This window comes from Saccostrea cucullata, unplaced genomic scaffold, assembly GCF_032062105.1.
Source record: "Saccostrea cucullata isolate Sc308-1 unplaced genomic scaffold, CSIRO_AGI_Scuc_v1 ctg8043, whole genome shotgun sequence".
NCBI classification, from domain to species: Eukaryota; Metazoa; Mollusca; class Bivalvia; order Ostreida; family Ostreidae; genus Saccostrea; species Saccostrea cuccullata.
Window position 1 is genome coordinate 1 of NW_026939096.1, and position 72,089 is coordinate 72,089.

Below are 72,089 nucleotides of genomic sequence, written 5' to 3' on the forward strand. Positions count from 1 at the left end.
GGTAATGGTATTCCTACATAAAGATTACAAATCTTTTTCATTTCTTCATTCGTCAATTTGTTCTCCGTGTCCGATATATCAACTAAAGCATTTTTAATGAAGTCCATTTTAAATTGCAGTTGAGCTCGAATTTCCGAATACATATCATTGCGGATTGTAACAATTAAAAAGTTTCCTTTCTTGTCAATTTCATTTGAGAGAACATTTTCCATAAAAATCGTTGTTGTTTCCCATTGTTCTATTTCTGAGCTCCTGAAAACATATTCTCCGAAGATATTATCTACAAAAAATACGGTATCTTTGGTTTGATCATGTTTTCCACACAATTCCTTAAGACCCGTGACAACCTTCTCACGTTTATTATAAGATATTTTCAATTCTTTCAAGAGTTGTCTAGCTATTGCCGTTTTACCGTCTCCTGGATTTCCTTTTACGAAAACATATTTCTTGACGAACAAAACATCTCTTGCTTTCTGGTACGCTCGAGTTTCTATAAATACCTCACCTGGATTGCCATTCTCTAAATTTCATTAAAAAACAAAAATAAAATAGGATTAAAAATATTTTTTAAAAATATTTTTTTCAATAATTTCACTTATAACACGTCATTTGATTGGATAAAAGATTTTATCTATTTTTTATAACATAACTTGCCTACGTCACAATGAGTTACGTAAAAAATGTATTACTTCGCTTGACGTTACTTTTAAGATTTAATCAATGTGAAACCTTATTCTTGGGGGGATGTCTAATTGTCTGCACTGAAATTAAATTACAAGGAATGAAACTTATTTCAACTTATATTATACAATATAACAAAACTTGGGACAGATTACGCTTTTTATAAACCGCTAAATAACATTAAATTTATTTAAAAAAAACATACAATAAATATTTTAATTGCATTTTGCTTAAATATATAAATACTTTGGAAGGTAATATATTAAATTTTTATCAAATTTTTCTATTTATATTTTTACTAGAAAATGTACATATACCAGATATATTGTTTAAAAACCATCTACTAATAAACATCATCATTTATATTATGCTAGCAAACATTATTACAACTCTCTTTGAATGATTTTATTTCAAATCAAGTCATGCTCATATGTGTTTGTATGCATAAATCATAAAATTGTAATTACAATGAAAACAATTCAAAAAATTATTTCAATTTATGTGAATTTTGATAAGGTATTACTTTATCAGTAGTACAACGGAGTTTACATTCTTTTACACTGTGAATAGCTAACATGCAAATAAAGAAAAAAAACCGTACTTTTTCGTAATCAGAGAAGAATTTTCGCAGATATGTTTGAAATAAAGATGATTCAAATTACCTCTTTCGGTATATGTATCATTATAGCTTCAATTAACATAATTACTTACAGAGAAGATGCGCCTGTTCTGGATCCATGTTGTCCTCCTTGCTTGAATTCTTCTTGTGTTTTATAAATAAAGCACACAACAGAATGAAAATCCCAATGATTGGTAACATTACTCCTAATAATATTGGTATGTAGTCCAATGAAGTTGGTGGTATTGAGGAAAACACATCTGTGCTACTGTAAAAAAAATACGTAAATAAAAAAATAACACGAGAGAGAGAGAGAGAGAGAGAGAGAGAGAGAGAGAGAGAGAGAGAGAGAGAGAGAGAGAGGAGAATATTTACGTTTTTGTATTCCGACACGACTCTGCTGCTTCGTAGCAATGGGTTTGTTTGTCAATAACTAAACATTCCTGATCTAGTAAAACAACAAGTGGATATTTTAATTTTTTATGCTTAGTGTAAAGAAACAATGTTCAAGAAAACAAAAATTCGCATGCTGTGTTACATTAATTATTACTACATAATTATAAAGTAAAATTGATACATTCAAAATCCAATTGTTAAAGCAATATGAGCTGCATTGTAGAAAATTTCATTTAGCTATTAAAATGTGTTTTTAAGAAAAATTTGTGCGTAATGTAAACCCTTTTGATAAATTCGACTAAAATAATGCATCAAATTGTTTCAGGAGAAAGGCTTCTATACTATGGAATATACATTATTAGGGCTTTCCACCTTTCTGTGAAAAGACCTCTTGAAATGCTTATGTTTATTATTATTAAGGTCTTCCGTCTTCAGCGGAAGACCTTATAGTGATTCTACTGTTTCTTCTTCTTCTTCTTCTTCTTCTTCTTCTTATTATTATTATTAAGGTCTTCCGTCTTCACGGAAGACCTTATAGTGATTCTATTGTTTCTTATTATTATTATTATTATTATTTTTCCGTACACCAAATTTTGTGCACGCGATTTCTCGAAGACTACTGGGTGGATTTTCATGAAATTTACAGAAATTATGTGTTATTATCTGAAGTTATTTTTTCCGAGAAATTTTTTGAAAATTCGCTTCTGGTACCAAGTTATGGGACATTTTCTGAATTTAAAATGACATTTTGTCTACGGTTAATCTCAAGAACGGTAGAAGATATAAATGTGAAACTTTCAGGGATTATAGATCGTGATATATACTATCCAGGACGCGACCTTTCGTTCGTCGTCGGTACTTCCTGTCGTTAGGAGAAGCGAATTAAAAAAATTGTATTTTCTAACTTTTTTGTTCTTCAATATTTTTTATTTATTTTTGGAATGCTAATAGAGACCCTTCTATTGATGCTTACTATATAATTTATTTGAATATTGATAAATCGAAACTCTAGATATTAGCATTTTTACTGAAGCGGGTCCAAGATGGCGGCTGTCTCTGTCAACTCCGACATTTCGCAACAGGGGTTTATGGAGTCAGCCGAGCGTTTGCTCGAACGAAAGTAACACAAGGAAAAATAAAATGTAAAGGAATACTTGGATTGTCACGTCGTAGTTACGTTGCAATTCTGTGTCGAACAATGAACTTCTTTAATGTCTTCTATAAGTGGTTTTGGCTGGTTCTCAAAGTAGAAAAAGAAATGACTAAATGTGAAAATGAAATTCGATACCTAATACCGGTACCTTCTGATTTGCAACACGTGAAAACAGATATTAAATCATAGTTATAAGTAATAGTTTTTTCTAGAAACAGTATCAATGAATATAGTATGTATAAAAATTACAATCTGTTTTTCCTACGCACACTTGTGTCATATGAAAATAATAGAAAAGACAAAATAAGACAATAGTTTTTTTAAAGATCGCTAAATGAAGTTTATATTAACATTCTTGTCTCAAAGATCTGATTCAAGTTATTGAGCATAAATGGAATCCAATTCATTGACTGTCTTCGGGCGACACGTTTTTCGGCAAAAAATTTTAACCTTTTCATGAAAGCTTAGCTAATCGGGATAGTTCACTTAGGGGAAAAACAGGAAATTTTAAAAAGTTAAAAATGCATAACTGTTTCACTGCTTTATTGTTACTTGCTTATATACAATATGAAATTTGTAAAGTATGTTAATTATACTGTCTTCACCTTGATATTTTAGCTATAAGAACGTTTTTTTTTTCTTTCCATTGAAGCTATCACACCTATTAAATGGAATATTCCTCAGAAAAGGTGCAAAGATTTACTTGTGGCGTTTGACGCAAAATTTAGAATAGTGATTCGCCTTTCATTATTCTAAGACCGATGAACTGTTGCAGAAGTAAACATATACAAATACATTTAGAGCTGTGGTCCTGATAGCGTAATAGTAAGCGCATTGCATTTTCACGCTGGCGATTCGGGTTTTATCCCATTAGTTTCAAATGAAGTTTGATCACTTTTTTTCAGCTCGATTTTGCAGAGTTTTTTTTTTTTTTTTCAGAATCAGACGGAAGACCTCTCGTTGCTCGCAACGAATTTCTTTTCTAGTTATTCTTATTTTTTTCCCCAAAATTTTGTGCAGGCGATTTCTCCTAAAATATTCGATGGATTTCAATGAAACTTTCAGGAATAATGCATCATTATATGAACTTTGTTCATCAGAAGGAAAATTTGGAATACTCACATTCGGTTCCAAGATATTGACAGTTTTCTGATTTTAAAATGAATTTTTGTCGTCCCTTTTTTAAAAAAATGGCTTAAGATATTAACTGGAGACTTATTAGAGATGATAGAGGATGACTTTCAGATATTTGAAATCACCTTTTTTTGCGTCGTCAGTACTTCCGGTTGCTACCGGAAGCGTATTTAAAAATTGCAATTTTTCAACTTTTTTGTTTTTCAATATTTTTCTTTGAAATTATTAATCTAAATAGAGACTCCTTTAAGAAGGCATTATATGTAATTTGTTTTAGAATCCATAAAGGCAATCTCGGGATATTTACATTTAAAAATTTGAAGCTGTGTTTTCAATGGCCGAATGGTTAGCGCGTTGGACTGTCACGCGGGCGACCTGGGTTCGCTCCCCCGAATATCCGAATATTTTTTTTACTTTTCCATCTCGATTTTTCGTCTTTTTATTTCAGAATCAGACGGAAGACCTCTCGTTGCTCGCAACGAGTATCGTTTCTAGTTATTATTATTATTTTTTTCCCCCAAAATTTTGTGCAGGCGATTTCTCCTAAACTATTCGGTGGATTTCAATGAAACTTTCAGGAATCATGCATCATTATATGAACTTTGTTCATCAGAAGGAAAATTTGGAATACTCACATTCGGTTCCAAGATATTGACAGTTTTCTGATTTTAAAATGAATTTTTGTCGCCCCTTTTTTTCAAAAATGGTTAAAGGTATTAACTGAAGACTTATTAGAGATGATAGAGTATGACTCTAAGATAAGTGAAATCACCTTTTTGTGCGTCGTCAGTACTTCCGGTTGCTACCGGAAGAGTATTTAAAAAATGCAATTTTTCAACTTTTTTGTTTTTCAATATTTTTCTTTGATATTAATAATCTAAATAGAGACTCCTTTAAGAATGCATGATATGTAATTTGATTTAAAATCCTTAAAGGCAATCTTGACATATTTACATTTAAAAATTTGAAGCGGTGTTTTCAATGGCCGAATGGTTAGCGCGTTGGATTGTCATGCAGGCGACCCGGGTTCGCTCCCCCGAATATCCGAATATTTTTTTTTACTTTTCTAGCTCGATTTTTCTTTTTATTTCAGAATCGGACGGAAGACCTCTCGTTGCTCGCAACGAGTATCGTTTCTAGTTATTATTAGGTCTTTCCACCTTTCTGTGGAAAGACCTATTGAAATGCTTATGTTTTTTATTCTTTTTCTGCCGGACTTTTGAAACTGCAAGACTTATCGAAAAACTTAATAGTTCATGATAGTGGATATTAAAAGTTATTTCGAAAAACGACCCAAGAAGTTTGAACATTGACCCCTTTCGAAGTTATTGCCCCTTTCGCAAGAAATGTCTGTTATCGCTACTTCTCCAAAACCGTAAACCGCAGAGATTCCAAACCTAAATTAATGTTTACGACTAATTTAGAAGACTCTCCAATCAAACATTGCGAAAGGATTCGTAAGCTCCTATAACAAATTATTGCCCCTGAATGTTTGCAATGTTTACGAATATCAAGAACTTTTCTAAAACGACAAGGCGTACAGACATGGGACCAAATGCAAAAGATTCATTGACCTTTGACCTTAAAATATAGGTCAAGGTCAAAGGTCAAGGTCATTCAAAATATGTAAAATTAAGCATTTTTTATAGCTCTTTTTGTTCTTAACCAAATTCTAAACATCTTTGCATCTTCAATATGTACTCTTAAAACCATTTCAGAGATTTCATTCTTGTGCCCTGAGACTGACCCCTCTAAAAGTTAGTGCCCCCTTCAGTGTAAACCCTTGTTATCGCTACTCCTCCGAAACCGTTAACCGTAGAAGTACGAAACCTTGAACAATGTCTGCGACTAATTAAGTACACTTTCCAATCTATTCAGAGCAAAAGAATTCGTAAACCATGTAAGAAGTTATTGCCCCTCATAGTTTACGATGTTTACGAAGAACTTAAAACTTCTTCACGACAAGTCGTAAAGACATGTGGCCAAGTGTATGAGATCTTCTGCCCTTTGACCTTGAATTTAAGGACAAGGTCAAAGGTCAAGGTCATTGATAAAAGTATGAAATTGCTTATACATGTTTATTTTTACAAGATGAACTTGACCTTTGACATTGGTAGTTGACCTTGACCTTTGACATTGACCCTTACTCAAGAGTTTATAACATATTCATTATTTATATAGCTTTGATCCAGCTTCAAGTGTTAAACTCATGTTTATGAGAGTTTTTTTTTTTTTTGATGACCTTGACCTTTGACCTTGATGCCATCAAATTTATCAAGTATCCTTTTAAAACTGTTTTCAAATGTCTCTCTGTACCCATCAAGCCTGACGTATAAAAAAGTTCTTCCTCCTTGTGAGAAAAGCCTTCATATCGTTACGCATTCGAAACCATTGACCGTAGCGATGCGAAACCTTAAACAGTGTCTTCGACAACTTTAAAAACTTTTACCTTCAAATTTAGGTCAAGGTCAAAGGTCAAGGTCCTTCAAAACACATATTATTAGGTCTTTCCACCTTTCTGTGGAAAGATCTCTTGAAATGCTTATGTTTATTATTATTCTTTTTCCGCCGGACTTTTGAAACCGCAAGACTTATCGAAAAACTTTGTAGTTCAAGATACTGGATATCAAAAGTTATTCTGAAAAATGACCCAACGTATTTGAACTTTGACCCCTTACTCAGTTATTACCCCTTTTGTCGTAAAGCTTGTTATCGCTACTCCTCCGAAACCGTAAACCGCAGCGTTTCCAGACCTTCACCTATGTCTACGACTTAATTAGTAGACTTCAATCCTTCATTGCCAAAGGATTCGTAAACTCCTATGATTAATTATTGCCCCTGAATGTTTGCGATGTTTAGGAATATAAAAATCTTTTCTTAAACAACATGTCCTAGAGACATGTGGCCAACTGCAAAAGATTCATTGACCTTTGACCTTAAAATTGATGTCAAGGTCAAAGGTCAAGGTCATTAAAAATATGAAAAATTAAGCTCTTTATATACCTCTTTTGTTCTTTACCAAATTTTAAACATCTTTGCATCTTCACTATGTACTTTTAAAACCATTTCAGAGATTTCATTCTTGTCCCCTAAGATTGACCCCTCTAAAAGTTAGTGCCCCCTTCAGTGTAAACCCTTGTTATCGCTACTCCTCCGAAACCGTAAACCATAGAAGTACGAAACCTTCAACAATGTCTGCGACTAATTTAGAACACTTCTCGTTCCATTAGTGTGAAAGAATTTGTAAACCATTTTAAGTAGTTATTGCCCCTGCCAGTTTATGATGTTTACGAAGAACTAAAAACTTCTTAACGACAAGTCGTAAAGACATGGGCCCAACTGCATGAGATCTTTTGACCTTTGACCTTGAAGAATAGGTCAAGGTCAAAGGTCAGGGTCATTGTAATACTAGAGAAATTGTCGATTCAAGCTATAAAAAAATTCCAAATGACCTTGACCTTGATATTTGGCCTTGACCTTTGACCTTGACCCCTTACTCAAAAAGTAATAAAGAAATATTCATTACCTTTATCTAGATTCATATTCAAGTGTTAATCTCAAGTTTATCTCTCTCTCTCTCTCTTTCTTTTTTTTTTTGATGACCTTGACCTTTGATAAATGACCTTGACCTTTGACCCCCTATTGACCCAAAGGTCACAATCAAGCTTAAGGTCGTTGAGGTATTTGCAACTCTTACTCTAACAAATACTTATATCCCCCCCCCCTTTTCTTTAAAAAAAAAAAGAGAAATCAACAGCAGCATAGAGAAAATGTCTTTAAGTCAAAAGACACGATATATCGACATAAGATTCGGAGTAAAAGCAAGAAGAGACCTTAAAGAAAGTGTCCTGAGAGTTTTAAGGTGAGTCTCTAAAATATTATGAAATTCTAGTGAAAATCGGCAAAATCTGCATTTTTTTTGTCTTAAATTTAGTTATTGCTGAGCATAAAAATTAATTAAAGCCCGTATTGGCTATTTCTGCAATTGTTGTTAATATCATTCGATTCTCCTGCTCTATTACGACATTTTAATGCCAAGTATTCTTGCTTTCTTTAGAGTATGGAATTTATTTCAATTTTATTTGGATTTAATATTAATGAAATGAATTTTGATTTCATGTGAAATTTGATTTTTTTTTTTTTTTTTTTTTTCTAGAATAACACAATCCCAAGAAATAGCGACTTTCAGCATAGTAAAAAGAAATACACGTTTCTTCCCTGTGTTTCCCATCTAGAATTACATGTTTGGAATTTTATTTATGCTACTCACATTGAATTTCATGCCTATTTCGGTCAGGAATGTTAAAACCCGAACCCGATTCTCTGTTTTCCTTTTCCATAATTACAAACTGCCTTGCATCTCTCGCTCATGTTTCTCACATGCTCTTAAATAATTTATCGCCATCCATTTCAAACATAAAACAACTCAAATCGGATATTTTCAAACATCTCTTTAATACATGTATAATGCACATATGATTCAGGTACACATGGGACATTTCACAACGTTTTCACTTACGCTTCCGTCTTGATGCGCAGATCAAATGCATGTTATTCATATTAATAGGTATATCATAATTTTAATCAGACCCTACCCCTTAGATCTTAACTTGAAAACAATCTCATTCAAGCTCATATATACACATAGGAGCGTGTTACAATGTTTTTTTATGTGCTCTCATTGCGTGATCAATGAATTCGTGCTTATCCCCGAGTCGACTCGTATAATCCAGGAAGTCTGTTCAGAATATATTTATACCAACTGCGAGCCCGATCTAATATCCTAGTAGAGAAATGAGAATTTTGCTGTTTTATTTATTTTCTTGCTTTTTTCTACTTTTTTCAGCCCAAATGATATTGAAACACTTAAAAAGGTGGAAAGACGTCTTATTGTTCTCTGAACAATTAGTTTACTAGTTATTATTATTTTTCTTCCCGGACTTTTGAAATCGCAAGTCTTATCAAAAAACCTTATAGATCATGATATTGGGTATTAAAAGTTATTCCAAAAAACGACCCCCCGTGTTTGAACTTTGACCCCTTTCGAAGTTATTGCCCTTTATGCAAGAAATGCTTGTTATCGCTACTCCTCCGAAACCGGAAACCGTAGAGGTATGAAACCTTCACTAAAGTCTTCAACTGATTTAGTCAATTCTTCAGACAGAAGTGCAAAAATTTGTCAGCTCCTTCCAATAATTATTGCCCCTGAAAGTTTTAAAGTTTACCAAAAAGCCAAAAAACTTTTAAAAGACAAGAGGTAAAGATATAGGACCAAGTGCATGAGATCTTGTGACTTTTGACCTTGAAAATGAGGTCAAGGTCAAAGGTCAAGGTAATTGGAAAGCTAGAGAAATTGGCGATTTAAGCTGAATTTCCAAATGACCTTGACCTTTGACCTTGATTTGTGACTCTGACCTTGACCTTTGACCTTGACCCTTACTCAAAAAGTCATAAAGAAATCTTTATTACCTTTACCTAGATTCAGCTTCAAAAGTGTTAATCTCAAGTTTATCATGGTTTTTTTATGACCTTGACCTTGATAAATGACCTTGACCTTTGACCCCATTGACCAAAAGGTCACAATAAAGCTAAAGGTCTTGGAGGTATTTACAACTCTCTCTTAAAGAAATGCTTATACACCCACCCCCTCCTTTCAAACACACACACACACAAAAAATCAATAGCGACGTAGATAAATTTTGTACAACTTAAAGGAGATCACAGATCGACATGAAATTCAGATTAAAATGTAGAAAACACCTCAAAAAAGGTGTCCTGGCAGTTTTACGGTGAGTCTCTTAAGTATAATGAAATTCTATTCAATATCGGCAAAAACTACATTTTTTTTTCTACTGAAATTTAAGTGCTGATGAGCATAAATGATAATTAAAGCTTGCTTTGGCTATTTCATCAGTTTTTGTTAATAGCATTTGATTCTCCTCCTCTAATACAACATTTTACTGCCAAGTATTCATGCTTTCTTTAGAATGTGGAATTTATTTGAAATTTATTTAGACTGATTCAATATTAATCGGATGAATTTCGAAAATCGCGATTTTTCCTATCAAATAAATTTCCGCCCTCTCGGTGACAACGTTTTCTTCATGAAATGCATGTTTCAAGTTTAATTTATGCTCATAACTATTAATTCAATCCAAATAGAGATGATTCTTTAATCTAACCTATGAGTTCACCATATCTGTCAAAACGAACGCGCCTATATTTTCACAAATTGTAAACACAGTGCCGACACGGAAGTTCGAATGTATCATAAGCTCTGTACGATTAACTCAATCTATTCAAACTATAAACAAACTCAAATGATTTTTTTATAGGAAATCTCCATTTTCATTATCCACCAATCGTTCTTTTTAGAACTATTCATTATTCCTCACTATGTTCCATCACAAACAAATAAATGCACGTTTTTCTGTACTATTTTTATTTAAATTCACGTGCTTTCATTTCTTCTTTTATCTACACTCTTAGTTTACGGAAAACAATTTCATAGGAGCCTGTGGCGTAGTGCATAGAGCGCTCGCCTGGAAATCTGAGGGTCCACAGTTCAAATCCTGCTGACAGCACTTTTGAATTTTGTTTTTTTTTTACATTTTTTTTTCAATTCAAATGACATGAAAACTTAAAAAGAGGTGGAAAGCCGTTTATTGTTCAGTGAACAATTAGTCTCCTAGTTATATTAGAAATTGTTATTGTACAGGACGACATTATACAATTTTGATTCAATCAAAGCTTACAAATAGTTCTTTCATCGCAAATATGAACAACAGAAGTTTATTTATTAAATATTCTTTTTTTTCTGTCATTGAAATATTTATTAACAATTTTGCAGCAAAAAATTCTAACATCAAAGTTGCAGCTCATATAGCTTTAATAATGCAGCTTTAAAATTATACAAACATTTGTATATTTCATTGCTGAAATAAGGTTGTTCAGGACAACCCTGGGTGAAGTCTGTGCAGCTTACTTGATTAACGTAGTCAGAGTTAGTGAGGTATAAACAGGTACCTTAAAGAAAAAATAGGACGTATACAAAAATATTTGCTACTTATTATATCATAACCGGTTAAATGTATATTACGAGGGGCATTCAATAAATAATGTCATTGGGGCTCAGAAAGAAGCAAACGGCGCTTTTTAATGATTTAGTCTTCATGATTTTGCATATTAATTTTTTTTTTAATTTAAACTCATGTCCGTAACATTTTTTATCCAATTTCTGATTGTTTTTAGAACTCATTTTAGGGTATGACCCTTAGTATACTGGAAAATGGCAGATCCAGTGATTTCCTGGACTTGTTTTTTCCTTCTGAAAGGGTTTTTTTTCAAGTTTGGAAATAGAAACAAGTCAAAAGGTCAAAGAACTGGCAAATATTGTTAATGTGAACAAACATTTACTTTCTGTTTATCCCGTAAACCCCTTTACTCTTTAGGGCATGCGGGTTTGAACGCTATCATGAAGAAATTCAATGTAGTGGATTCCTGATTCTGGGTCCTTTCTCTGATAAACCTTTCAATTTCTTTGCAAAAAACTGCTTTCTAGACACCTCCAGATATTAAGCTGTCTCCCCGAATACGATTTTGAACAACAACTGATTCTTTACCATTCATTAAAAATGCAGTGTCTCGAATAGCCCTTTTTTCCCAGCTCCTCACGATAAAACTATGTGATGAAAAGTGGTCACATAAACTGTTATAAATTCATTAAAGATTCAACAATGAGAGAAAGTCAAGCTTTATGTCATAAGACTACTGTGTTGTATGTCATCGAGCTAATGACATTATTTATTGAACGCCCCTCGTATATCGTGAGATGATGAATCGTTATACAGAAACCTAACCTTGAACGTGTGTTTCCTTTTCAGTGATGTATATTATAGCTAATTTTAACGATATTGCAGATTTGCGCGAAATAATCATTGGATGGTAATTTAAGAACCGCCAACGTTTTGATAACGTTTTTCCGTTTTCAGATGACGACGATCGACAGCGCTGTTTCTTTTATTTTTAACTTTTCTTTCATGTCAAGTTTATACACAGGTGTGTTAATGTTACAACCAAATATTCTACATGCCTTCATAATATGACGTCACAGTAAGCTATATAACGTGAACTTTAGATATAACAATTTCTTAAAATCGGTATATGATATTGAGTTGAGGTCGTAAAAATGAATTAAAATATGCAGAGGCATAATGTCACCAAAATCTTGTCGTTCGTTTCTGGGTCTATGTATAATATCAAAGGGGTTAATTAAGTACCAAACCTGTGACGTCATAACTGTTAATCAGAACTAGCAGAGTGAAAGTGAAACAAAACGAGAATTCAAATAAATAAACACAAGAAATCGGAGTTAAAAAGGATTTAGAGAGAGATATGGAGATAACGAAAATAGGGGCATAGCAAACACGGACCTCCGAAGCATCAGAGGTGGGATCAGATGCCATATAAAGGTGTAAGCATCCCCTGTCAACCGGTCATACCGCCGTGTGCTCTTTGTCGTCGTCATAGTGTACAAATAATGGACTAACAATAAGTATGAAAAACGTCAGTCAGCACTTGACTAAATGATAAATTGCATTTGCTGACACGGTCATTGTATCGACCATTGAACCCACGAGATGATAACTTTGAACGAGACTGCTGATATTCTTGTTTCATCAACATGCTTTTCAAAAAGTTCACCCGATTTAGAAATCGTTCTAACGTAGAGCATGCTCTTGCATATAGAATCAACTGAGATATATATACCCCGAATGCAGGTAATGAAGGTATATTGCTGCATAAGTAAGGTAAGTTGACGATGGTACAATAAAAAGCAGCGTGTGTGCTTACTTGCCGATTAGCCTTTCCTCTGTCATTCGTAACAAAAAAATGCAAAAGTTCAACACTAGGCCGTATACTTTGAAACTTAATTTTTGTTTCAATCTAAATATCTTATTCTATTGTTTTTGAAAAGTGCTGCTAAATCGTATCATGGTAAATAGCAATTGATACATTTTTTCCGATCCTATCAACAATATGTAAATTTTTTGGAAATGTTTCCTCCGACAGTGTTGAATAATTGTTTCTGTGATAGGACAGTAAGATTCAAGCAGTATGTTTTCATGGTACATAGATGTTTGTTACATAACTTTTATTACAAATTGAAATTAATTAGCCCTGGGGTAGTGTTGAACGTTTCACTTTTTCATTAAGGTATATTTTCTAATAATAAACGACAGGTTAAGACGTCGCTTTGTAGTAATTCCTGTAGTTTAAGTACCAGTGAAGTCTATAGAATGCATAATAATAGCAAAAGTTTTACTAATGACTTTTCCGATTTATTTGTGTTACATATCATACAAGAAGTGTTAATTCGCTGAATTATGATCTGTATGCTACCTAACCCGCGTAAAAAATACTAGTACATGTATAAGGGTGCACGTACAAGTAAACATTGCTTTCATTTGTACAAGTTTATCAGATTTAATGAAATTCCACCATAAATGAGGACATGTCCCAATTTGGCACCCTATTGTGGCCTCTGTGAAAGCTTTAAATCAAAACTAACACTGGTTTCCAATTAAGCATCATTTAAAGTTCTTAACTGCAAACAATCACAATTTACTGTGTTTTAATTTTTACATCAAAGAAAGGGCCATACCTTGTCCTTTGAATCCTCTTTACTAAAGAATATCTTGTGCCAAAATTTGACGAAATTGACCCAGAGGTTCAGGTGAAGACGTCGAAAATGTGAAAAGATTACAGACGGACAGAAAGACAGAAGAACGAACAGCTTGACGGACTCTGTTTCAAATGTTTTCAAAGAAGTTCGTTTGAGTTTTCAGCTCAAGTGAGGTAAGAGTAATAGTGTGAATGGAGAAATAAACAAAAACCACTGTAAATGAGGAGAAACGATTGCAAATTGTAAGTTAAACTTCGAAGAAAAACATCTACAGGAAGATGTTCCCATAAACTCAAATTCGAAAAATAACAATGTCCTGGCACTGAGATTATAATACAAATTTAATGACAAGTAACCTAATAGTTGTTTACAATGCATTGAATTTGATATGCCAAACTACTTCTATTATAATAGAATATTTGATGCGAAACGGCACAACGGTCATTGCTCAATAAACAAGTCCGAAGCTCTGTATTCTGAGTACTTTGATTTATATAAGAAAACATACCATTTTCATACAGTCCTATCTGTCTAGGGTAGCAGAACTCTATCAACCCTGTCAGCTGCTGGTTAGGGACGCAGTGGTACGTACTTCTGCCGTTGACGTCAACAGGACAGCGTCGTGACGTTGATGACGCGTTCCATGACGTCCTGCTTTTGGGGCATTGATCCACCATGTAAACAGGAAACGGATATTGTAAACCTGGCATATTTTCAGGAATCTATCGAAATAAACGAAACATATGTTATAAATTAATTATTATTATCGCGCTTAGTTTTACGTAATCTACCATCTTTTCTGGAAGAATTTTTGTGACTCATGCCTCCTGCAAACCCTATCTATTGTGATTTGCATTTTTATCAGTTTAAAAAAATTATCGACTCTAGATGGGTTTTAAAGAAATAATATATGAAAGGTGCGAAATGGCATTTAAAATATTGTGAAATGGTGTTCGGTCTTAAGACGACTATGCACAAAAATATATTCAGAGGTCATAAATAAGTGTAATTGAGAAGGAATTGTATTGAGTCTTAAATGACAAAACTAATGAAGACGATGATTTTTTTTATGTTATAATGAACTCATAAGGATTATTGGCATTCTTCACTATACATGCTATAATCAGAGTATCAATTTGTACGTTATCTCTTCAGTTTCAAAGAGTTACGAATCGGTCAAGGTAGCCTAGAGGTGGGGTGTATGATTCATAAACGGGATGCCTTGGTTCGATTATTATTCGCCTCGCCGCGACAAATTAAAGGCGCAAAAGCAAATAGTAGTTGTTTATCCGCCAATTCAAGCCCCTGGCATAAGAAATGAAAGACAAAATACTTCTTTGCCCATTTTCCGTAGCAAGGTAAGAGCATACACGATAAAGAATTCCTCAAAGATTATGAGTGCCGACTTTTAGTTTTTCACAGACACACGCAGGCGTCTCCATTTTATCGAAGATTTTAAATGTGGCATTTTAAATATTTAATCAATCAATGAAAGACTTGCGTCCAGGTCCGAAATTCTCTTCAATCCGTGTATAAAACAACAAAAAGTTAGTATCATCAATATCATATTTAAACACTGTTATCATTTTTATTTTTTCAATCACTTAATTATACATTTAGAATTAAAATGAAAATGTAAAGGAATGATTTTTAGGTACTTAAGCTTCTTGAACGTGACAGAAGGTAAACCAATAATAGAAATCATTGAGGAATAGAAAAACTTTTTTCAATAAGTTTTAAATGGTTTACAAGATATTAGATGCATGGTGTATTTTTTTGAAAAGATTTACTGTTCAGCGACTCTTTTGAAAATCAACTTAAAGGATATTTGTAAATTGATTTACACACTTCTTGCCTACTTGTACATTTTTATGTGCTTTAAATAACTTTTTTAAATAAAGCTAATGGCATTACAGTTAGAACAAATTATGGCTATTCGCTGATCACTTTTTGAAAAGCAATTTTTTTCTAATTGTTCTTATACAAATTACAATTTTTATATTGCTATTTTCATACCCCCGCTTGAAAAGCTGAGAGATATTTTAATAGCGTGTCGTCCGTCTGTCCGTCTTTGTATTGCGATTTGGGGGTACCCATATCTTATCTGAAACTCCTATACCACTGAATAAATTTAACGAGACATTCACTTCTTCATAATATATAAAAAAAAATTTGTGCACCTCCTATTTTTTGTTCCGACACATATTTTTTGGCGTTTCTCATATGAAAACGTGAACACTACCATTATTTCTGTAATATTAAAGGGTACTTGTACCCATGTCATATCCGCAACTTCTTCCACTGAATAAAAGTAAATTTAATGATACCTTAAAAAATTACATTGTGCACCTCCTATTTTACTTTTTGATCTGACAAATTTCGGGTCTCCCACAGCAAAGATATGAAATTTGCCATTATACACTGTAATTATATAGGATTTGGAGTGTCCTTTCCGGCGATATGTGCACACGATAGCTTAGTTTAAAATGAATATAGTTATAATTACGTACCTGAATTCCAACAATAAGGTATCTTATATCAGTCCAGTGCTTTGTTAACACATTTTTACTATTAACTGCAATTCGTTTATTAAGTCATGCTTACTAAAGGGGTAAAGCGGATCAATGAAATAAGTTTTATGGTGGATCATTGTCCAAGGGCATTGATCACATTCACAATCCTATGATTCAATCTTAATGGTTCTTCTTGAGAAGATATTGGGTGGGAAGCACTTGGTCATTAAAAGCTTTAAAATTTACAAGAGCCCTGTGTAGCTTACCAAACAAAATTAGTCCTCCTGCATTTAAGAAAAGTTTAACGGGAAAATAATAAAAAGGATTAAATTATAACCTTAATAAACTCTCAATTTAAGGTCCATCAGTAGTAATACAGGTGGTTCAGATGAAGACATTAAAGCCAGAGAAGGCAAAGCCCGACAATGCTCAGGCCAGTCCAGAACACATAGTGAAGAACAAAAATCAGAATATTTTATTAATACCAATGTTTAATCAGTGCAAATCTACGATTGTGAAACATGCAGAATTACAACAGGACTACAACAAATACAACCTGTCTAAAACCAGCCCTACTAATGAAGTGAAATACATGTAGTAGGGGCTGGCTTTAGTCAGACTGACAACAAATATATCAAGGTATTTACAAACAAATGCAAATCTGATTAAAATCACACGCTTTGATATGCTCGCACAGGATTGCTTCCCTTATTCAGGGTCATCTCCCGGTGACATTTTAATTATCTGATCAAATGCCCCATTCCACAAATTTAGAAGTCTCTCTAAGAATAATTCCTGGGGTATCCTTGGAATTATGTTACATAATTAAAAGCCCCTATCATACACAAACAGAAAATCGTGACCTGGTTTCGGTAGCCAGCCAAAGGAACGACCACAGTCTTTTCAGCGACAAAATGTAGTGAAATTATAATCAGTGCATTGAGGGTAGGTACACATTTTCACAACATGTGCATTGAGAGAAAAGTTTATTTTACAGGTCGACAATATCTACCTTGACAATAGCGCATTTATTTTAAACGCTATTAGACTCTTAAATTATTTTTCAAAAAATACGAACACACAAAATAAATCGATTTCTTAGAAATATGTATTGAAAAGAACTGACATTTAGTATATATTTTTATTGGAAAAAAAGCAAACAATAAACTTTAAAACAAAGCAACAATAAATTTTATTTACATTTTTGAGTATGAACGTACTAAATAAATAGATTTACAAATGCCTTTTTTGTAATCAAATCTGAGCATTTGCTCTAGATATCATTATATAACTTAAAAAAGCACTGCTCTCTCCATATAATCCATCATTAAAACATGTTCAATCAACCACATTTTATCACACAATGTATGAGGAACTCATTGTCTATGATTGACGTTGCCCAAAAACCCGTTGACTTGTTTACTGGTGTATCCTAGGAAACCTTTCTTTATTTACTAGGGTATCTCAAGAAACCCTAGTTTGTTTACTGGGGTATACTAGGGGCACGAAATTTTTGAATTTGCACTACTTATACCCATACTTCCCTTTCTAACGAAGAAATTCTTCAAAATCACCTCTCAGTTTTGAATACATTTAATATTCGACAGAGCCAAAATGAATTTGAACTACCTTATATATATTGGATACCGAAACTTCATAAGAATCCTTACAAACAAAGATACATTGCAGGTTCCAGTAAATGTTCAACCAAGTCTCTTTCTTTACTCCTCAACAAATTTTGTGACAGTAGTGAAGAAAAAACTTCCAGGGTACTGTGCATTTATATATTTATGAAGTGGTGTGAATCAGATGTGGATACTAAAAATTTCTAAAGAACTTTTGGACAATTTGAAATCACAAGACTTTACAAAATTCAACTACTTAAAAAAAAAATTTCACTATAAACACAACAATTTCCCACCACAAATTAAAATCAAGGCTTTTTGATATCATTGAGAGCTGCTTCTTCGATAAAAATGGAACTCGTAAATTTACTCACCTCGTCATCGGTCATTTGCAGAATTATTTTGTTAAAACAGATTCTGGTAGCACATTTAAATACTCTGAAGTTGACATAAAGAAGATGTTTGAGTTTCTGATTGACAATATCAATGTGGTTTTCGGAGACCAGGTATTCCAACAATCTATTGGAATTCCTATGGGTACAAATTGCACTTCGTTATTAGCAGACTTATTATTTTTTTCATATGAAGCAGAATTTATGCTTAATCTTATGCATGGAAAGAAGAAAACACTTGCTGTGGCCTTCAACTCGACATATAGATATATCGACGACGTATTGTCAATTAATAATGTTAATTTCCATTACTACGTCGATACGATATATCCTGGTGAGCTTGATATTTAAAATACCACAGAGTCCGACACTTCTGCTTCATACTTGGATATTTTACTTGCAAAAGACACTCTAATGGTAATCTAACCAAGCTATATGATAAACGTGATGACTTTGACTTTTCTATAGTCAACTTCCCTAAATTATGCAGTAATATACCTTCATCGATGCATACGAAGTATATATATCTCAGTTGATTCGATACGCAAGAGCATGCTCTACGTATGAACAATTTCTCAAACGAGGTAAATTGTTGACAAACAAGTTGATGAAACAAGAATATCAGCAGTCTCGTTTAAAGTCATCATTTCGTAAGTTCTATGGTCGATACAATGACCTTGTCGGCAAATACAATTTATCACTGAGTCAAATGCCGACTGACGTTTTTTATACCAATTGTTAGTCCATTATTTAATACTGAATTAACGACAGATTTTTTTCCCTTATTTCCTGATCATGCCAAGGAGCACACGGCGGGTGTGACCGGTCGGCAGGGGATGCTCACCATTGCACCTGATCCCACCTCTGATGTTTCGGGGATCCGTGTTAGCTGTGCTCTTATTTTGTATTTGTTTGTGGACTTTGAAATTGAATACTGTTTGTTATCTTCATATCCTTCTTCTCTATTCGCTCTCTTTTGAGTTCAGTTTGATATAACCTCTTACAATGATACTGCCTCACTCTACACTTCTTTCCACACTCTAAATAATTGTCCTTTTACAAAATAAAAGTGGTGTTTGTTCTGCAACTGCGCTTGCACCGTTAATCTCTGGCGATGGAAGCTAATTATTCTGTTCACTTTTTTCGCGATTCTGGACACATATTTAGTAGCTTGAGACCTGGATTGATTCTGTCTCGTGTTAAGAGAAGTGACTTTTGCAGGCGAAATCTTTATAGTAGGTTCGTTAGGATCGTAAGATCTGGTGAAGTCATCTGTGGAGGCTCTTGCGTGAATGAAATGGGCGTGGACTTTGGAGGTTGTGTTACGGAAGCACCCGAATTTGAAACTGGAGATGAAGCCTGTGAGTCTGGACTAAATACAGCACCTGCATTAAATAAAAGCCCTCCACTGATAGATTTGGATCCAGCGAAAGATGAGGATTTCTCTGATAAAGATTCAACAGTGTTAGTAGATGAGGCAGAAGTATTGTCAGATGACCCATGACGTGAGAAATCATCATCATGATGTCAGTTGTTATATCAAATCACAATGGAAACACTGATCAGTTGATCTTGAAAATTGTTATAAATATTGCTACAGGACTGCAATGTGTAATGTCTAATAAAAGATTCTCCAGAAAACACTGTAAATGTAATATACTTAACTTGAACGATATTTGGCGGAAATTGATTGTTGAGCAAGTTATCTTAGTTAGATTTCATTTATCACAATGTTCTTATGTATGTTTATATGTGCCAGACTTTTAGAGCTGTACTTGAATCAGAGAAAGTTTCTCTCAAAAGCGCTAAATAGAATACACAGCGAAATGTAAAACGTTTACCCTAAATCATTTATTAGGTTAACTACAGCTTACATGAATATATCTGGTATTTTGTTCCATGAAATTGGGATAATCTAGCCAGCTAAAAATCACTGAAACAATACAGATCAGGAGCAGGGAAAACAAGGACCTGGAATCAGATGCCACGTATTACAAAGCATCCCTTGTAGACCGGTCACCTATACTGACACAGCGTGCGTCAGTGTCATGATCGGACAATGGACTTATCCGATCAAAATTTAGGGTTTAACAAGTCCAAACAATTGGGATGAAAAACGTCTGAAAGTATTCGACTGAATGATGTATATTGCATTTGCTTTCAAGGGCACTGCTACGCAGAAAAGGCCCATAATATTACCAAACGAGATTGTTGACATTTCAACCTCACAAATCCACCTGCCAATATAAAGGCTTATCTCCCTTTATATAAGAAACTGTTGGTACGTGGAGCCCGCCCCTCTGAATGTTTAATCATTTTAGGTCAAATGTTGCTAAGAAAAAAAATGGATGCATATATAATTTTGGCTTATGTTCATTGAAAATGTTGCAAATAGTAAATTTCTAGAATATAAGGAATTTGTAAACCTTATGAATTTTGACACATGTCAAAATTCTGCCTCTCTAAAACCATTTATATTTAACTATACAAATATATTTCACTTCAAATCATTTTTTTTTTTGAAAATTTGAATAAAAAACTAAATACTGAAAGTCATTCAATGTTCTCATTAAAACATGACTCATTTTTATATTTTCACAGTTTTTTTACAAAAGTTTGTATCATCCGTCCTTAAGCGCTTCCGCTCTTGAAAGAAGTTTTCAATTGTCAAAGGTGGAGCTCCGTAGTGTCCCATTCTAGATTCAAGGCATACAAAAGTTTTAAGAAATGTATTTCAACTTTAATACAAATATATGCAAGAATACAAATAAATACAATATAATTAGATAAATTAGAGGAATGTTTAAAAAGACAATCTTTTATACACATTGTAAGTTGCAATTCGAACTATAGGTAACACATATAGATGAAAATATTAATTTACATCAAACGTGAGTAATAGCATAAACAAATAAATAACAATATGACAAATACTTTAAAATTTTCCCTAACCATAGAAATCTATTTTCGAACTTTTAGTTTGCTAGTCTTCTACAGAGAGAACAATTTATGAATAAACCAATAACATTTATGCGAAATACCATTCTGTTTGAGAAAAAAGTCCAAAAATTTAAACTCTTTGAACAAAGATTTGAAGGATATTTATCATGCCAATACCTGACTAGACACAGGTCTTGGTTTTTAACGTCTCATCCAAAGAACCCGAAATTTTCATTTCAAAGTGTCGAGGGCACGACGAAGGAACAGTTGCTTCCTACTTTTTCTTAATATCTTCCTAGCACGTTTCTTTAAAATTCACAACGCCAACATTTAATTAAAAAGAAAGTTATTGACATGCATACGTAAAAATAGCTATAGGGTACAAAATAATCCTATACCGTTTTCATGTTTTTATATTATAAGTTTACAAATTTTCTTGGTAAATAAAATTCTTCCAATGTAATACAAATGCTGTAATCAGCCAATCAATCGATGAAAAAGAATAAACTATTACCTCTTTTAAATAATTTCACATAAAATTGCACTTGAAGATTCACAAAATCACGCGTATAGAAACTTTAAATATTGTGGGCATAATTGGATGGGAATTGTGATTTTAATATCAAAGAAAATAGCAAAATTCTTGGCGAAATACAAGTTTGCTAGTGCTCAGTGTGTATGTTATACATTCTGAATTATATAAACTTGAATTACATTGTTTAAGCACTGTATAGATGATTACAGAAACGTAAACGAATAAAATATAATCAAAACCCCACAACTACAAAATTTTGCACTCCTTTCATATAACTTTAAATATTGTGGGCATAATTGGATGGGAATTGTGATTTTAATATCAAAGGAAATAGCAAAATTCTTGGCGAAATACAAGTTTGCTAGTGCTCAGTGTGTATGTTATACATTCTGAATTATATAAACTTGAATTACATTGTTTAAGCACTGTATAGATGATTATAGAAACGTAAACGAATAAAATATAATCAAAACCCCACAACTACAAATTTTTGCACTCCTTTCATATAATTGATTATATTATTATTTCATATGGCTATCATACGCACATGTCTCTCTTATATTGATTGAAATTGTCATTAATACCTCGAAACATTGCATAAAGAAATATTTATTCGCCAACTACGTCAGTTAAACCTAGTAACTGCTGAAACAGTTCAATCTAGCTTATCTGCTGAAAGGGATTGATGTAGTACTCCACATGTTTATCTTACCAACATGAGCTATTAATATTTAAGCCTGTCTTTATTAAGAAATTAAGCAATTCATTGTTTCCTCCCACTTTCGCTGCATCAAGGACATTCTGACCATCATTGTCAGTCATACGAAGTAAATGAGGAAAAGTGTTGATCTGGTACCGATACATGTAAATCTTTCCATTCAAGTACTGACCAAGTACTTGCAAATTTGTAATTTTCCCGACAGACAACATTAACGCAAAAATGTCTGTTCTTTATCATTCATACTATTCAAATCTAACTCTCTTTCTGAGGAACTTTAGCACATCAATGTTTCCACAACCAGCTGCTTCATGTAAAGCATTCTAACCCTAATCATCCCTGATCTCTTGTATGTGTTGATATGTTTTGACCAAGTATACACACATATCTATCTTAACATTCCTACAGTATTGATGTAGCATAGTTTAACTGTCATTTCGTTTGCTATTGATGCCTCGACCTTTTTCTACGAGGAACTTTCGAAGATCAATGTTACCATTGCAAGCTTCAGCTTATATAACATCCTCACCATTATTGTTAATGGCATATAATAAGTAAGGATATTTGTTGAATAAATAGTTACAAATGTTTATGTTACCATTGAAGCAACAGTTATGAAGCACAATTTTCCCATCATATGCTGTAGAATTTATATCTAAGCCATTAGCCAGGAGCAATTTTAACAGATCAATGGTTCCACCCCATGCTGCAGCATGTAAAGCATTTTCACTGCTTTTGTATCTAGCTTCTATTAAATGAGGAAACGTGCTTACAAAGTACACTGCAACTGTGACCTTCTGACCTTAAAGTTTGACACACTTAAACACAAAAATATCAAACTTATACTTTAGCCATAAATTTTGAACGGTAGACGCTGGGGCTATCTTGCTTTATATGTGTATTCTTTCTGACAGGACCTTTTATTAAGGACTCGTTCCTCACATATATCTTCTGTAGTCCTTGGTATATTATATAAATAGTTTGCACATTACTATTCTCTTGTGATGTCTTCATTGTTTTTAATAGGTTTTTTAATATAAGTGTACCAAAAATTGTGATATAGGCAATTCAGTTGATTAACTATATGGGTCATTCATGTATTCACATGTAAGGAAACCTAGACTTCAATGACAAATTCGTTGGAAAAATTATATATTTTTGAGGATGATGTCGTCTGATCTTAAATAGCAATAGGTTTAACCTTTTGACCTAGACTTTGGAGATTAATGTACTTCGCAGACACGTTAAGGAAGCATATAAGTCATTTTTCGGGAAATTTAGACTTTTAAAAGAAAATTAAGTTGATAATTTACCAACACCGCTGATAAACGTAATCTATTAACATTTCTTGCATACAGATAAATGAGTGTCTAACGCAACGACATGCACCACCACCACGGCATCACGTGACTTCTATTAATAGCGAAATTTTCCTTAATACAAAAGCTAACAGAACAACAATGCCCCGGAGTTTAATAATTTCTTAGAGTAAATAATGCAGTTGAAAAACATCTATTTTGCCTAAAAAGTAGAATCCCACGTGCACTGTCCCGCCGGTAAAAAAATTAATCCACACATTCGCACGAAACCTTACCTGAAGTTTTGCAATTGTTTTACCTATGAACCGAAATTTTACGTAAAACCATGCTCAACACGGGATTCTAGCAGCACTTTCCAAGTATTTAGGAAGCAAACTTTTCACCTGCACAAATTTTATGTCATGAAATAGACAGCTTATTTTTGTTCTGTTGCATTATTTTTGTTACAAATGACGGAAGAAAGGCCGACCGGGATACGTATATAGCTGACCAACGTCGAAAAAGAATAAAATAGATAAAAATAATTTAGCATACCTGTTTTATTAATTAAATTCCATATGAATTTCATAAAATATTTACGATTTCTGTTTCTAAATTCCTTTTTACGTATCTTTGTACATGCCGTCTCTGCCAAATTCTCATTAGACCACAAGATCACTTCCAAAGTAACTTGATGTACATATCTGACGTCATCGATGGTAGATTTCAATCAAATTAACAGATTTAAGCATAACAAAATAAAAACATTTCATTTATGTTAATGTTTACATGTTCCTATTTATTTTCTTGAATTAATTTCCATCTCTAAATACAACTTTTACAAAAACTTGTGTTCTAGAATTGACGTCATCTCGCCTACTATGACGTCATAATGTAGAACTGATTTAGTCAAGGTAGAATATGTTGTATGCTTCCTTATTTCCCCTGCGTTAAAAGAAACTTTAACCTTAGCCATAACTCTAAATAGTTAGAGCTAGGGCTTTCAACCTTCAAACATATAATTCTTGTGAGAAGATCTTTCATTGTATACCAAGATCTTTGACCCTTTTACCTTAGAGTTTGACCTATTTTATAAAAAAAAAGATTGACAATAACTTTTGAAGGTTTATGAGAGGTGTTTTCATTTTCAAAAGTTTTAAAATTAGATTGGACTCCAAACCATAGCGAATAGAAGGAAAAGGCAGATACAATTGAAAATTTCTGTACAAGGATGATTAACAATTTATGTGTCATTAAATCACCATCAATCAGTTATCTTTATTTGTTTTCTTTATTTGTTGAGACTTGATAAATTTTCATTTGCTGTCGCTATATGTTTTAAAAAAAATGGAAAAATTCAGCATATAAAGTCTTGAACTACATTTTCCCTTCTGAAAGGCTAGATATATGACATATTATTAATGATTGTCACAGAAAGCAACAAGTATTTAAATTTTCGTGACAAGAAATGTACAGTATTTATGAGACAACAAAAGAAAATTTTAAAACCAAAATATAGCAGAATTTCTCTTCATCAACCATGTTTAGAGAGTTTGTACTCAAGACTTAAGGGTCCTCCACACACCCACAGGTTATGTTCTCATATTATTGAGCATTACTTTTAACAAGCATATCAACCTTTAAAAACTGTCCAGGGATTAAAATGTAATTTATACTGATTTTTTAAATTATTATTTCACAAGTTATAAGAAATTTTTCCCAGATCATTTTCATACCTAGCACAACAAACTTTGTCTTATCCTTTCGTATATTTTTAAGCTCATGGAATAACCATAAAAATTCATTTTTATCTATCGACATATTTTTTACAGAAATTTATTATATTTATAAAAAGTACATAAAACGTATTTTCTCTGAAATACATTTCGAGAAAAATCAATAAGGACTCCTTTTGTGGAGAAGAAACATTAATAAATTAGATTATATCAAAAAATTGAATTAAAATTAAATGCACTGATGTAGAAAAAATATTTTCAAAATCTTTGGTATCAAAGTTCCTTTTTGGAGTTATCTTTGCTGTTGCCCGGGACTCAAAAACTTTGGCAAGTCTCCGCATACATCACCATACTATATTTAGTAATTACTGGCCACTGAACTGGACAAATATAACAGAGGAAAACTAGAAACACACACTATTTTATTAATATTTATAAACAACAATGAGATAATGTATTATTGAAACGCACAAATTAGTGTGCCGAAATTTCAACTATCAAAACAGACTCGGTTGATTAGCCTGAAAGGATAAATAATCTATACGTTTTTCGTCATAACCACCGGTACCTGTTGTTTACGAATTATTATGTAACATAATCCAAGACGTCTGTTGTTCTTTTTTTTAACAAAAAACCGCACATCCTTTTCCATCAGTCACTCCGTGATCATGCCATGTGTTCATTGTTTACAAACGGTGTTAAGTTAAATCGTTCTTACAGAAACTCGATCGAACCGGAAGTAAAAGTATTTTTTCTCTATATACGTCACAAGTCACATGGTGTGGAGGACCCTTAATTCTTAGGAAATATGGGAAATGCACGCTTAAAACAAACTTTTGTTTTCACAGATCAGGTAATGGTTGATTGTTTGAACTATGGTTGATCATACCTTAAACTTCAGTTCTTGATGTTCTCCAACTTCACTCTAAACTTTCAATTTCATACCTTTGGTCTGTATTGTGGCTTAGCGTAAAACAAACTTAAAGGCAAATGAAGCAACCAAAACAATCATACAGATTCATTTTATTAAGAATACAATTACTCCTATAATGCAATACATACATGTTTACATATCTGAGTTGTATTTTAAAGATACAATTGGCACTTAATTTGCTTTTAAGGAATGAGAACGGTTTTTATATACAAGATCAACGCCATTTTTGTAAAATTGGAAACCATTTTTTTGCAATCAATTAGGCTTTAAAAGACAACCTTAATTTTTGCATACATGTATATAACATGGAAAAACAAGCATATAAATTCCCATGTAAAGACATGCATTATTCCATTGTTAACAACAAACAAAATTTACAGACAGTTTTCATTAATGTTAAGAATGTATTAACAAAGCCAACAATTATTCAGGATATTCTGACGCTGAGATATTTTAGAAACATTCAACATGAAATATGATTCTGATTTAAACTGTGTAAAAGCAAATTAAATAAATTGGATAGTACACATTTAAATTTTGCTCGTTGAACTTTTTTAAATGAAGAATTTAGATACTAATATTTATTTATTTTGGTTATTTATATTGTTGTGCCTCAATCAAGACGTTCCATAGAAATGGACATTTGACAAAGTTTTAAGTGTATGAAACCTTTCATATGTTTCTTAAAGGAATTGAATATACCGCAAGGTTAACAATGTTTATATTATTTGATCAGCTAATCTTAAATTTGTAACTATAGAATATTGGCTTCATTTATTTGATTAACACTAATTTAAGTATAATTGGTATATACGAAAGAAAATGTAAACAGTTACAAATAATTAAAAATTATATATATAAATAAATTTTATGAATACGTGTGAATTGATTCTGTTTTACTTATGTTATAATCTTTTTTATATATCGAGAAAAAAATATCGCGAGTGTCTGAACTTGTAATAAAATGTTTAAGAGGTATTGGCTCTCAAAATTGTGGCAATAATATGATTATGAATATTCATTCATTTTATATTCTCTTGAAAATTATCATGTAAATTTGCGAAAGCATTATTTACAACATGGAACTTTTTTAATTGATTTGAATAAAAAAATCTGTAAATTATTGCCATTCACGATCACGATCAGTAGTTTCCAAACTACATCATGATATAATATTACAATAAATACATCAATATCATTAAGTGACTTCAAACTAATTTTATGTAAATTTAAAAATGTGGAATATCCGATACATTTATAACAAATATTTATATCTTACTCCACTTCCAGATATCTACGTCTTCAACTTAAACTTTACTACATTAATATTATACGTATGAGCGGGCAGAAAACACAAACCGATTTTCATTATTCTTGCATAAACTACTTTGCTTTAAAAATACTTGGTATTCATTCATATCTATTTATTTAACAACCACAAAGGCTCTGAGAGACTTTTTGGTATACTTTTTCCTTTCCTAAAACGCGGTTAAATGTCTTTCATTGATTGAATAGGCTACTTTTACCTTTATATTCCATAAAAAACTGCTTTGTTGCCATATTTGTCTTCGATATCCACTAAGTCTGGATACTTGTCGAATAAATACTTATACATTTCTTTTTCCCTATTCATACAACACATATGCAATACAGTCTTTCCGTCATCTCTAGCGCTATAGATATCTAAGCCTTTATCTACGAGGAACTTTAGTATTTCAACATTACCACTCCAGGCTGCTTCATGTAAAGCATTCTGACCATCATTGTCAGTGACATCGAGTAAATCAGGATATTTGTTGACCAAGTATTTGCACATGTCCATCTTATCGTCCAAACAACACAGATTTAGCACTGTTTTCCCGTCACTACTCGTGCTTTTGATATCTAAGCCTTTCTCTATGAGAAATATAACCAGATCAACATTACCACTACAGGCTGCATCATGTAAGGCATTCTCACCATCATTGTCAGTGACATCGAGTAAGAAAGGACATGTGTTGACCAAGTATTTGCACATGTCTGTCTGCCCATTCATACAACACTGATGTAACACTGTTTTCCCGTCACTTCTCGTGCTTTTGATATCTAAGCCTTCCTCTAAGAGAAACTTAGCAAGATCAATGTTACCACCCCAGACTGCATCATGTAAGGCATTTTCACCATCATTGTCAGTGACATCGAGTAAGTCAGGATATGTGTTGACCAGGAATTCGCACATGTCTATCTTATCGTTCAAACAACACAGATGTAACACTGTTTTCCCGTCACTTCTCGTGCTTTTGATATCTAAGCCTCTATCTAGGAGGAACTTAAGTATTTCAATATTACCATCCCAAGCTGCATCATGTAAGACATTTTCACCATTATCGTCAATGACATCGAGTAAGAAAGGATATGTGTTGACTATGTATTTACACATATCCATCTTACTGTTCAAACAACTCAGATGTAGCACAGATTTTCCGCTATGTATAGAGCTTTTGATATCTAAGCCCTTCTCTAAAAGAAACTTAGCAAGATCAATGTTACCACCGCAGACTGCTTCATGTAAAGCATTATTACCATCATTGTCAGTGAAATCGAGTAAGAAAGGATATGTGTTGACCAAGTATTTGCACATGTCTATCTTATCGTTCAAACAACACAGATGTAGAACTGTTTTCCCGTCACTTCTCGTGCTATTGATATCTAAGCATTTATCTAGGAGGAACTTAAGCATTTCAATATTACCACCAAAAGCTGAATCATGTAAGACATTTTCACCACTATCGTCAATTACATCGAGTAAGAAAGGATATGTGTTGACCAGGAATTTGCACATGTCTATCTTATCGTTCAAACAACACAGATGTAGAACTGTTTTCCCGTCACTTCTCGTGCTATTGATATCTAAGCCTTTCTCTAAAAGAAACTTAGCAAGATCAATGTTACCACCCCAGACTGCATCATGTAAGACATTGTGACCATTATTGTCAGTGACTTCGAGTAAGAAAGGATATGTGTTGACCAAGTATTTGCACATGTCTATCTTATCGTTCAAACAACACAGATGAAGAACTGTTTTCCCGTCACTTCTCGTGCTATTGATATCTAAGCCTTTATCTAGGAGGAACTTAAGCATTTCAATATTACCACCAAAAGCTGCATCATGTAAGACATTCTCACCACTATCGTCACTTACATCGAGTAAGAAAGGATATGTGTTGACCAAGTATTTGCACATTTCTATTTGCCCGTTCATACAACACTGATGTAGCACTGTATTCCCGTCACTTCTCGTGCTTTTGATATCTAAGCCTTTCTCTAAAAGAAACTTAGCAAGATCAATGTTACCACCCCAGACTGCATCATGTAAGACATCGTGACCATTATTGTCAGTGACTTCGAGTAAGAAAGGATATGTATTGACCAAGTATTTGCACATGTCTGTCTGCCCATTCATACAACACAGATGTAGCACAGTTTTCCCGTCACTTCTCGTGCTATTGATATCTAAGCCTTTCTCTAAAAGAAACTTAGCAAGATCAATGTTACCACCCCAGACTGCATCATGTAAGACATTGTGACCATTATTGTCAGTGACTTCGAGTAAGAAAGGATATGTGTTGACCAAGTATTTGCACATGTCTATCTTATCGCTCAAACAACACAGATGTAGAACTGTTTTCCCGTCACTTCTCGTGCTTTTGATATCTAAGCCTTTATCTAGGAGGAACTTAAGCATTTCAATATTAACACCAAAAGCTGAATCATGTAAGACATTTTCACCACTATCGTCAATTACATCGAGTAAGAAAGGATATGTGTTGACCAGGAATTTGCACATGTCTATCTTATCGTTCAAACAACACAGATGTAGAACTGTTTTCCCGTCACTTCTCGTGCTTTTGATATCTAAGCCTTTATCTAGGAGGAATTTAAGCATTTCAATATTACCACCAAAAGCTGCATCATGTAAGACATTCTCACCGCTATCGTCACTTACATCGAGTAAGAAAGGATATGTGTTGACCAAGTATTTGCACATTTCTATTTGCCCGTTCATACAACACAGATGTAGCACTGTATTCCCGTCACTTCTCGTGCTTTTGATATCTAAGCCTTTCTCTAAAAGAAACTTAGCAAGATCAATGTTACCACCCCAGACTGCATCATGTAAGACATTGTGACCATTATTGTCAGTGACTTCGAGTAAGAAAGGATATGTGTTGACCAAGTATTTGCACATGTCTGTCTGCCCATTCATACAACACTGATGTAGCACAGTTTTCCCGTCACTTCTCGTGCTATTGATATCTAAGCCTTTCTCTAAAAGAAACTTAGCAAGATCAATGTTACCACCCCAGACTGCATCATGTAAGACATTGTGACCATTATTGTCAGTGACTTCGAGTAAGAAAGGATATGTGTTGACCAAGTATTTGCATATATCTATCTTACCCTCAATACAACACAGGTGCAGCATAGATTTTCCGTAATTATTTCTGTCGTTTATATCTAAGCCTTTTTTTAAAAGGAAATTCATTAATTCTACATTACCACCTCTAACGGAATCATGTAAGGCAGATTCACCAAAAAAATTTATTTTGGTCAGCAAATAAGGAAACCTGTCAAGAAGAAACTTACTCATCTCAAATCTGCCATGTTGACATGCACTGTGTAAAACAGTTCTACCTGTTTCATGTTCAGTAATGAGCTTTTGATTTTTTAAAAGCTTGAATAATTCGATGCTGCCTCCCGCAGCAACCATATGTAAAATAGATCCACCATCAAATAAATCATTTTCTTCAGATAAAAGTTTAGGATATTCACTTATGATGTATTTCACAGTTTCAAGTTTTCCGTTCTGGCATGCATTATGTAGAATCGTTTCTCCTCTATTAGTTTTTAAGGATGGATCGCATTTATGCTTGGTTATAAGTGCTTTAAGGGCATCTATCGCTCCGGCGTAAGCTATAAAATGAATGGTATGCTCTCCAAAGTCATATTTCACATTGAATAAGTCTGGATAATTTTCCAAAAAAGAAATTATTTCCAATCTCTCCCATAAACAGGACTCAGCTAATATAGAAACAGAACGTTGAAAACTTGGATGGAGAGATTTAGAAAATTCCATTATATTCAGACCTTTAGAAATAAATTGCTTGACCATGTCTAAGTCCCCATTCTGTATCGCACAGAAACAGCTTTTAACGTCAGGAGTGACTCCTTCATCTAAAAGGATTTGAACAACTTTGCTATGATTCATCAACGTTGCTTGATTTAATGCTTCATACCTTTGTTTGTTAGTTTTAATGATTGTCAACAGGAATTTAACCATTTCATTTTGCCCAGCTTTTGCAAAATAAATCAGCAATGATGCATCATTCTCATCTAACTCAGATAGAATATTTTCCTTCTGATGCACATAATCTTTAAACGCAGAGCAGAATGCGTCGTTTTTCCATAAATGTAATCCAGATATGATTTTGAATAGTTCACTGCTTCTAAAATTGAGATTTTCAACTATTCTTTTGAAAATATCTGCAAAGTAATCTTTTTCTATTGTTTGTATGTTTTCCGCCATCTCCCCCTTTCCTTCTACTTGGAGATTATTCAATAATGATATTTGGCAATGTTTGATAACGAAAATAGTATGAAATTTGATAATTGTATTTTGAATAACGTTTTGAATACAGCTATGTGAAAACGTACAGAACCCACTCTCATCAATTAAAAAAGAACCCATTAACCCGTCGATGCATTCGATGAACTCAGTAGGTATTGGAGATTTTTTATTTTTAGGATGGACAGTCATTGCTTTTCTTTTCCCCTCGATATCGATGTTAAGGTTACGTAATGAAGACATTGAAACTTTGTTGTCATTTGTCATTAGAATATAAACAAGAACGGAAAACTGGGGCTTGGAGTGCCAATACATATTTTCGACATACTGACTTAAACACTCGGACGGATTTTTAAAGAAATTCGGTCCTCTACTTTGTAATGTTGTGTTATTGCCAAACAGCTTACAAGATTGTGGAAAGCCTAAGGGTGGTGCACAACTGAACGCTGAGTATAATTCATCTGCACGAAATGGAATTCGGACATAAAGATCATACATCTGTTTCATTTCTTCTTTTGTCAACTTGTTCTCCGAATTCGAGATATCAACCAAAGCATTTTCAATGAATTCCATTTTGAATTGCAGTTTAGTTAGAATTTCCGAATACATATCATTGCGGATTGTTGCAATTAAAAAGTTTCCCTTCTGGTCAATTTCATCAGAGAGAACACTTTCCATAAAAATTGTTGTTGTTTCCCACTGTTCTATTTCTGACCTCCTGAAATTATATTCTCCGAAGATATTATCTACAAAAAAAGCAATGTCTTTCGTTTGGTCATGTTTTCCACACAATTCCTTTAGACCCATGACGACCTTCTCACGTTTGTTATGAGATGTTTTCAATTCTTTCAAGAGGTGTTTTGCTATTGTCGTTTTACCATCTCCTGGGTTTCCTTTTATAAAAACATACTTCTTTTTTAACAAAACTTCTCTTGCTTTCTGATAGGCTCGAGTTTCTATAAATTCTTCACCTGGATTGCCTTTCTCTACATTTCATAAAAAGCAGATATAAAAGAGAGTTAAAATTCTTTTGTCGAGATATTTTTCATAAATACATTATAATTAAATTTATTTTTTGATACAAACGTATCATGAATATTCAATTAGCTTTGCTCTGAAATGTTTTTTTTTTCTAAATTGCCTAATATACAAATACATTAAAATGTAATATCTTGAAATTTAGTCAAGTACTTTTTATTTATATTTTTACTGGAAAATGTACATACACCAGATACATTATTTAAAAACTCTCTACTAAAAACATGAATATTTATATTGTAGCAAAAATTAATACCACTCTCTTTGAATGATATAATTTCAATTAATGTCATGTTCATGTGTTTGTATGCATAAATCATAAAATTATAACGTAATTACAATGAAAACAATTTTTAAAAAATCAATTCAGTACAACTTTGATAAGATATGATTTTCTCAGTAGTGTAACGGAGTAAACATTCTTTTACAGTGTGAATAGGTATGCAAATAACGAAATAAGTAACGTATATGTTTCCTAATAAGAGAAGGATTTTTGCAGATATGCATGAAATTAAGATGATTCAAAATTACCACTTTTGGTATATGTATCTTTACGGCTTCAATTAACAGAATTACTTACGGAGAAGATGCTCCTGTTCTGGATCCATGGTGTCCTTGTTGCTTGAATTCCTCTCGCGTTGAAATTTTATAAATAAGGAACATAACAGAATTACAATCAAAATGATTGGTACCATGACACCAAGTAAGATCGGTATGTAAGATAAAGATGTCGTTGGTGTTGAGGATGACACATCTTTGCTACTGTAAAGAATGAACATAAATGCAAATTAATTTGAAGAGAGAGAGAGAGAGAGAGAGAGAGAGAGAGAGAGAGAGAGTGATTTACTTTTTTGTATTCCGACACGACTCCGCTGCTTCGTAGCAATGGAATTGTTTGTTAATAGCTAAACATTCCTGATCTAGTAAAACAAAAACAAAAAAGATGGATATTGTAATATTTTTTATGTTCAGTGTAAACAATCAATCCTTAGGAAATCAAAAATATGCATTCTGTTTTACATTAATTATTAATACATATCACTTAAAATTATTACATTCAAAACCAAATTGTTAATTTGGCATCTAGAAGATTATACATACATTTGTATATTTCGTTGCTGAAATATGGTTTTTCGGGACAACCGTGGGTGAAGTCTGCGCACCTTACTTGGTTTAGATAGCCAGAATTAGTGAGGTATAAACAGGTCCCTTAAAAAAGAAAGGGACGTACTATGCAAAAATATTTTCTAAATTCGTTAATTGATATGAAGCTGTTTCATGCATATTATATCACCAGATGTACGTATTTGAAGTGATGACTCGTTATACAGATTCCTAACTTTTAAAGTGTTATATATTATACATGATCAATTTAATTTTTTTTTCTATATTGCTGATTTTCACGCAATAATATTGTTACCGGATGGTAACCCAAGACCCGCCAATGTTTACATAACGCTTTTCAAACTGGTTCAAGTTTTGTTTTCGGATAAGTCATGTTGATGACGCTCGACAGCACTGGTTTTTTTTTTTTTTATTTTGAACATTTTTTTTACGTGAAAAACGTTTTTAAGAAATACTAGTACGTGTTTAGAGTGAACGTACTCTTTCAAAACCATTGCTTCCAGTTGTACAGAAAAGGCACCCGAGACACACAAAGCAGATAACTTCTATTTAAAAATGAAGAAAATTGCATTTTCTGCCATATGTGCATAGGAAATGCACACTAACATGTAAAGGTAAGTCAAGCAACCCAACTTCTAAAAGATATTTTAGATTAAAATTGAAATAAGAGCCCTGTGGACCACAATGTTCACCTGAGTCAATATGGCTTAGCTGTTATTCTTAAGCTGATTTCGTCTCTAATGCATTCATAAGTAGAGGTTTGATTGCCTGCTCTAGACAAAACCTACGCAGATGTGTCATGTTTTGAACTAAATTGAATTGAAACTGGGGGATAGGGAAAAGGTAGGATTGTTTTAATTTTAACAAACTTGAATCTACCTTGGGATGTTTCCATATCAATTTGACTAATCGCGCGTTTGACATTTTTTCCCAAATATTTACAGGTACCAATTTGATTTGAGGCCTCAGGGTCATGATTTGAGCAAACACGATTCTATATCACCTAAATCAATATGTCTAATCATGGCTTTGTTGTTCTTGAGAAAAAGGATTTTTGTTCTCCTGTATATTTGTATGTACAATATCGTTCCTCTACTGGGCCCTATTCAACCCTTGTGCATCATTTTTTTAAAGAAACCTTAATATACATTACCTAAAGATGTTTCCATATCGATTACTATTTGTGGCTATGTTGTTTTGAAGGAAATCTTTTTTAAATTGTCCTACATATTCGTAATTTACGTTAAAATTTGACCCCCTTCCCATTGTGGCTTACCCTACCTTCGAGGATCAGGATTTGAACAAATTTGAATTCACACTATGTAATAAAGGATTCACGTATGTTAAAACTGTTTTGGCCAAACGGTTTTTGATAAGATTTTTAAAAGATCACTCAGGGTTCTCCATGGGCCGTTTAAGTGGCGGCCCCGCCACAGTTAAATTCCTTAGCGCCACAGTTAAAAATCAGCGCCATAGTTCCGCCCCAGTTAAAATATTAGTGCCGCAGTAAGATTGTCCTTGTCAGTACGATAAAAATTATATATTTTTAAATAATCAATAAACTTCATAACCTTAAAATTGTGTAACGTTTTCAGTTTCTAATGCTAAATTGTTAATTTACTCTAATCATGCTAATTAGGGCCCATTTTTGCTTGCACAATCAATTATCTTCCAGGCGTCTCTGGAAACATGAAACCGTTTTTTCACACTTCAAATACAATGTTAGTACTTTGCACAATTCTTGTGCCACAGTTATATTTAAATAATTGAGAACCCTGTCACTATTCATTGATATTTTCCCTTGAAAAAATGAGTTGCCCTTCATTGGAACAAAGGACAAGAGAGGTTTATACCCCTTTTTGGACCCGTGTTTAGGTCTCTATGAGCTATACATGTACAATACGTTTTTTTAATTAAAACATGTCATCATTGTTACAAAATAAGTATTTCATTCATGATATAAAAACACTAAGGTCACAGGAAGGTCAAATATATGTCAATTTCCAAAATTTCTCATTTGTATGCAATTTTCATCAATTTCAAGGCATATATTGCTTCAGAAAACATAGAGCACAAGATTGCTTATCTATCAAATTACAAATTTCCTGCACTAGTTTCAAATGCATCTTGTGTATAAAAAATTTCAGATAGGCAAGCTTGTGATCTATGTTTTCCGAGGTGAAAAGTATCTCAGATTTAATGAAATTCCACTAGAAATGAGGACATTCGGTAAATTGTCCCCATTTTACACCCTCTTGTGGCCTCTCTATAAACTTTATTTGAATCAGAATTATACTGGTTTTAAAATAAATATCATTTCAAGTTATAAACTTTAATTTTGATAGTGTTTTAATTTTTATATCAGACAAGAGGTCAGATTCGGCTGTTACCATACCTTGTCTTTGAATCCTCTTTACTAAAGGATGTCTTGTGCTAAGTTTGGTCGAAATTGGACAATGGTTTTGGTGAAAAAGTCGAAAATGTTAAATGATTACAGACGGACAGAAGGACAGACAAAGAAACAACTAGACAGGCTGTATTTAATAATCTAGTGGAGAATGTTCCGAGTATAACTAAATTGATAAAATACAGTATCATGGCACTGAGATTTAAGGGGGGGCCTATGCCCGAAAAGTCTTTGTGTGAAATTTTGTAAACTGACATTTCTCTCCTGGCCACTTGCTTTAAATTTTAAGGCATTAAAATTAATACTTTCATATGCTTATTTTTACACATAAGCACATGCAAAAACAGTGTGAAATGCTAAAAATAGATTATTTACAGACATTTTTTCTACAGAATAATGGGCTAAAAGAACCAAAATGTCAAATCACATTCAAAATTAACATGTATTTAAAAAAGATAATTTGTATCTTTAAAATGAAGGCAAATTCATTGCAGTTCATATTGCATGAAAGATTATAATGGAGCACAATGTAAGTATCATCTCATTTTTCTGCCGTATTTTTAACAATTCTCTCATGCATATTAGGCAATATCTTAAAAAAGTCTTTGTGTGAAAATATTGTTATTGATAAGTTTTGAAGAAATAAATAAACTTTTTATTTTAGTAAAGAAAAAAGTATACCTTTGTGATAAAATAAACAAAAAATATGAAGTTTTCTTTAATTCTTATACTCTTTTGTCATAAATATTGACCTTTCTGCACTTACACAGAGGTACGTAAGCACTGACGAACATCTGAATACTAGTACTAAACTATTCTGCGGAAAACAAGTATTCTACTTTGATTAGTAACAATTTACACTAATATAATCTCTGTACATGCCCCCTCCCCCTTTTCCCTTTCAACAACCAATACTTAACGTACAATTAAATCTACTGATCAATATTAAAGCAATATAGGTACAAGTACATTTTTTAAAAAAAATCTTATTTTAATTTTCATTTAGGAAAAACAATTAATGTAATGCTTAAAGAACTTGTAAACATATTTTTCCTGATTTAAGCTGCTTTCTCTGCTGAATTTTATCTTTCCTTTTTGCACTTATATCAATTAGCATATTATTGACGTATCTTTTCAACACTGAAATTGCTTTGAACTATCAACCAACGGAAGAGAATTCATTCTAATATTAACAAACTCATTATCATTATCATTAATAATTATTTACAATTATTGAATAAATTTTCTTTTTGAAACTTGTGTATGTTACTGACTATTTACAATGTTAGGTCTAAATCACAGAACTTAGCGAAAGTCAACAGGTATAAAAGAAACGTCGCTATTGTGACGTGAAATAACGCTGTTATGACGTAGAACGACATAGGTCCCCCCTTAATACAGATTATATGAATAATAAGCTTTATATGTGTTTACAACTCATTTATTTAGATATCGCTAAATACTGCTATAGCAGATTTAATGCAAAACGGTACAACAGTCATTGCTCAATAACTGAGTCCGACTATGTGTATTCTAAGTACTTTGAGTTTTTATAAGAAAACATACCACTTTCATACAGTCCGGTCTGTCTATTGTAGCAGAACTCTATCAGTGTTGTCAGCTGTTGGTTAGGGACACAGTGATACGTACTCCTACCGTTGACGTCAACAGGACAGCCTCGTACCGTTGATGACGCATTCCATGACGCCCTGTCTTTTGGACATTGCTCCACAGTGAAGACATAGAATGGATATTGTAAACCTGACATATTTACAGGACCCCTTGAGGGAAAAATGAGACACACAAAATGAGAATCACATAATGGCATTCAAATGATGGCATTTGCATTATGACATTCGCATAATGACATTCACATATTAATCTTACCTATATTTATTTAAGAAAAAGTTAGACAGAACGATTACAAAAAATAAATCAATACTTTCAAGATGATAAGGTGGCTAAATTCTTTAGCTGGAATTAAGACAAAGTGAATGATTCTAAGAGTGGAGACACATATGTTATTTCCAATATGCACAGTATATTACACTTGAAGTTTGGCAAAGGATGAAGGAAATATGTTAAAATATATATTTATTTAATTTAAAAACAGAATATTGATAATTACATTGTGAGGATTTGAAAAATCACAATATTCATAAATTTGACATATGTAATAAGTAACGATCAAGTTCATGAAAAAAGTCTTCTGTATTTCCCCATGTGCCGACTAATGTTAACAATTAACAGACGGACGCAAAAATAGAGTGAACAGAAGTAAGAAATTAAGTCTGAAAAAAGACTCCGAAAAAAGCACTATAATGCAATTTGTCGAATATTTGGCAAAATTCATAGGATTTCAAAACACTACAAATGAATTTTGTTTTAAACATGGCAAATCCATTGTCTCTATATAACGCTTGATTATTCACCAATTTTTTTTCATATACTTTTACAAGTGTATAAGAACCGATACATGGGTGAAATAAGTCTTTCATCTAAGTTATTATATATACAGCATTTTTGCTGTATTCCTGACTGCAGTCAAATTCAAAACTATACACCAGAAGATCAAGCATTGTTGGCAACATCAAAAGGTAATGAATTTGTGAAATAGTTATTGTCCAATACTTCATAATTAAAAAAAAGGGATTATTCTGAATTTGCATTTTATAAAGAATTATTCCCTATTATGCCCCAAAACTAGCTTAAATACACATTAATAATATAAAATGTATCTGGTAGTTTATTTTCCCTTAAATGACAGATTAAGTAACGACTTTAACGTAAATGACTTCTCATTATTTTATAATTATTATTTTTTTTATTTTAGAGTTAAAATCTTTTTTTACCAAAAGCATAAGAACATTTGAAGTAGAATTATAAAGTGAACAGTACATAAGCGATTGTTTTGTTGTTTCAATGAATTGAAAAGAAATTACTTGAATTCTATGACAATTTTATTGTGATTATTTATAAAATTCATGATAAAATCACAAAATGGCAAAACACATCTGAGGTGATAAAATTTATAAAGGACAGATTTCCCAAATAAAACTTTCAGTATATTATAATTTATTTTTCAAAAAATATTAATAAACATTTATAAATATGAATATACGACGTGTTTTTGTCATATAACTTGAATGTGTTGCACTCCTAGCCTTAGAAATGTAGATCTAAAGCACAAACTGACCCTGTAATTGATAAATCTATTTTGTAAAAGGGTTCTTTGTGTTTTTATTTTTCAAATAAAAAAATCGAAAACACCAATAAATGATTATAGCTTTATTATGCCTGAGAGCATACATGTAACATCAAATGTCGCACTCTTGGCATTATTAGGTATGCACATCAGAGGTCTGAAATCATGAAGAGCCATGCACATAAACTCTTTCTCTCGTTAATGTTTTTTACATTTCCAAAATTTCTTTTTTTTTGCATTTTTTTTTTATAAAAAAGATTTCTTTACTATTGTTGTTTGATCTTGTGACACCACTACATGTTTCTGTTGCACTCATGACATGATATAACATTATTTCAATATTATCAGCCATGACCATAACTTGATTGTCTTAATAGCCAGTATTTGTATTAATGATAAATACTTTAACATATATTGTAGAGCATAAAGCTCTAGGATATGTTGACAAGTGGCTCGTTTGAAATTAAAGCGAAAATAGAATTTCAAAATTTTTGGACTACAGATTAATAAACACAGCCTATATCCATTTTAGCGGTTTTTTGTGCAGTTTTAGCCTTTTGACACCCAGAAACAGAGCTCCCTTAGTTAATAATTATTGTTTACCTGCTGTAATGTCTGCCGTCACTGGTTTTACCTGGTATCTACCTTCCTTGTTTATACAATCTCTGGAATTTAAATCACGTGACTTAAAACAGGCGTTCCCCGTGTAATTCAAACTGTAAATGGCAAAAGCTAAGTATGCATAGGGCGCGCTTGATTTGTCTACACCTTACACCCGGTGTACACTTTTTCATAATCAAGTGCAAAAGTGTACACTTTAGGTGTACACCTTCTACACCCTGTGCAGGGCATGTGTAGGTAATTACACCGAAAATTCAATATGGCTGACAAATGAGGAAACGGTAAAACTGCAGAATTTCTTTTTCTGTATTTGAGTTTACTGTCAAGTATTTCATAGGTTAATTGTGATGAATTGTTTTTAGTAATCTAGTGGACCATGTTTTTTTTTTGCATTTTATGGAAAATAAAATACTTCATAATTTGTAAAATAAAAAAATAAGCAAATTTTGCAAGATTGTGTTTTAAAGTCTCTAGATATATTTGATTATAGCTAGATGGTAATTAGGGACAGCTAGGAAAATGTTTAATAAAAATTCTTTGCATTTTGTAAAATGTTTTGTTTTTAAAGGAATTTTAAAAGAATATTCAAAATCGCAACAATTATTTTATTTAAAAAATCGTCTGCAAATAGCCCCCCCCCCCTCAGTTGTTGAAATTTTGACGTCCATGTTGAATTAGCCACACTACACCCAAGTTCACTTGATTATTGGGTGTAAATAGTCTACACTGGGTGTAGTAAGGTGTAGACAAATCAAGCGCGCCCATAGGTCTATTTCGTCATATTATAGAGGGGTAAACCTTTATGCCTATACATTTACTTTTTGTCTTTTACAGAATTACATGGGAGCGCCTATTGTTTAAGAACTTGCTTACATTATATCTCAAATATCAATGTCAACTATGCCTGTAAAATCGTTATCTGAAAGGTAATATAACGATTCTTTTAAGCAAACTAGAATATTATCCATTGAGTTTTATATTAAAAAAACATTAATAGGTAGGCTTATATAAATTTACGCATTTATAGTACTATATACACGTAACGTGGCCTAAAAGCATGTACTGCATGCACATGTTTTCAGTTTTAAATATTCTTCGTCAATTGTATTCATTGTTGAGCTAGATAAGGATTAGGTTAACAATGATTATACAGTAAATTATGTCTGAATATGTGTATCAGATACAGTATAATTATTCTATGTACAGTTCAGTTGCATTATTTTTGAGAATCTAAACATCGACGTCGTAGAGAACTTCATTTCTACCTGGATTTATATGCATACTCCTCCTAGCTACCTGATCATACCTATAGAATTGGGGATAATACAAGTTTTTGATGTTTCACTTCACCTTTTACATTGTGGTGAGTTATCAATTGTTTTGTTAATTATTGCAATATGGATTGTTAGAAATAATGAAATATGACTTATTCAGACATTAATGAAGCTTAATTTACGATGACACATTTTACATCTGGTTCCTGAGCATTAAAACTTAGAAAGTCACTTTTGACCTTAAAGGATCACTTCATTATAAATAGGGATCTGACCTATAGGACCGGGCTTGGTTTTTTCTCTAGAAAAAGCTTGTCGATTTCCGTTCCGATTAATGACATTAGGCTAAATACATATGATAATTTGTTTTTCCTGAATTTTTATTTCAGTTAATAGAGGTAAGAGGAACCCTTTCATTGATTTTTTGAGTTTGTTATCCCCATATGCACTAACTGATATTTGTCTTTACTTCTCATATAATGATATAATGAAACATGTCATTATACACTGTAGTGTAAAAATTATATAAGCCTAAATGAAATCCAAGGGAGTGCTTTTACTGAAATATGTAGCCAAAATCAATGTGATTTAATTATAAGGAATATATACAAATGAAATTCATCGCAGCCCAATGCTGCCAAAAATACCTGTATTGAGTAACACATAGTGAGTTATTCTTGTCCTCGAAGAAAGTGTGCTTATACGGAGGTTCGTTCCGCCTGACCGAGAACTGTACTTTGGATTGTTACGATTTGATATCTCTTTAGTGTTTCTTATATATATCAGGAATGGGCATGCATAAAGGATAGATATTTGAAGGAAAAATACACAAATCTATGTAAAAAATCTAAACAGTCTTTGAAAAGGCGAAATTTAAAAGTTTAAAAGTGTTGTACCAGGTGGATTCGAACCCCCGACTTTAAAAAGAAAGTATCCACGGTGCAAAAGTCAGCACTTATATCAAATGAGCTAGTCTGACTATTATAATGAATGGCATAAATTTCAAGCAGGTGATGTAAAACAGGTTTCCTTATTTTTTGTAGATTTTTTGTGAATTTCGACCCCAGGGCAGGGGTGCCCCTACAAAAATCTAATCTTAATTTATTCCTTACATCCTAACCTATCAAAATATCACAATTTTATTTAGGGGCAGGCCTGCCCTGAAGGACTTCAAGGCCAAATTCATGCAAAAATCAATGCTTTTATGGACAAAATGGTGTTTCGGTCAACTTTGGAGGTTTATTGTAAAGTTGTAAATAATAAATTTGAGGTATCAAATACAAATTTGACAAATTTAGACATATATACGGTAGAAAACAACAAATAAAGATTGATTTTTAAATGTCGTTTTTTTCCGGGAAATTGCTCTCTCCTATAGGTCAATTCTTTTGTTAAAGCGAATACATCCTTTTACTTTTCTTTCTATAATTTATATTTTCTCTTTGTAAAGGTGTGACTGATATCAAAATGGGGCCGTTTACGTTTTATGGCCCGGAGCAAGGAACAAAACAAAAAAGGAACTCTGAAAGAAATACATGTAGTAGTTGGACCAGAGTCCATGAAGTAATAAACATCTCCTGTCCACAAATTACGCCTACCACGCGTCCTGTTATAACGCGAAATGAGATAACATTAACACAAAATGTATGAAATCGGGGTTATGTATTGCATTCCGCATTGTTTACTTTTGCATTCAGATCAACGCAGAATAAAGTAAAACAAAATATAAAAACATAATTTTTGTATTATTTCATTTTGCGTTGCTACATTTTGCATCGACATTTAGAGAAATGTAAGAAGACAAAATGCAAATTACAAGGGTCAGACAGATTGAGAATAATAAGTCGTCGTAGAAAAGAAACAGAAAGAAAAAAAAAATGGTAATTCTTAAGTCCATAGTGACTTTGTCGAAACGCGGAACTTGTTTATGAAAATTGATGCCGAATATATTTACAGTAGATGTTTAAAACAAGCTCTTTGATTAATCATCAGAAATAAGGGGCGTGTGTAAGAAGGAGTGGGGTTAATTTAATTTGTTGATCAGTTTACTTTTACCTTTTGAAAGACACAGGCATTTAATTTAGAAAAAAATCTATTTATTTCTACTGGTAAGTGTAAATATAGCGGGGGACGGATTAATAAACATTTATAACTTCAACTGTTTTATACATCAGGTGCATTGCAGATAATGCAGCAAAAATAACCTCTCTCTCTCTCTCTCAAATAATAAAATGAACGGTTTCTGCACGTGCATAGAACTTCAATGATCTGCACATGAAGTTAACATCGACACCCCATCCCTTCCGTCCCTAGCCAGACACACACTGTTTATACTTACTAACCAATGTGCACATGCTCGTCATCAATGAATATATATTAATATTATATAAAAATGTTACACGAAAATATTTAAATGCACCCATGGTCAATCTTTGGTATAATTAAAAATGTCAAAGTAATGAAGAGACTTTTCAAAAAAGTTATGTTAAACAAAATGTTTAATATGTTTTCAAGAAAAATGTAAGAGAGAGAGAGAGAGAGAGAGAGAGAGAGAGAGAGAGAGAGAGAGAGAGAGAGAGAGAGAGAGAGAGAGAAAGAGATTAATTTTTCTTTATGCAAATTTCTTTTACACTATTCTCCTCATCAATGTTTCTTGTACAGTAGTATAATTGATACAGATGTTATGGAAGCTGCTCCACAGAAATAGAAACTAAGAGATTACAGAAACATTTGACGTCTACTTGTATAATTTTCGACTTCCACATCAAAGGTGGTAGACTTCTCAACATTAACTATTTATCTGCTAGTTCAGCATCAATGTCAAATAACTGTAACTCTAACAACGAAGTGAGTAGAGTTGTTTTAAATGGCTATATGTATAATTTTGTAGAGAGCGACAAAATGTGACAAAATATATAATTATGTACCTTCACAATAGCTCTGTATAAAAAACAGTAATTACATGTATGTCTATGTCCTATAGAAACTATTTACAAGTAATTCATAAAAATACAAATACTACGAGGGTTGTCCGTAAAGTTCGTGGACAACATTAGTAATTACTGACAAACATTGATAAAATATATGAAACTATTATTTTCACTAAATTCATGTTTCATTTCATTGACATGCAAGTTTTCAACAAAAACAATTCACAAATACTTATATTTTTATCAGATACAAAAAAGACACACACTCATACCCGGAGCACTAAAATGAAAATCGTTGACGTTTTCTGACGTCAAAAGCTTAATTCGAATACATGTAACTTTTTTCAACATAGTCACCGTTTAACTCAAAACATTTCTTATATCGCTAACCAGTCATAAAAATGTGCACAAAATGTTCAGGTTTCATACGTAAAACAATATTTAACAATGACTGTCTCATTACCTGCAATTATCCTACCTCTGTCCGCATAAAAACGACTTTATTTAAGCACTGTATACAAAGTGCTAATCGAAAATCTACTTGATTTGGATCACTAGCTATATTTGTTTGGATCATTCGAAGTTTCTGTCTGCACATTTAGACAAAAATGTGCTTTTATATACGTTTTCTTACTGATAATAAAACTACTTCAAACAATATGAGACTTTTTCTTAGTATATTTAAAGATAATCATATTTTTGTTTCATCTACCCCTCCATAAACATCTGTAGCAAGCGTTTTTCACGCATCTAATGGTCATTTTTCCACTAATCATCCATTGGAATGGACTGTTGACATTATTTCAATAAAACATTTATTGTAATGTTTAATATGAATCTTTATCAAACGTAAGCTATCAAATTCGACCACAAGGTCTTCTTTATGACTTGACAATTACATGTACATCAAATATGCACCTACCAAACTTTTCCAGAGCTATTTTTGGTTTACGTAGAAAATATCCAGAAAGCTATCTTTGTTGTCATGACAGCTATACTTTTTTCGAGTATACATATAGCATTTAGGCCTAGTACAATTAGTAAAATAATTTATTGACGTTACTTTGTGTTTGCAACAGTACTGTACAATATTTTCTTCCCCAGACTCCTCTTACATTTCAACAATGGCCCAGTCCGTAGGAGGTCCAGGTGTCATATGCTCACCTTAAGCGTTTTATGCTCAATCGGTGAGTGTGATATCGATACATATGTATTTATATAAATTATAGAAAAAGTAGTGTGGCTTCTTGGTAAGTTACTTAGGTACGAAGGAGAGTACAAACACACAGGCACCTGACGTTACTTATTTTTCTTTTAATAAAATAAATTATACCCCTATCTAATAACATTTTGAACCTTTCGTGACAGTATCTTTTTTTAATTTCTAATGGAAGCAACTGTAATGACGTTTTTATTTCGTTAATTTATATGTTTAGTTCCATTTTTTCATTCCGGAATAAAGGATTGCTCAAGCATAAATTTCTACGGGAAGCGGGAGGGGGTTACATTGTTGTCCATAACATTAAAAGATCCCAACACAAAAATTCTATTTTATGGTTGGGGATGAGGTCGGCTTAATTGGTGCACAAGCTACATTCTTCCATATATATTCTCATTTTTCCTATCAACTTATGACAGTCATTAATCAACAAAAACATAACAAATTAAGAATTTTTATGTCGCTCAGCAATTTACATGTACTATTGTAAAATTTTAAACAATTTTAAAGATCGATTTCAACTCTTAGACTTTACATATACATATTTATTAATATATCCTGTATATAGATTCAAAGTTTTGATAAGAAAATATGATGATTAAAACGCATTCAACTTCAAATCTTAATGCCGCTTCGTTCATTTACTAATTTGAATTCAGCTAAATAAGCGTTAAGAAGAGATTGCATGGAATATTTAAAAAAAATTCATGTAATAAAAAGAAAACAAACGGTTACCACATTTCTCAAAGAAATGCATTGATCTTTTTTATAGAAATCATAACATATCCCTGAAAATCAATTAACTTCCGTCACTATATTCTTTTATCGTAGACTGACTGTTAAGAGTTTGTGTTTCTTGGGAAGGGGGGGGGGGCAAAGTTATTTTGATATGGTTACTTTAATTCTTAAATTTTAGTGAATTTGAAAAAATTATCAGTTCTTGATCCCCTGACCTATAACCGCTTTTCTGGATCTGTCTATGGGAATATAATGCCAAATCTTAATTAAACTTATATCTTCATAGATTCTGTTTCAGATTCTTAGTTTAAAGTTCTGATGTCTGATGATAGTGTGAAAATAGGCGAAATATTACAAAAGTTGCATTATAATCTCTTTATCATAGATTTATAAAAGAGAGAAAAAAAGTGTTCAAGGCGAGGACAATCACCGCTCTATGACGGAAAAGTTTTATTTTTCTAAAATTATGTTGTCGGCAATGTCATCTTCAACATATTAGATTCATATATTGTCTTGAAAGACATATTGATTGAAAATTGTTTTTAGACTTATTTAGTCGAAAATGGGTACGTTTATATTAAATGATTCTAGCTATAAAGATTTATTTTTGAATATGAACGGACCAGGTTTCTATTCGAAGTCTTGTGTTTAAATTACGGAAAAGTAAATGCATTGTGTTTTTTAATGGCGTCTGAACCCATTCTAAAAGTCGAATGTTTCTGAAATGAAAAAAATGAGGATATCATAATGAGCATTGATTTATGTCGAAAAATATACAAACAATACAAACATGTGAGCAGGGAATAAATATGGACCCCCCCGGAATACCAGAGATGGGATCAGGTGCTTAGGAGGAGTAAACATACCTTGTTGATCGGTCACATCCGCTGTGAGCCCTGTGTATTGATCAAGTTAACGGAGTAAAAATTTTGTGATCAAATTTAGTATAAAAACAAAGGTCTAACAGTTGGGTGAAAGAAGTAAGCCAAAAAAATCGACCCAAGATAAATTAAATGATAGGTTGAAAAACCTTATTTGTCTCAACAAATTCGTTTCTTTAAAGCAAACTGACACACAAACATCAAGAAGACACTGTAGTATATTGTGGTTAACGCATTCAGTCTTACGCCTATTATGAGCTTTGGAAAAAAATCGAATAGTTTGTGAAGCCCTTTTTTCCATTTTACATACCTTTAAAACATAAGTGAAAATATATTACGTGTATTTATCAATAAGTTATGACATAAACTTGAGACAGTGTCTTTGGATTATACTCCCCTTATATACGCCTTCATTCTTCAAGAAGTATTCTACTCAAATCAAACATAGCATTTCTGTATCAATCGTGACAAAACGCAAATCAAGTATCGCACAAACAGCAGCAATGATAGCACATTTCATCAAATTCTATATTTATTTATTTCTGTTTAACTTCTTTCGACTGATAAATGTTTCTCTTGTGATAATAAATGCCAAAACTTTTTTCAAAACTCTTTAAATCGCGATAATTTTATCAAAAAACAATAAATCTTAATTTCATGCAAATCACAAAAAGGATCCTAAAAAAGTATAGCCATCGCAAAAATATGTTGCAAACATAGCATAGCATTCACTCAAAACAAGAATAGCCCAATTTCTCTAAAAAGCGTAATTTATAGAAATCAGATGATGTTTCGTGGGTGGATTGAGGCGAAAACTAAGATACAATAACTTTTACAACAGAATATAGTTTGAAAAAATCAAAAACAATTGAAATAATTCAAAAAGAGCGAAAATCGCATTTTAACTCAGTAAATGAGAATGGTATCGAATTTCTAACATGTTTCAACTTAAAAATTTTCTCAAATGAATTTACATTGATTCTATAAAGGTTTAATAAGTTTTCTAATTTCTTAAAGTTACTTTTACCCATATTTTGCCTGCAGAATTTTCTTTTTTACCCATAATGCATCAGAGTACCCAAAGCAATATAGCAAGTGATCCAAATCAAGTAGATTTTCGATTAGCACTTTGTATACAGTGTTAAGGAAATACGGCAACATCACGTTACGAAAATAACATTTTACAGCACCGCTATCTCGAAATGATGGTCTTCCTTCACGCATGTCATCCTGTAAACTGTTCCTTCCGTCTGAAAATTTTATTTTCAACTTAATACTTAAAAACGGCTTATGATACTATATTTTTCCGACTGTTTACAGAATTAAAGGGTCTCTGCTGGTGTTTTTCCGATGTCTACGCAGAATTTTATCACAGCTTACTGCTCCGCCTATTCCGAAAAAGTCCCTTTTTCGAACAAAGCCGAGCCTGTCTTAATAGATTCTAAACTAGATTTCTCAGCCATTTCTGAACTTTGAACGTTCAAATTTTGCAATTTTTTAATTATAACTTTTGTCAATCTCATAATATAAAAGCAATCCGAATTTTCGCAGAATTTTACAAAATACAATGAAATTTATAAAGTGATAAATAACTTTTTTAATTAAAATTTTGCGGTGCTCCGGGTCACCATCCCAAGTCTAATAATGAAGGCATTATTATAATCATTTATTTGAAATTGAATATAATCTTATATTTTATTTAATATTAAGTAAAGGATCTTAAATATGTTAATAATAAATATCAATGACACCATCTTTCTTTAAATTTGAGCTTGTCCACGAACTTTACGGAAAGCCCTCGTAGTTAATACAAATAAGCCTAGCTTTTGAGTGACAATATGTGCAGTGCGTGCACGTACATAATGACCTCAGTTACAGGCACGTAGCATCGTTTTTGAAAGTGGGGGCCAACCAGAGAACATTTTTTTTACTTACCTGAAAAATTTGACAAGCAAAAAAAAGTTGCCCAAACTCCAAAATCCTATTTTGTGGTGGTGGGGGGATAGTAGCCAACTTTGACGACAAGTTTCTTTCACTTCCAATTTTTTTCTACATTTTCCTACAATTCCTTGATATCACTATCCTCTGGTAAAAAGTGGGGTGGGGGGGGGCAACCATCCTTTCAATGAACATTTTCTATAGTAAAGTTACTGTTGAGGAAATAAGTGGGGGGCCAGCCCCCCCCCCTGCCCCCCCCCCCTTGTTGCTACGTCCTTGAGTTATTTTCCACCAAGTGACGAACTGTGTCAGTGCACGATAATGTGTGCAGTGAAGATAAACTATGGATTGTATAATCGTTGAAGGCCATGAGGAGTATGGGACTTAAAAGTTGACCTTCCTTAAAAAACGTAAAGAGATAACAAACAGTATAATCAAAAGTCCATAAAACAAGACAAAACAGGAGAAGAGCAGAGCAAAAATGGACCTCCTAATGATCAGAGGTGGGGTCAGATGCCATGAAGGAGTGAACATCCCCTGCTGACCAAGCACACCCGCCCTGTGTAAATATATAATTTTTTCAATGGGTGGCACTGTAGCTCTGCGGTCTGTCAATATATTTTGTTAGGAGAGCTACAGTTCTGCAGCTATGTATCGGCGAAATAACTTAGTAAACGATGACTTTAAACGAGACTTTTGATATTCTCGTTTCATCGACTTGCTTTGCACGTTTCTCCTCGTTTTAGAAATTGCTCATACGTAGATGATTATTTTGCGTATCGAATCAAATGAGATATCAACTGAGACATATACAGGTGAGAAGGTATAGTGCTGTATAAGTTATGGAATTTGACGATTGTAGAGTTAAAATCTACAAACAACAAAATTATGATGATAAGGAGATCGATAAGGCCATCATTAAAATATGTCTGTTTGCCCTCTCACGACCAAGAATAGAAAAAAACGGGTGGGAAGAAAGAAACAAAGCTATTAATGTATAAAAGAAGTAACTGTGTATTAGAGGTTAAAAAAGTTGTGAGTTAGGTCGATTCTATTCAGTCGGTTTGGATTGTGCAGGTTAGCATTTTTTTACTGGTACTTCTAGGAAGGGAATAACCTTAATTCCATGTGTGTTACGTCATCAATTTTAGTGACGTCAAGATAACTACACGTTCTTAGATCTTGACATCAGAGAGGTTAAGTTACTCGTTTTGCGACGAACTTGTACGGGTGACGTCATCAGTTGTTGTGTTCTTCAACATCATGACGTCAAATCCGACAAGTTTGTCTAGAACGTGTAATACACTGTGTACACGTACGACGTAAACGGGTAAAGTTGTGAATTAAATTCTTTATTTTTTTAATTCAGTTGATTGATTTTTATGCAATAAAACTAGAACACTAATCTATCTAAAAAATTTTATAAATGATGATTCCATCAAAGTATTTGGATTTTTGTCAATGGAAAGTTTAACTAAAACCAAACAACATGTTTACTTTTTTGTACGCAGGATTCATTTAAAGAAGACCCTGCCAATGCACCAAATAAAAATTCTTGGCGGTTATTTTTTCCTTTATATTATTTTTTTTTTATTAAAACCTATTTTAGCACCTCTTTATTCTTTAATTTTTTTTAAATAAAATATTTTTTTTGTTACATAACATCAACAAGCACTAGTGACATAACGAAAAATAACCCCTCGCCTGATAAGTTATAGGTAGTAGTTATATGTAAAGTCAAGTGCTTGTGGAGATTGTATTTCATTAACTATTTTTTTTTCATTTTGTACTAGCTTGAAAGCTTGTCCTGTAGAAATACAAGAAGCAAAATATTTAGAGGGCTTCACTGCAGTGAGATGGCAATACATATAATATTTTTTCACATGACTAGAATAAGTATAAATTCCAATTCACCAGTGATTTTTCAAAATTAAAAATAATAAATGTAATAATAAATACAATGCTATTCAATTAATTTTCTGTACTCTGCATACGTACACGTGTACGTTTAACTTAATCAAATTATTGACGTTGACGTCAAATACTTTAAACGTATTACATTTAGCGGTGAATTCTATTAAGTGATTTTGGCGGAAAGCAGAGTCCGCTAATCCTAGTACATCGCTCTCTTGAATATTAACAATTATAACTAGCACATTCAGACAGCGCTAAATCAAATCAACGCTAACTTGAAAATTGAAGTTCCGCCAAATATCATACACGCCAAATGTAATAAATTTACAGTATAACGGGTACGTCAAAGTTTCGCGTACACGTTGTTACGTCACTTGTAACTAAACCTTTCTCGTAATCTACACGTAATTTAAAACTTGTAGTATTCATAATAAAAAATTAGTCAGTTTATGTGCGAAATTGTAGCGGTTACCCATTATTGAGGGTGTTAGTTTCACGAGCACTTATTCTCACTATGTTTTGAATACTAACTCAAATAAATCTGACGTCACAAAACTGTTAAATAGTAAAAACAAATACAGCAATCGCGGTCACACGGACTGTAACACGTCAACAGACAAATTACAAAAACATGTACGTCAAAGTATAAGCAGAAGTACACGTACGCATACACGTTAAAGATCTCCACCTCTCTTATACTTAAAAAGATACTATCAATACGAGTAAATCGACGATAAAGTTAAAAACACAAAAGTTTAAGCCAATATTGGATTTATGCAAAGAATAAAACTGTTATTTTGTGAAAATTTTTATTGAAAAAAGCAAACAATAAATAAAAACAAAGCAATAAAGTTTATATACATTTTATGGTTCTCATCAGGCACGAACACGTGTAATAAATAGCGATACGAATACCTTTTGTCATCAATTTTGAGCAACTACTATATATAGAATTATTATATTGTTGTATTGCCCACATAAAATATTGCTCTTTCCATGTAAAACAACATGAAAACATGTAAAAGCGTATTTTTCACACATTGTATGAGGAACTGAATGTCTATGATTGGCGTTGCCTAGAAACCCGTTGATTTGTTTACTGGGGAATCCTAGGAGCTCGTAATTTTTGAATCTGCTCAATTCGTTCTCTTCTGAGTTCAGTTTGACATAATTTCTTACAATGATACTGCCTCACTCTGCATTTCTTTCCGCACTCTAGATAATTGTCTTTATACAAGATAAAAGTAGTATTTGTTCTGCAACTGCGCATGCACCTTATAGAGTCCACTAAACATGATGTCTGACATCGATAAAAAGTAAATCTCTGGCGATGGAAGTTGATTATTCTGTTAACTTTTTTGGTGATTCTGGACACAGATTTGATAGCTTGGGACCTGGCCTGTTTCTGTGTTTTGTTAAGAGAATTGACTTTTGCAGACGGAATCTTTGTAGTAGGTTCCTTAGGAGTCGTAGGGTTTGGTGAGGTCATCGTTGGAGGCTCTTGTGTGATGGGAATGGGCGTGGCCTTTGGAGCTTGTGTTACGGATGCAACCGAATTCGAAACTACCGATGAAGCCTGTGAGCCTGGACTAAATACAGCACCTGCATTAAATGAAAGCCCTCCGCTTTTGGATTCGGGAATGATTTGATTAGATCCAGCGGAAGAAGAATCAACAGCGTGAGCAGACGAGGCAGAGGAAGCTTTGTTAAATGACCCCTGAAGTGAGAAAACGTTAACAGATGATTCAGCGTTATAACTAATGGGAGATCCGCCATAAGATGTGATCTCGGAAGCTGAAAACGAGGCAGATGGTTTTTCTGCCACTGGACTGACATGAGTTCCACTGGAATACACTTCCGATGCAGGTAGGATTCCAGGCCCCAACATTTCCGGTTCTGCTTTCTGAACATGTGATGACGAAAATGACTCTGAATTCTGTGATGACTGAGATGTACTCTTGAATGCACCGGCTGATCCCAAAGAAAAAGCACCGTTGGATTCTACCATGGATCCAGACAAGATACCAGACGATTCCGGCATTGATCCGTAACCTGTGGAAGAGGAACCGGTCAAAGAGGCATCGGATGATCCCGCCATGAATTCCTGATTTGACAAATTGCCACCAGGTATCTCCACCATTGATTCTGACCCAGCGGAAGCGGTGCCAGATGTTCCAAAATTTATCCCAGTAGCAGAGGAAGCAGCAATAGATGTGTCAACCACTGATTCAGAACCTAAAGTAAGAGCACCGGAAGCTTCTGCATATAACCCGGGAACAGATGATGAGACTCCGGAAGTCTCAACCATTGATCCGGAACCAGAGGATGAAGCTCTTGACGTATCCAACAGGAATCCAGATGAATCATCCATAACTCCAGAGGTGGTCAAAGTTGGATTGGGGGATTCTGGCATTGATTCGGATCCAGAAAGGGAGTTTCCAAAAGATATGATCTCAGATCTGGAAGCCTGGGGTTCTGTGGATTCCACTAGGGCCCCAGGCAAGCTGCCAGATGAATCAGACATAAAACCTGGATTCGTAGAAGTATCGGACGGATCCACAACAGATTCCGTCTGTGATTTGTTGATGTCAGAATTTGTTTCCTTTGTAGGGGGAGTAGTTAAGGGAGATACAGACTGGGGGTTATCAGGTTCGGGAGTGGCCAGCTCCGTCTCTTGTGTGACCACTGACTCAGAGATCTCGGGTTGTGTTGTCGTCAGCACCATCTGTTGGGTGACCCCTGGCTCTGTTTCTTCGCTGCTGTCATCGGTTAATACAGGTATGATGAATGGTAGAAACAAAATGGCGCAGACGACTAGAAGCTTCATTGTCTCCTAAAGATACAGAGCTTTGATTAGATAGAAGTAAAATCATTAAAATGAAAATATAACAGGAATTTTAAAATACTCCATGGATCAAAATTGTTTTTTTTATTAAAAAAACAATCTTTAGACTTAATGGAAATCTTTTGACCTATCTGTAAGGAATATTCCAACTAACCGATTAACCAAAAGATAAAAGCTATAGCTATTACCGCGTATGACCTTCAAAATGAAGATTGCTTTCGTATTAATATATTTTCTTCGTTTCTAATAATGCTAAAGGATTTCCTCTTTGGATGTTCCTTTGTTTATAATTCCAATCCCGGGACTATGTACAATTGAAACTATTTGATATATGATTTTTCCTTACTTTTATATATCATTCTTTGAAAAAAAAAAGTTTGACTTATTTCCTCTATGAATTTTTTAAAGCTTTTTAATGTTATGACACTGAATATTTACACATAAAACCTATTCTATCCAAAATGTAGTTTAAATAGAAAGCTAATTTTGCTAAAAACAAAAACAAAAACATATTCAAAAAGCACATCAGTATAATGAACGTTGTTTTTATTACTGTAGCGGCTGAAGCAGAGGACTTACCATTTTATATGGTGAATTAAAGATCTATCCACTTCGTCCTGGCGGCTCAGATATTTGTCTATACAATTAAAGGTTCAACAGTTTTAATACCGTCATCAAATTTCTCTCGTTCACCTTCTCCTTGCTATCATCACGAGCTGTCTCTGTCATTATTAGTATTAATTACTTATAATGGGACCGCAAGGTGCACACGGCGTGGAATTTAATGATTTTACATTAATATTAACGAAATTAATAATTAATTTCGATTTTTTAATATCAGGAAATTCAGATCGCATTTTTTGGTTCGTGCACTTTGAATTATTTGGGAAGTGATGACCGATTGCATTTATGAATATATCTCCATTTCTGATAGGTATAATGCCATCATGTGATCTGTCCCAGACAGTTACAAAGAAAATATTAAAGCTATCCCCTAATAATATATCGTTCTTATAGATAATTGAATACCGATTGAAATACCTAAGTACAAATTGATTTTTGGTATTTAGAGTTGATTGATATTAATTGGTTGTTTAGGAGCTTTGATATTTTATGGCTTATTGGTTATAAATAAGACTCTGATAAAGAATTGTCAGCCAAAATATAGTTCATGGCAAGAAAGCGCAAAACACAGTTGTGGGAAATACATTTATTCGAAGAGAAAAACGGGGGATAACGTTAACCAAACCCTAGTTTCAAAAGACTAGGCATTTGTATCGAGTTTTACAAAATATTTTTTTGGGGGCAACTTTTATGGAATCAAACTCTGCCCAAATGTTCTCAGTGGAAAGTTATCAGAATAAAATTTTTATCTCGTTATCTTTAGTGTTTCCTTTACTTATCTTTTTTATTAGGTTGAATGGTTTGACATTTAAAGATTAATTTTGCTAATATACTGTATACTAATTTTTACATACTGTTATGTCTACTTTTTGATAAAAAGAATTATATGATCTTTTGCACAAAATAATTTTTCTTCCATATGCAAATCAGCATTTTCAAAAATTATTTGACAAGATGAAAATTCTCCTATTTTTTATGTTTACAGCAATACAATGTATCAAATAATCTGAACATTGATGACAATCACAGACCGGCGCACTTCCCTTTCATTGTCAAACACACGTAGTGTGTTAATTTATGTCTACGACTGTCAATTTGTACAAGCTACAAGCTGGTTCAATTATTTTGAAGATTAATTAATTTTTAACCCCGGTTCTAATTAATTAGAGACTTGTTAGCGGAGGTTAATAACTGTTTTCTTCTGGTTCAAGTTTATTTGCTTAAATTATGAATATTGCAACACGGGCCCGCAGGACGTGTATACTTTTTTCTCAGTATAGTATTTTGCTATATAGTAAATGTTCTTTACAGCCTTCCTGTCTACTGAAGCACTGAAAAATCCAGGATTTGGACAGTTATATGTAATTAGCTTGTCAGTTTTTTTCCACCCTCCTTCCCTACACCCTTCTTCTACGATCATGTACATGTATATAGTATGTATTGTTGTAAAATTGTGAATCTGTGTAAATATTGTATGGCTTTTGATATTTTATGTAGTATCTAGTTTTTAGAACTTGTGTCCATTCCCTTTGACAAGTTGTCAATAAAAATATGTTCAAAACAAAAAAATTGAAACGTTTGTCACAAACGGACCTGCAACCTGCAGCATTTTTTCAGAATGACACAGAAAAAATGATACTATACATTACATCATATATATCAAAATAAATAGGGATTCTAACAGCTTAAGATCTTCCAGAATCCTTGTTTACTTTTTTCTTGTATATTAAATAATAATATATTAATCGCAAGAAATAAATCAAGAATCTATTAGGTAAGGGTTCATTGTAAACAAACACAACGTTTACATTACGTTTCATATTTATTGTTTATATGTACAATATTTACAAAAATATGAGAGAGAGAGAGAGAGAGAGAGAGAGAGAGAGAGAGAGAGAGAGATTTTCGTGCATATACTTTGAAAATTATTTTTTAAAACAATTTCTGGAATCCAACTGAATGCTAATCACTTTAAAATTAACAGAATCCATGACAATGTGCATATTTCTGTCACGTGCATAAATGCTTTTGTGCATCTATATTAATTTCATAGATAATGTTTAATTTGTCCAAAGATTAAAGTTGGTTAAGAATGTACCTTGTACATCATCTCTTCAAGGACTACGGTATACTATGTGATGTTAATGGTGGATTTCTACCTTATACCTGAAGGTAAATGCTTAGATGGAATCTGGAGAGGGTAACTTATGTGTTCCGATCTGATTTTCTATTAAAAAAAAAAACCAAAATACATTAAATGATATACGATATGGATAGGGGCAAGCAGGTTATTGTTTTTTGCATAAAAACAAACTGTTCTAAAATCCAGTTGAAATGACGTATCAATAACATCAACTATTGAGTAGCTTCACCTTTTAATAATTTTATTTTTTTATTCTTGAAGACAGTTTGAGACACTGAAAAATGTACATATGTGCGCATCAAAGTGAAGATAATTTAATTTTTTTCTTCATTTCCTTGAAAACTACATAAAATTGAATAGCTGGCCATGTTTGCCCAATTTCAATATTTACTTCAGTAATTAAGCTAGAAAAAATGAAGTATCTTTTTTTTCTGTAGAGGATTATTTACATAATTTATTTTTTTTTTTAAAGAAAAAGTTAGTTTATCACTTTCATCGGTACTACAATTCTAGATCAGTGTTGACTATATAATCTATCGTGCGTATACGAATCAAGTCTTCAAGTCGCACTTAAATTACAATGCCGATCAGATAAAACTACTGTTTTTACAAATATTACAATTTTTTTGATCATCAAGAAATTTGTGGTAAGAAATACTTTAATTCCAGTAAATTCAGATAAAAAAATATATATTTAGAAAAAAATATAAATTCTCTTCACTTTTGGCACGCATCTCTACATGTATATGATAATGTGTGATTTGTTATATAAAAGTTATTAATTTCTGTTATTGTAGGAGTTTTCTGTGTATGTCTTTCTTTAAAATTTTAATTTTATCCATTGAACTGTAGATTTTTTCAGAAGCAGAAAAAGAGATATTTTCATACATCGCAGTCAGCCAAAATTATAGTCCTTGCCACTTCACCGGTTTTATTTTAAGTTGTATAGACTTAAGGGGGGACCTTTGTCGTTCTACGTCAAAGCAGCGTTATGTGACGTCACAATAGCGACGTTTGTTTTTGCAACTGTTATTATAAGCTTAACATTGTTATTATTAAATAACGTACACAATTTACAAAAAGAATTTTTTTCATCATTTTTAACAGTTTTATTTGATTTATGGAGTTTGTTAATATTAAAATTCTCTTCCTTTGGTTGATAATTCATAGCAATTTCAGTTGTGAAGAAATACCTTCATGATATGTTGATAAAAAATGGTTGTTGAAAGGGGGGGGGCAGAATGATTAGAATGAAGAAGAAAAGAGTTTATCTGTTTAAATTATTTCTTATCAAATCAAAATACTCGTTTTTTGCAAAATAGATTTATATTCAGATGTTTGTCAGTGCAAACTTTCCCTTTTTTAGTGCAGAAAGGTCAATATTTATGACAGAGGAGTAAGAAAATAAAAGAAAGCGTCATATTTCTCGTTTATTATATCATAAAGGTATACTTTTTTTCTTTCTTAAAATAAAGAGAGGGGTCATTTCTTTCAAAAAATAATCATTACAATATTTTCACACAAAGACTTTTAAAGATATTACCTGTTATGCATGTCGGAATTGTAAAAAAAAATAAGAGAAGAAAAACGGGGTGATACTTACTTTGTGCTCCTTTATAATTTTTCATGCGAGATGAATAACAATGAATTTGCCTTCATTTTAAAGATACAAGTCATATAAATTAAATACATGTTGATTTCGAATGTGATTTGACAATTTTGGTTCTTTTTAGCGCATATTTGGAGTAGAACAATAATGTCTGAAGATTATCCATTTTTAGCATTTCACACTGTTTTTGCACGTGCTCCTGTGTAAAAATAAGCATATAAAGGTATTGTTTTTAGTACCTTAAATTTAAAAGGAAGTGGTCAGGAAAGAAATGTCAAAGTTTTGAAAATTTCACACAAAGACTTTTTGGACATAGGTCCCCCCTTAATGTTAAGGTAGAAGAGGTCTTATAATTCGATCAATCTTCGGGTCTTACATGTACACTGCAGTAAGACATTTGAGAAAATATAGCTATATCAATATCTTTTTCGATTGATTATGTGATGTTCATAATTTTATGTTATTTTATCATCTCATTGCATGGTTGTGTCCTTTTATCAGCATAAAAAAACGGTTTTCTTTATGTATGCAAGTACCCTGGTCTTGATATTGAAAGATATTTGAGTTTAAATGATTGACATTATCTAATGTTGTTTTCAGAGACCAGGTCTTCCAATAATCTATTGAAATTCCCATGGATATCAATTGCGGCCTGTTGTAAGCATGTGAAGCAGAATTTGTAAGTTCTGCATGAGAAGAAAAAATTACTTGTTTTGGCTTTCAAATTTACGTTTAGATATATTGACGAGGCACTTTTATTTAAGAAATAGTTACTTCCATTCAATTGTCGGCTCGATAAATATAAGGGAGCTTGAAATAGAATATACGACATAAACTAAGTCATCTGTTTTATATCTGGATATCTAGATAAAATCATTAGTACACTCGAACAATTTTATATTTTTGCATTAAAGATATAGAAATACAGGCCACTAAAAGTCTTTATTAAATATATAATTTACGAACAGATGACCCTATGTAACATATTGAGATAACAAACAGTATTCAAGATAAAAAGTCCATGAAACAATGCAAAATAGGAGCAGAGCAAACAAGGACCTCCAAAACACCAGAGTTGGGATCAGATACCATGAGAGTGAGAATCCCCTGCCGACCGGTCACACCTGCCGTGTGTTCCTTGTAATGATAGGGAAATAACGGAAAAATTCGTCGTCACTTCAGTTTATAAATGATAGACTAACAATGAGTATGTAAATTGTCAGCATTTGACTCAATGATAAATTGTATTTGCTGACAAGGTCATTGTATCAACCGTAATAGTTTCGAAATGATTAAATTAAATGAGATTGCTGATATTCTTGTTTCAACCATTTGTGTGTCAATGATTTACCTCGGTTTAGAAATCGTTCACATTTAGAGCATGCTCTTGCGTATCGAATCAACTGAGAGATATAAACTCCGTATGCAGGTATCAAAGGTGCATGCATATTGCTGCATAAGTAAGAGAAGTTGGCGATAGAAAAGTTAAAGTCATCACGTTTATCATAGAGCTTAGTTGTTAGATTACCATTGTCTTTTTCAAGTAAAATATCCTAAACAGATGTGTCAGACTCTATGGTATCTTTTATCTCAAGCTCACCAGGATATATCTTATCGACAAACGAATGGAAATTACAATTGTTAATTGATAATACGTCGTCGATAAATCTAAATGTCGAGTTGAAGGCCACAGCAAGTGTTTTCTTCTTTCCACGCATACGATTTTGCACAAATTCTGCTTCATATCACTACAAAAATAGGTCTGCTTATAACGGGGTGCAGTTGGTTCCAATAGGAATTCCGATTGATTGTTGGAAGACATGGTCTCCAAAAAACACTTAGATTTTGGCTATCAGAAACTCAAATATCTTTTTTATGTCGACTTCAGAGTACTTGTGTTTGCAATCAAAATGTGCTTTAACAAAATAATTTTTCAAAAGACCAATGACAAGGTAAGTACATTTAGGAGTTCCATTTTTATTGAAAAAGCAGCTGTGTTTTCTTGCCTAAAAGATATTACACAATTAAAAATATAGAGAAATCACTCTTAGTAAAGTTTTACAGATGACAATAAACAGAGTTTGATAGCTTGGAGCTTAAAGTGTAATACAATTTGGTGAAATTTGTTAGGAAAAGCAAAGTGGTAGAAAAATCAGAAAAAAAATTGGCTGATTTTTACCATTCTTCTCTTCATTATATTTTTTCTCTCTTTCTTTGGAACTAAAACAACAATAATTATTGCTGCATATTCACATTTAAAAAGAAAATTGAGACCGTTTGTGATTCTTTTTTACAAAAACAAGAAATTCATTTTCAAATTTAAAGCATTTGTTCCACTTCCACGCTAAAAAACAATTGCTGAGTTTAAAAGCTAAGTTTGGAAATGAATATCTCTTGGCGTTGCAAACATAATGCTATTACGAGTTGCAATTGCAAGGGTAATAAAAGAAATGGAGAAAGAAAATGATTTTAGCCTATTCTTAACGTAATTTTAAAGTTCTGAATCCTGTTGAAGAACTTGTGCCTAATTCCTGTTCAATTACATATACAAAAAGGCATATGAGCAATAAATCTGAAATGCTTATGTCCTTTCATTACGATTTGTCAAGGGATACATTGGAAAATGAAAAACAAATGTTGCTTCATGAAATAGAGCTACGCGCACCTTTTTCAATTAAGTTTTCTAAAATTTCCCCCTCCTTCAATTTCATTTTCCTTTCAAAAAGACTGCATTTTTGTCTTTAAAAGAATTTCACAAACCCTTTCTCCAGTTCAATATTTCAAAAGTCATTTCGCCATTTGAAATGTATGCTATATGCATATCAATAGTATATCAATAATAATTGTATTGTAATCCATTTTTCGGCATCGTAATCTTTATATGATCTGGTCCAACTGAAGTTTAAAACGTTTACTATCATTATTATCAATATATTTTTGGTTCTATAGTATATAACTTGTCTGCAGAAATGGAGAAACCGGATATCCAAATAAATCAAAAATGAGTTCTGCGTAAAAACAAAGTGTATTTCTTTTTTGTTAAAGTATATTTTTTGTAGTAAAAATTACTCCGGATTGTGTAATATAAACATCAGGCACAATGGTACTTTTAGATTGCATTAAACTTGTAGGCAAAATTCATACCTTTATACACGCCATATATTGAAGCCAAAAATGAAGTGCATGACATTGTACATTTTTCCTAATAATCAAAACTTCCATTATGTAAAATCAAAATTAAAATCTTCTTAATATTAATATAATTCAATATCAATAAAATCATGAGAAGCTCAATTTGATGAGTGATCTAAACATTAACATAAATTTTAATTTTTCATGCAATCATGCCTTTAATTGAATAGATTACCAGTCATTAATGAATGTCGACCGATTGCCCTTTACTGTTCGTGATTTCTCCGCCATTGTCTGCAATGTAATGTCAGAGTCTACCATACACCGTGATCTAGCACCTGTCACCACCCCATGACAGAAAGCTGACCCCCAATCCATCTCTGAACCCTAAAACGAATTATTCCTTTTGAGAACTTTCAAATACTGTTAAAAGGTCTCCCGGTACTTTTTTTTCATTTTTAATGTCAATATCCATCAATATAGGTTGACATAAAAATCAAAGCTGAAAAAAAAAAAATAATCACACTGTTGAGCTTAATCAAACTTTCACAATACCCTTAGTACAGTAATACTGTACAGTAAGATCTTAAACCTCAAACCAAAATTTCGCAATTAAATTTCCCTTAAAATTATTTCATTCGAACTTTTATCTAGAAATAAAATGAAAATAAAAATCAATTCAATTTAGATAAGAACTTGTTTAATAATATATAATAAATTAAATGAATACAACAGAAAACACAAAGAAAAACAGTGAACAACATGGATTTCACACAAAAGACGCTAGCATCATTTACAAATGATTTCTTGATGTTACATCTCTAAATCCCTGAAACCGGCGTACCCGACAACTCGAACAAAATGTTTCGAATACTGTTGGATGTAAAGTGTCAGTTTTGTTCAAGAACCTCTCTGGAATTGTACTGGAGGCCTGGGGCAATGTTTATAAGAGCAAATATTATTTGCTTTGATTGTGGTAGCTGGAGTTTTATACAGAATGAATTGTTACGTCTACGCTCGTAGAGATCGCATCTGTTCGGTCCTAATTCGTCTGAGGTCATTCTTGCAGCCCAGTTTACATTGGTACTGGCTGAATCGACATTTTCTTCCACACACCATGTACTGGTCTCTGTAAAATGTGTATGACCCCTCGTTGCGGCATGTATTCATACAGGAAATGGCACCCACAAGACAGGAAGTCTGGCATTTAAAGAATGAAGCTCGCTGACGGTGGAATGCAACAATCCGGTTAACTTTTTTGGTGATTTTAGAGATAGTGGCCTTTGCTTTGGTGGCAGTTTTAGATACTATGTTTGTTTTTGGTGCAGCTCCATACGTAGTTACCACTACATTGGATCCACCACTCTGTATCACTGTTGAAGCGGCATTTGATCCGCCACTTTGTATAACTGTTGAGCTGACAGAAGGAGTTTCCTCGATGACGGTTGTAGCTTCCTCCTCCTGAGCCTCGTTTTCAGTGTCTTCATTGTCCTCGTCAACATCTTCGCTACTATCGTCTGCCATGGTAACCATGGAAACAGACAGCAATGCGAAGAACAGAGCAAGATACTTTACATAATCCTGAAACGTAAAAGAACAATTTAATAAGAAATCATATTCACATACAATTGTTGTTTTTGGGAATTGAAAATACATATACTAATCATTAAGTGAAATGTAGTGCTTGCAAATAAAAGAAGATAACATCTATATTTCCTGCACAATACTTCAAGTAGACGTTTGCAGGAGAAAACATTTTTTCAAGAGAAAAATGGCATATTTTCTATCAAATAAAGGGGAAAATGTTTCATATTTTACACCAATTACATAATAAAACAAACAATATTATTGAAATAGGAAAAATTCTTACCATTTCTTTTTCAGTAGTGGACCTATGTCAGTCAATCTCTAGCTCTGGGAATCTGGTTCTATGTCAACACTGGTTCCCTCCTCGCTTTATATATCAGATAGATCGGTAATGAAATATTCATGAGATTGGAGGGAAACATTCCAGGGTTGTCAGGTTATGATCATATGATTATATTAATTAGGATATTCTATTTCAAAATGCATATTTACATGTTAATATCGGCAATAAACAACAGGCCCATCAATAATGCAATAACATTATTTTGAATTAATTAAGGCCATTTAATAAGAATACATAAGAGTTACGGGAAATAACAAACCTGAGGAATGTGTCAAGTGAAGTAAACTAACTTATGTAATTGACCTTATAGATGTAGGGTTATTTTATCGGATAATGAAAAAAGGAAATTGATTGACATTAAAGTAGGACTTGGTATATTTTGGAATGGGTATTATTGGTTGTGGATTTGGTTAGGGTGTACAAATGTCAAGCTAGGTATAATCATTTTTGTTCATTTTTTGGATATTATTGTTCTGTGATTAAGTTCACCAAAATTAAATAAATAAAATGAAAAGGCTAGTAAAAAAATCATGGATAAAACATATGCATATCATGTTGTTTATAGGTAATTGTTGTAAATTTGTATAAAACCTGCTGATTTAAGTTCTTCAAGTCAAACATATTTCGCATTTTTATAGTTTGGGTAAAATCACCATGTTACGTATTATTTTTTTCATATGACTGAAAGCTTCTACATCTAGTGCAAAACAAGGTGTCTGTACTTCGGAACACAAGCAACGGGAATATTTTGTAAAATAAGAAAACATGCTGAAAATTAAATGAATTTACAATTCTAACATACAAGCTATTTTTTGATTAAGTATGAACTGTTGCTGACTTCTTAAATTATGTTCAATATTCAGAAACTTTTTTTTTTTTAAAAAGCAAAAGAGTGTTAGTTCATGAAACAGAAAATGTTTAATGCTTGATTTAAAAATAATTTCAAATTTATTTATTTTCATTAATTTTATTTTATTTATTTTATTTTTTTGCATTTTAAAACACGTTTCAAATTTCGTATCAGATGTAAATTGTAGCTTTAACATCTTTAATATGGTTTAATAATTTTATATGTTAATAAACACATTGAAAGCTAATTTTCATATGCAAGTGGTAGCGTTTCTATGTGAGTGACAATATTTCAAGAGGACGTTTAAAAAAACAAACAAAAACCCTTTCCATTTGATTGGAATAAGGCATTAAAAAGTCCACAACGGGTAAGTGAGTGAAAAATGATAATTATCTTTTGGCCTATGGCAATTAATTACATAAACAAAAAAGTTGGGGTGTCTTCCCTCTCCAAAACTTTTCTCTCCTTCTCTCTATTCTCACGTGACCATGTAATTTATTGTATATAATACGGGCATGGCCGCATGTTAAAATGTTGATTGACACAAAGGCTATAATATTTGTCTTTCAAACAACGGAAATGTATGTTAAACACGGTGTTGTCAAGGTTTTATTAATTAAGGTCTTGTCAAGTTCACGTGTAAAATTAACAATTCTTCTAATTAATCAGCTCAAAGACAGAATTTTAAATTGAATTGGCTAGTTAATTGTAGGAGAGTTCAGAGAACGAGGAAAAATGTACTTCTGTTATTCGATAGGCAAAGCATATTATATTTCATTAGTTATCAGGCATAACTGTCCGACTTCTGAATTCCTACTGTATCTATTTCTTTTGTTTTCAATGATTTTATAACTATAACTTGAGCCCCATTATCAGAAGTCTTGTTTCTGTATTTTCATATGAAGCAGAATTCGTTCAAACTCTTGTACGTGAAAGGAAGAAAACGCTTGCTATGGTTTTCAACTCTACATTCCAATTCATCGACGATGTTATTTGTAAATATAATTATCGATGATTATTTCCATTTTTATATCAATACGACACATCCCATGCATTGAGCTTGAAATAAAAGATACCACAGAGTCTGACACATCTGATTTATTATTTTGATATTTTAATAGAAAAAGACGTTTAGTGGTTATCTAACATCCAAGCTCTATGATAAACGTGATGGCTTTAACTTTTCAATAATCAACGTCCCTTACTTATGCAGCAATATAGCTTCATCGCCTGCATACGGCGTATATATATCTCAGTTGATTCGATACGCAAGAGCATGCTCTACGTAAATAAAACTAGGCAAATTATTGAAGAACAAGTCAATGAAGTAAACATATCAACAGTCTTGTCTCAAGTCATCATTACTTAAATTCTATGGTCGATAAAATGACCTTGTCAGCAGTTTCACTTTATCATGAAGTTGAATGCTGATTGACGTTTTTCATACCAATAATATCACAGTGTCGTCTAAAGTCATCATTTCATAAATTCTATGGTCGATACATTGGCCTTATCAGCAAATTCACTTTATCATGAAGTTGAATGCTCGATTTTTTTTATACTGATTGGTCTGTCATTATTTTATCACGTAGTTGTCTACGGATTTCTTTCCGCTATTTGTTATGAACATATTTTATTGAGAATCAAAAGGATATAAGAAACACGTTCTAAAAACTGACCAGTTCTACTCTCGATCATGACAAGGAGCACACGACGGATGTGATCAGTTGGCAGGGGATGTTCTCTCCTCCATGGCACCTGATCCCACCTGGTGTTTTAGAGGTCCGTTTTTTGTACTGCTACAATTTTGTAATGTTTAAGGGACATTTGAGCTCGAATACTGATCGTTATCTCAACAGCATATTTCAAATACAAAATGTACCTTGCTAATATTTTTTTCTTTTTCTAAATTTTAGAATGACTATAACCCAGATAGCATGACTATGCTAGGCCAACATCGGCAAAAGGTTGTATTGTTGGCGTTGGGGGGAACAACGTTGGGTCAACGTTGGATCAATGTTACCATGCTAACCTTCTCGACCATGACAGAATTCCTATGTTGGCCCAACGTTGGTCTAACGTTAGCAACTCCCATTCACTTTACTTTCCAAAGAAGGAGGGATGTTGATGTTGGCCCAGCGTTGGCCCAAGTTTGTAATTCAAAGAGATAGTATTATCGAGTTGGTAGTAGTAACTACGTTGTCCCAACAATTTGCCATCTGACATTGTAATAAAGGGTCAACATTGGGCCATCCTAACCAACCAGTTGTTAAGGTTGGCTGTTAGCTTGCATACACTAAAACTACGTTGGCCCAACAATATGCCATCTGACATTTCAACATAGGACCAACGTTGGGCCAACCTAACCAACCAGTTACTTAGATTGGCTGTTAGTTAGCATACATTATACCTAAATTGGCCCAATAATATGCCAACATGTTGGACCAACGTTTGGCCGATGAACAAAATTACCGTAGGCCAACGTAAGATTACCAACAGTGGGTCAACGTTTGAAAAAAAATTGGGCCAACGATGGCACAACTATGTCTTGCTATCTGATAACTGCATTGAAATTGTTTATATAATTAAACATGTATTTATACATGTATATGCAAGCAAGCATGTATATCTTTAGCTGTAGATCTTTAAATGTAGCTTGCTAGTTTAAAAAAAATAGGGTGGATAAGAGAGCAACAGTGCCACCCATTGAAAAAATGCGCATGTATCTTTATTGCGCACAAAAAGGAGCGGTGTTCCTCGATTTATTTCTCCGTTTATTTATGCCACCATTTCAAATTCTTAATAGCTGTATGATCCTAACATATTCTTTTACCACTTTCACAACAAGATATTTAATTTTCCAAAACGTTTTTACGGCCCTTTTGGTCCTAAAAATATGACCGTAGAAAATCTCGTTTATTCATACTTCAATATTAGATTGCAAGGTAACTTGACCCAATGCTCTTCGAGCATGACTTGTACATACAGATTTATTGTGAAAGTAAGAAAAGAATATGTTTGAAATACATGGTCAGTATTTTTTTGGAAAACTTCGGTGAAAAAAGTGAAGAATTTGCGCACTTTTTGTGCGCAATCAATATAAACTTTTTCAGCGTGTGGCACTGTAGCTCTCTGGTCGCCCATCCTTTTTTCAGACCAGCAATTGAGCTACAGATCTGCAGCAATTATTTTTTAAGGTTTTGAAAAAAAATTATCAAATGTAGTGAATTATTCAGTTGCTTCAAACAAAACAAATTAATGTTAACATACCTTAATCAATAATGTAAAATTTTTAGTAAATTCTTTTGTCATAGTAAGCTACAGAGTAAACGTTCGTATTTTTTTTTATTTTTGTTAAGGAGGAAACGTATAAAACTGCAGCAAGAAGCATTAAAATTTTATCACTGAATATGTTATTCCTTCGCCATTGCTCCGGGTCAAAGTTCATGAATTATGACGAATGTCAATCAGAAAATCAGATTTTTGTTGTGATTTATCACATAAATCGACATAATGAAGATTTTATGCATTTTTATGTGTTGTGTGTTTCTCAATTACGTGGATGACGATTACAGATTTAAGTACATGTATATAAATTATACACTGAAACTGTATTTTTTCTGGGTTTTTTTCTTTGTCATATCATAATTTCAAATTAAAAGTTATACTGCAGTTTCCTTGGCATGATTTCTTTTTTTTTTTTTACATACGCAAGTATTACGGTATATCAAAAGATTGGATACAGGATGATCTGTGCATAATGAGAACAAAGTCGACGTTTTTATTATTTTTAAAGTCAAATTAGTGATACTTCAATGGACTTAAACTAACATAATATACCGTATACATGTAAGTATAAGTAATGTTTCAAACTTCTGTAAGTACATGCTCTCTCTCTCTCTCTCTCTCTAGCTTACTGTACAAATTTTGCATTGGGATATAAACAACGCAAAACATTTAATTAAGATGTGAATTATCTAAAAAATATATTTGTTAATTTTTATATCATTTAAGAAAATTAATTTTCAAATAGTTTTTCCTCAGTAGTTTTTATTTTTAATTTATTTTATTTCTTAATTTCCTTAGATTTTTTTTTTCAATTTAAACGAAAGAGTAGTGAAATCACAACACAAATAAAAATCTCATTATAATAAATTTTTAATAATCAAATACATGTACAGTGTATGTCACAAAGTGCAATCTAATATTCAAACTATAAAGTTGACAATCGACACGGCCAGGAATTTAGGTCTACTACCGACTTCTAAGTGAAGCCGTGGCACGATTTTTGACGTGTCGTTGACAGGTACGATACATCTTTCCTGAAGCACGTATCATTGTAATGAACTGGGATTTCTTTCTTATTTCTCTGTTTTTCCACTTAATTCGTTTTTTATTTACTGATAAAATTGTTTAATAAAATTCTTATGAACCCGGGAAGAACAATTTGATTATAATGAATTAAATTAAAAAAAAAAAAAAGAAAGAAAACGTTAAATTTTCGATTTCAATGGCATGCAATTATCGTATTCAAAACAATACTTAGAAATATTTGTTCAGGTAACATAACGTAGACTAAATAATTGATTGTAAATAGATAATTTCCTTGGCATCTCACCTGAATTCAATGCTAACAATTTCTAATTTATATCTAAAGTTTACTTTCACTTCATACTTTCTAGGTACCAATAAATTTTCGGAGGATTGTATACATATGTACATATACTTCTAGGGAACGATTTTTCGTTAATTCACACATGTCTACGAAATGACATATCAACAAACCCTCAAAAACAAAGTTCATGGAATGTGTTAGTTCTGGGATGAAGGGTACCCACGAATTTTAGAGGAATGTTGAGCAACCACAAAATCAAATAAATCCACAGTGTAGGTTAGGTACAGAAGGGAACACGCCATGTGCACCATGTATACAATTTGTGTACACATATATAATTCTGACACAAATGTAGATAAAGATTAAAAAAAACCAACAAACAAACAAACAAACAAAACAAACAAACAAAACAAAAACCAACTACCCATCCTCTACAGGTCGATATACACGTGAATAACACCAATGTAAAGTCCATTCCAGATTTAAGTTTCCGAAATTCCTTATTAATTAGTTGAATTTATGAAAAGGCCTATTATTAAAAGTAATACATACTTGAGTTTTTCATAACTTTTACATGAAGATTTGGTAGCGAACCATCCAATCGTCGCCAAAAAAACCCCAATATTTTAATTTAAACTCTGATCTTCATTTGATTTAATCACTTCGTATGTAATAACAAAGGGGGAGGGGACGTGTGCCCCCTCCTAATCAAGTTTTTTTTTTGGCACCATACGACTTATCAAAATTCATTTACATATTGTAATTATCAATAATTAAAGGCATAATGTTACAATAGCATAAAGCCATGCGAGAGTATATAAAAGAAAAATGTCAAATACTTCATATTCTGGAAGGTAATATTAGTGAAACATTTCCAAACACCGAGTTTCTTAATCATCTGGTAATTTAAAAAAAACATTGCAGTATAAAACGGAAGTCATCGTCAATCGTGTCCGATGAAAAGTCCACATAATACACTTTCTACATTCAAATTCCGAAGAACAGAAGCCTTAGAGGAAATTTATTTAATTATTAATTTTAATGAAATATTTTTATTTATTTAAATTTATTTATCCGCGGATATTGAGAGTCCCCAGAAATAAAGGAAGGTTTTCCATTTTTAAGGATATATCGAACTCGATCATGAAAAAAAAAAAAATTAATCAACACATGCTTGTAGTCTGTTACTTGGGTCGATGTTATTGGATATTTAACGACTGAAGCCAAATTTTCCAATTTTCTTAATTTTATGATGTAAAATACCAAATCAACGGTAATTTCATTCAATTAGCTGTACAATTCCACTTCATCGCCTTTATTCTTATACACATAGATACAAATTTAACGGACCGACACCTCCAGCATGGATAGGGCGAGAGAAATCGTGGCCGCGGGTTAATTTCGCGCCGTGCAATATCGGCGCCAGGGAAGCGCACTGGGCCCCGATTTGTTATAACGATTAGCGATTAAGCGCTGACAGGTAGAGAATAGTAAAAGATTCCCAGGAACTGGTCGGTTCTACAATTATCTCTCCAAGACACCGACTCTGCATTCTGTAAAATACTTAGAGAATCAACGATGACACTAATAAATTTCTCAAGAAAAAGTATACATATATCTCGTTCTACCCAAGTCCTCAACACTTCCTTCGTTTTGTTTAGATCTACACGATTAGTTGTTACAATGTACTGCAATACAATAACGGCAAATATGTGCATATCAGAAAATCAAAATGTTACCCGAAAATCTAAAAGAAAGCGCAAGCATATACCGCATGCACAGAGACCTTCCGAATTTGTAGAAAGACGAAACAGACGAGAACGGAATAGGATACGGGCGGTGAACGAAGGTTTCAAGAGACTCCGTAGAAAACTTCCGTCGTGTGGCCAGGACCCTGAAGTTAGAATTTCTAAGATGGAGGTTCTGACTAATGCTATCGGGTATATAGAATATCTGTGTCGAGTTCTGGGGTACAGGGATTTTGTGGATTATTGCCGGGATGTACAGTCCTCAGGGATGAAAGAGAACTTCGTAGTCCAAGCTCCTCAGGTAAAATAATTCAGAATATTATTTTTCCCCTAAAAATACTCTAAATAATAAATTAAAGAATAAATAAGAAAGAAAGAAAAAATAGAAAGAAAGAAGAAATAGAATTAGAGATTTTCTAAAATTTTCTGTTCAATTTGTAATTTTTGGAAGCATTGAAATTATTATTTAATATTGATTTCAAAGTGCAAATTAAACAGACAAGCTCTGGTAATATAAGAAAGAGCAGGGAGAGTAGGAGAGAATCACCCTCCAGGATTCGGGGAAAAAAATTATCTTAAATTAATAGATATTTCGAATAAAATAAACAATGAAAAAAGTGTAGATATCATACAAGCGATTCTTTGATTTATGACTGTTATTTGTTTTCAGGTTAATTGGAATGCTGTAAATAATGGCCCCTATCTACCGCTCCGCCCTGTTGGTCTGAGGGAAAGACCCACAAACACAGGACCCACGTGCTCTCACGCCCCCTGGCGACTGGACAAGCCTGTCTCGTCATCCAGTCCTCGACAGGTGATATCACGTGATCAGTCCCTCCATAACGAAACCTACATCTGTGAAACAGATACAAGTATTCCCCACATAACAGACTTAAATGATTCGTTCAATATCCAGGAATTTCAGACTTTTAACGACTTTGAGGAAATCTGTTGTGAGCAGAGTTATTCCCCTTGTAATCACGGACTGTCTTTTCAGCATCTCACATACTTTAACCCATCAGTCTTTCCCCACAGTTCTTTTAATTAACTTGATGTATTTAAGTTTTTAAAATAAAAGTGTTTAAAAGCTTCGAAATGTTGTCATTCTCCTTTAAACGTTTCAGATTTTTTTTTTTACAAAATGTGCAGAGCGATTCTGCTGCAACATTTGATGGATTCAGTAAATAGCCCACTTTAATACATAACTCAAACAAAATATTTTTTACATCTGGATCTTATGATGCATGTACCAGAGATAATACAAGTGATTGCAAAAGAAAAATTGTTTAATCAGAATCTGGTGAAATGTCAACTGGACGGAATCATATGCCTAAAGAAC

At 32.8% G+C, this 72,089-nt stretch overlaps 6 protein-coding genes across 6 annotated transcripts in view; 1 reads left to right on the plus strand and 5 right to left on the minus strand.

Moving 5' to 3' along the window:
- Positions 1–1,671: 1,671 nt before the first annotated feature.
- On the minus strand, positions 1,672–14,384 carry LOC134252222 (uncharacterized). The gene is made up of 3 exons (XM_062734643.1): positions 14,177–14,384; positions 10,902–11,009; positions 1,672–1,748 (listed from the first exon to the last, which is right to left on the minus strand). Exons 1-3 carry the CDS (start codon positions 14,376–14,378, stop codon positions 1,672–1,674), a joined length of 387 nt encoding a protein of 128 aa, XP_062590627.1. The 5' UTR covers positions 14,379–14,384.
- Positions 14,385–27,387: 13,003 nt separating this feature from the next.
- Positions 27,388–40,433, minus strand: LOC134252223 (uncharacterized). Its single transcript, XM_062734644.1, has 6 exons — positions 40,343–40,433; positions 38,101–38,315; positions 34,104–34,211; positions 33,850–33,922; positions 33,583–33,764; positions 27,388–32,950 (listed from the first exon to the last, which is right to left on the minus strand). The coding sequence occupies exons 2-6, from the start codon at positions 38,300–38,302 to the stop codon at positions 27,888–27,890; spliced, it is 5,628 nt and encodes a 1,875-aa protein (XP_062590628.1). The 5' UTR covers positions 38,303–38,315; positions 40,343–40,433; the 3' UTR covers positions 27,388–27,887.
- An 11,697-nt stretch (positions 40,434–52,130) lies between these two features.
- Positions 52,131–54,768, minus strand: LOC134252220 (uncharacterized). The gene is made up of 2 exons (XM_062734641.1): positions 54,679–54,768; positions 52,131–54,087 (listed from the first exon to the last, which is right to left on the minus strand). The coding sequence occupies exons 1-2, from the start codon at positions 54,679–54,681 to the stop codon at positions 52,351–52,353; spliced, it is 1,740 nt and encodes a 579-aa protein (XP_062590625.1). The 5' UTR covers positions 54,682–54,768; the 3' UTR covers positions 52,131–52,350.
- A 7,541-nt stretch (positions 54,769–62,309) lies between these two features.
- Positions 62,310–63,528, minus strand: LOC134252221 (uncharacterized). The gene is made up of 2 exons (XM_062734642.1): positions 63,478–63,528; positions 62,310–63,188 (listed from the first exon to the last, which is right to left on the minus strand). Exons 1-2 carry the CDS (start codon positions 63,478–63,480, stop codon positions 62,619–62,621), a joined length of 573 nt encoding a protein of 190 aa, XP_062590626.1. The 5' UTR covers positions 63,481–63,528; the 3' UTR covers positions 62,310–62,618.
- A 7,184-nt stretch (positions 63,529–70,712) lies between these two features.
- LOC134252225 (achaete-scute homolog 2-like) lies at positions 70,713–71,850 on the plus strand. Its single transcript, XM_062734645.1, has 2 exons — positions 70,713–71,051; positions 71,421–71,850. The coding sequence occupies exons 1-2, from the start codon at positions 70,713–70,715 to the stop codon at positions 71,796–71,798; spliced, it is 717 nt and encodes a 238-aa protein (XP_062590629.1). The 3' UTR covers positions 71,799–71,850.
- A 161-nt stretch (positions 71,851–72,011) lies between these two features.
- The window catches only part of LOC134252219 (uncharacterized), an 8,873-nt gene continuing 8,795 nt past the window's right edge, over positions 72,012–72,089 (minus strand). The window contains exon 6 of the mRNA XM_062734640.1: positions 72,012–72,089. This exon is cut by the window's right edge and continues 642 nt beyond it. The gene's annotated coding sequence lies outside the window, so the exon portion shown is untranslated.

Excerpts from the sequence above, each read along its gene's own strand:
- LOC134252225 (XM_062734645.1), top strand. The coding sequence starts at position 70,713 with ATGTGCATATCAGAAAATCAAAATGTTACCCGAAAATCTAAAAGAAAG. Across the intron at positions 71,052-71,420 it reads TCGTAGTCCAAGCTCCTCAG|GTTAATTGGAATGCTGTAAA; the intron begins GTAAAATAATTC and ends ATTTGTTTTCAG.
- LOC134252222 (XM_062734643.1), bottom strand. The coding sequence starts at position 14,378 with ATGCCAGGTTTACAATATCCGTTTCCTGTTTACATGGTGGATCAATGC. Across the intron at positions 11,010-14,176 it reads GATAGGACTGTATGAAAATG|GTACCTGTTTATACCTCACT; the intron begins GTATGTTTTCTT and ends TTTTTCTTTAAG. Across the intron at positions 1,749-10,901 it reads CAGCAATGAAATATACAAAT|ATCAGGAATGTTTAGTTATT; the intron begins GTTTGTATAATT and ends TTGTTTTACTAG.
- LOC134252223 (XM_062734644.1), bottom strand. The coding sequence starts at position 38,302 with ATGTCAGGTTTACAATATCCATTCTATGTCTTCACTGTGGAGCAATGT. Across the intron at positions 34,212-38,100 it reads GACCGGACTGTATGAAAGTG|GGACCTGTTTATACCTCACT; the intron begins GTATGTTTTCTT and ends TTCTTTTTTAAG. Across the intron at positions 33,765-33,849 it reads TCGTGTCGGAATACAAAAAA|TAGCAAAGATGTGTCATCCT; the intron begins GTAAATCACTCT and ends CATTCTTTACAG.